This window comes from Crotalus tigris, unplaced genomic scaffold (assembly GCF_016545835.1).
Source record: "Crotalus tigris isolate CLP2741 ecotype Arizona unplaced genomic scaffold, ASM1654583v1 scf7180000017969.2108049, whole genome shotgun sequence".
Lineage (NCBI taxonomy): Eukaryota > Metazoa > Chordata > Lepidosauria > Squamata > Viperidae > Crotalus > Crotalus tigris.
In genome coordinates, this window is record NW_024096751.1 from 239,841 (window position 1) to 308,001 (window position 68,161).

The 68,161-nt window shown below is 41.4% G+C and overlaps 3 protein-coding genes across 5 annotated transcripts in view; 2 read left to right on the forward strand and 1 right to left on the reverse strand.

Moving 5' to 3' along the window:
* The window catches only part of RPN1 (ribophorin I), a 13,183-nt gene extending 12,919 nt beyond the window's left edge, over window positions 1–264 (reverse strand). Inside the window, exon 1 of the mRNA XM_039345646.1 lies at window positions 1–264. This exon is cut by the window's left edge and continues 70 nt beyond it. Within this exon, the coding sequence (XP_039201580.1) occupies window positions 1–164 (164 nt within the window). The 5' untranslated portion in view covers window positions 165–264.
* A 20,416-nt stretch (window positions 265–20,680) lies between these two features.
* Window positions 20,681–54,244, forward strand: RAB7A (RAB7A, member RAS oncogene family). 3 transcript variants are annotated; one of them, XR_005556960.1, is made up of 8 exons: window positions 20,681–20,832; window positions 41,736–41,824; window positions 44,635–44,761; window positions 48,201–48,419; window positions 48,752–48,880; window positions 49,683–49,779; window positions 52,147–52,202; window positions 53,480–54,244. XR_005556960.1 is itself a non-coding variant. In XM_039345649.1 (7 exons), the coding sequence occupies exons 2-6, from the start codon at window positions 41,772–41,774 to the stop codon at window positions 49,776–49,778; spliced, it is 624 nt and encodes a 207-aa protein (XP_039201583.1). In that variant the 5' UTR covers window positions 20,681–20,832; window positions 41,736–41,771; the 3' UTR covers window position 49,779; window positions 53,480–54,244. The 3 variants fall into 3 exon arrangements, 2 of the variants coding, with proteins under 2 accessions (XP_039201583.1, XP_039201581.1); XM_039345649.1 differs by lacking the exon at window positions 52,147–52,202; XM_039345647.1 differs by lacking the exons at window positions 52,147–52,202; window positions 53,480–54,244 and having other exon boundaries at window positions 49,683–50,974.
* Window positions 54,245–63,726: 9,482 nt separating this feature from the next.
* On the forward strand, window positions 63,727–65,410 carry LOC120308935 (histone H1.10). Its single transcript, XM_039345655.1, has one exon. The coding sequence runs from the start codon at window positions 63,919–63,921 to the stop codon at window positions 64,582–64,584; it is 666 nt and encodes a 221-aa protein (XP_039201589.1). The 5' UTR covers window positions 63,727–63,918; the 3' UTR covers window positions 64,585–65,410.
* Window positions 65,411–68,161: the final 2,751 nt, after the last annotated feature.

Sequence of the window (68,161 nt, forward strand, 5' to 3'; positions counted from 1 at the left end):
GCCGAGCTCCCCGCGGAGTTGGCCAGGCTAATCTCAGCCGTCACTTTGGCCAGGTGTGTCCCGAGGTCCACGGTCCGCTTTACGTCTTCATTGATCAGCTCGGGAGCTGCTAGGGCCCTGCCCAGGCAGAGAAAGAGCAAGAGGTGGACGAGGTGGAGCCCCATGGTCGGCCACGCTGAAGAACGAAGCCGCGAGCAAACCGGATGGACTCACTCTTTCGCGTCGCTGTTCATTCATCCAAAGGGCACAAGATGGCGCCCCCTACGCCTAGCCACAGACAAGATGGCGACGCCCAGCAACGCGCCGCTATCAAAAATGGCACTGCCTATGACCTGACCTGCGCATCGCATTTGCGTCACGAAGTTGAGGTATGGTGGACTGATGGCAAATGAAAGATCGACCTGTCAGAGATGTTTGCACATGACCCGAGTCCGCGCCTTCACTAATGATTTTGAGATCTTGTATACTCATCCGGGTGTGAGTGTCGCCGAGTTGCGGGGGGATGTAGGAACCACTATATTAGATTATAAGCTGTTCTCTACAGCGAAGATCGCAGTTTGCATATAGTATTGTTGTAGTATAAACATGCTTGATGTAAAACTGAGTTTTGATTACGTTTGTGGCATATTGTACAAAATGGCCCAAATTAAATCCAGGACTCTTAATGCATTTAGTGAAAGCCTCAGTTGACTAAAGCCACGTTGAACAGCAGATACTTGAACATGTCCTTGAAAATGTACGCATCTGAAAAAATCAGTTTATTGTATGTTTATTGGTTTAGAGACAATACTATACACCACACATTGCTTCTTTCACTTTCAATTAAAATATTATAAGTAACAAATTGTGAAGTATTACAACATTTTGGAATTCATGGTTTCTGAATCTGATGCAAAATATGTTAAACAAAATATGTGTGCCCAAGGCCATTAATTTCTCAGTTTTGGAAATCATAGGATTAAATTTAATTTTTAGGACACTTGTTCCATTCAAGACAACTAGTATATTTCTAAATACGTATGGAGTGTACAAATTTCTGCTGTTATATCTAGATTAGCACTCCTATCGTAAATTATCAGAAAGCTTAATAAACCTCGTTGCCTTAAGCTAGACATAATATCAGTAAGTTTCAACATTGCAGTGAGTGAATTTTGTCCTTGTAGGGAAGGTTAGAGTGGATAATTTGTCACATATCCTTGGAAAGGGGGGAATTTTCATCATTGTTAGGAAAGTCATGTCAGAAGAGTGGGATTTCTTTCTTGAGTTCTTTTTTAAGACATCATCCATCTACTCACATTCATCCAGTCATTTGTCTAAATTATCAATTACTTCCATAGCTCTTATTATATGACTTGCTCCTTAAATCTATTCAGGGACATTCTCTCCTCCTCCAGATCCTAATAATCTTTTTCTCCTTATGATTAGAACACCACACTTTATCTCTCTGCATTTATTTCCCAGCACATCACATTCTGTGACTTTTGTTCATTCATACAAAGAAGTCCTGGACTATCTTGTTCTCTGATACAATTCAGCAGAGTTCCTTTGTTATATCTCGAAAGTTCTCCTAATATGCTTTTATGCAACCACCTTCCTTATTTCCCTCTTCAAAATTCAAATTTGTCCAAAAAACTGTTGATAAAGTGGAAAAAGGGGCACATAACTAAATCAGAATATCAACAAATAGCCCAAGCCTCCAAAGATGAAGTAAGGAAAACCAAGGCTCAAAATGAACTAAAGCTTGCGACCAAAGACAAAAATAACAAAAAAAGCTTCTTTCAACATGTAAAAAACAAGAAAAAAGTAAAGGAAACAATTGGTCCATTAGTGGGTGAAAGTGGTAAGGTGACTAGCAATAGGGAGAAAGCAGAACTATTTAACTCGTTTTTTGCATCTGTCTTTACACAAAGGGAAAAAACAGACCAACCTATCAAAAATAGTGCCATAAAAAACAGTATAGAAACACAAGTTAAGATAAGCAAGAAAATGATAAGTGAGCACCTGTCCAGCCTAGACGAGTTCAAATCACCAGGACCAGATGGATTACACCCCAAGGTTCTCAAGGAACTGGCAGATGTGATCTCAGAACCACTGAACTATATTTTTCAAAGATCTTGGAGCACTGGGGAACTACCAGAGGACTGGAAAAGAGCTGACGTCGTTCCCATCTTCCAAAAAGGAAAAAAAAATGGATCCAGGAAATTACAGACCTATCAGCCTGACCTCAATACCTGGGAAGATTCTGGAAAACATAATCAAACAACGAATCAGCGAACACCTAGAGCAGTGGTTCTCAACCTTTTTAATGCCGCGACCCCCAACTGGTCATAAGTCGAGGACTACTCAACCGGTCGTAAGTCGAAGACTACTCAACTGGTGCAGCACCATTTGCAGAATGGGACTTTTGGCGGGATCAGCAGGGCAGAGACAGCCTGGACAATTCTATTGGCTTTTGAAAGCCAATTGAAGAGAGTCTATTCTATTGGCTTTCAAAAGCCAATAGAATAAAAGGGAGTAGCACAGCTAAGGAAAAGGGGGAAAAAAATGGCGGGCTGCGTTGCTTGGTGACCCCCGTGAAATGGTCGTTCGACCCCAAATGGGGTCCCAACCCACAGGTTGAGAACCACTGACCTAGAGGCAAACAAAGTCATTACTAAAAGCCAACATGGGTTGGTCAAAAACAGATCATGTCAGACAAACTTTATTGCATTCTTTGACCAAGTGACAAAATTAGTGACGAGGGGGGATATGATGTGTTCCAATATCTCAGGGGCTGCCACAAAGAAGAGGGAGTCAAGCTATTCTCCAAGGCACCTGAAGGCAGGACAAGAAGCAACAGATGGAAACTGATCAAGGAGAGAAGCAACTTAGAACTAAGGAGAAACTTCCTGACAGTGAGAACAATTAATCAGTGGAACAGCCTGCCTCCAGAAGCAGTAAATGCTCCAACACTGGAAGTTTTTAAGAAGAGACTGGACAGCCATTTGTCCGAAATGGTGTAGGGTTCCTGCCTGAGCAGGGGGTTGGACTTGATGACCTCCAAGGTCCCTTCCAACATTATTATTATTATTAATTATTATTATTATTATACAAAATATATTAACTTATTGATTGAAGCTATTACTTCATTTTCCTAATGAGTTTGCTATAATAGCTCACCCATTTTCCTCTCAACCTATGATCACAAGTGAGTCCAAAATTTCCATTGCTAAGGAAAACAGTTGTTAAGTGAGTTTTGCCCCATTTTATGATGTTTCTTGCCACAATTGTTAAGTAAATCACTGCAATTGTTAATAACATGAATCTGACTTCCCCACTGACTTTGCTTGTCAGAAGATCGCAAAAGGCGATCACATGACCACAGGACACTGCAATCGTCATAAATACAAGTCTTCCAAATGTCCAAATTTTGATTGTGTAATCATGGAAATTCTGCAACAGTCATAAGTATGAAAAATGGTCATAAGTCACTTTTTCAGTGCCATTGTAACTTTGAACAGTCGCTAAACAAATGGTTGTAAGTCGAGGACTGCCTATACACAGATCTGCTGATCTGCAGAGGAATTCCCGTGTTAATCTTCCACAGCAAAGTTTTATTATCATATATGCTTTAGTGGATTATTTGTTAGTATTATTTATTTCTACATCTATTAGACACAATAGAGTTGCTGAGTAATTCATCATACATTTTTCTGGTCATTTAAAATATCAAGAAGTTCAGAATACGTGCTATAAGTCAAAAATACATTAAAAAAAATAAGTATCATCTCATAAATGTAAGAAGAATGTTATCTCTTCACCTACTCACCATTGTGTTTTTATATTAAATTGTATCAAATGCATTTTTGAGAGTCAGTTTGGTGTAGCAGTTAAGGCCCGAGGCTAGAAACCAGAAAATGATGAATTCTAGTCCTTTCTTAAGCATGATGACCTTGAACTTGTGCATCACTCTCAGCCCTAGCAAAGAGGCAATAGCAAACTGCTTCCAAAATCTTGCCAAGAAAATAATCAAGTAGCCAATCAACTAAATAATCAACAAGTAAGGACTAGTCCAGGAAGTTGCCAGGAGTCAAGACTAACTCAAAAGAACAATAAATATATACTTTTCACTGCTTGAACCTTTTAAAGTCGTCATTCAATTCTGTCTGTCATTTAATAGCTTTTCCTGGCTATTACATTTTTACATTATTACATTTGGCACAGGTCATTAATCTGGGATTTGTATTAATTTTGAAATACATTTTGACAAAGATCTTTCCTACCTGGAGTGTTTTCAAGAATATACAGCAAGTCTATGATAAATGTCAAGTACATATGAAAAAAATAATTTGGTTTTTGTTTTAAGAATTAAGGGAGCTTCCGGTGGGAGGCGACGGCGATGGCGGCTAGCTTTTAGCCGTCCAGCTGGGGAAGTGTCAGAGCCGCGGAGCGCAGCGCGCATCAGCTGGCCCGCGGCTCGGAAATCCCTTCCCGGGCAAAGGGAAGGGATAGAGAACGCAAGAGTAGAGGTAGAACCCCTGAACCCCCTCTGGATTTATTTCTAGAGGGGGTGAAAGGAGTGTTCCCTCGGAGCTCTTGCTGATCTCCGCCTCCCAGCTGTTTTTGCTTCCTTGGAAGCAAAAGAAACCGCCGCTTCTATCTCCGTGTTTACAGCATTTTGGTGAGTAATTTTTAAACGGACGGAGCAGTTTAAAGGACTTTTTCTTATATTTTAGGTGTTTATTTTTTTATCTTTTGATTTTTACTATTTTTCCTCCTTTTCTTTGTTATACTAGTGAAAGGACTTAAGATGGCGTTTTGAAAGTGTCGGAGTTTTTTTTTCCTTTCTCTTTTGTTTTACTTTCCCTTTTTAAGGATTGTTTTTTGCTTTTGCTTTTGCTTTTGGCTTAGAATTTTTTTTTTTGAATTGTTTGCTCTTTTATTACTTATTCTTGGGATTTATTCTGGACTTTTAATGATTATAGTTTGTCTCTTTTTAAAAATTCTTTTTTTCTTTTTTTCCTCCTCCCTTTTTGGCTGGAGGGGAAAGGGAAGTGACAATTGTGCTTTTTAAAATGGCTTCAAAGAGGCAGCAGCCTTCCTCAGTACCCAAGGTTATTTCTTCTCCTATAACTTCCACTGCACAGCTACAACAACAATCTAAACATGCACCACCGGCTCAGCCACCACCCTCCCCTCCTCTACCTGGACTTTCAGTGCAAGAGGTTAGAGGCATAATGGGAGAGATTGTAGTTCAAATGAGAGAGGAAATGACTCAATTTGTTTCACAGATTAAATCAGAAATTAAATCTGATCTCAAAGAAGAGATAACGGGGATAAAGTCTAAATTGCAAGAAAATAATAATGAATTACGACAAGATATACTGGCAGCTGTTTCAGGTTTGGCTACTGTGGTGGTTAAGCTCGATGCAAGGCTTGAGGAAGTGGAAGACAAAGTTGACTCTTTAGATGACAAAATTCAAGACGTGGAAAGGAAGGTGGATTCCTCACAAGAAGATATTTTGATGTTTCAATACAGACAAATGGAGTATGCTCTGAGGATTAGAGGCCTCAAGGAAGATATGAATCAAGATTTGATGGAGGTGGTTCTTAGTGATCTGGCGCTGGCTTTGGATATGGATAAAGGAGAATTACAGAGAGAAGTAGAAAAAATTTATAGACTCAACTCCTGGATTGCTAAGCAGAAGAATTTGCCCAGAGATGTGGTGATTTACTTTACAAAGAAGTCCCTGCGGAATGAGATTATACAAGCTTTTTACAACAAAAGATTTCAGATTGCCGCCCAAGATGTCATCATTCTAAAGGAAATCCCATCTAAAATCTTAAGAAGTAGGAAAGACTTTGCTTTTTTAACCAATGAGCTTAAAGCTAGATCGATGCCATTCAGATGGGAAATTCCGATGGGTATCGTTTTGAGCCATGCTGGGACACGTTACAGATTGAACACAGTTGACAAAGCTAGAGATTTCTATACTTCGGTCCTGAGTGCAGGCTCAACTTCATCTGGTCGGAAATCTTTGAGTGCTAAGGAACCTGAGCAGCAATCTGAGGCACTAGATTTGGTTTCCGCAGGGATGATAGAAGTGGCAAAGCAACGCCAAACGGAGGCTAAAGAGCAGAGGATGACTCGTGCAGCTTATAAGCGTAAAGAGAAAGAGCAACGTAAAAAAGAGCCCAAAGAGAATTCTCCTGGAAGTGCATCACCGCCGGTGGGAGGAGCAAGACCCAAGAGTTATGCAACACACGCAGCTCTGTCAGAGTTTGATGGTGTCTTCTCCAGGCTGCGTGCCAAGGGAGATGGCAAAGTTTTTGACCTGGAATGTTAATGGATTGAATTCTCCTCAGAAACGGAAAAAAATCTTTTATTATTTGAAACAACATACTAATGATGTTATTTGTTTACAGGAAACTCATATTCTACTTAAAGATCAGAAATATTTAGTTAATGCTCGTTTGGGATCTCATTTTATATCTCCTGCACCTGGGAAGAAAGGGGGAGTTGTTATATATGTCAAACAAAACCTGCCAGCTTGTCTGGTAGAATCAGATCCCCAGGGGAGATATGTGATGATTGAACTTGGTATTTATGGTAAGAAAGTACTTATAGTTGGACTTTATGCTCCAAATCAACAACAGGAACAATTTTATAAACAGTTACACCAAAAAATAACTTTGCTTGATTATAGATCGGTGGTATTAATGGGTGATTGGAATGGTGTCTTAGATACACAAAGGGATAAGAAAGGTTCCTCTCCTTTTCTTAAACAAGCAAGGCTACCTAAAGCCTTTTTTGATATGAAAGAAGACTGGGAATTAAGGGACTATTGGCGGGAACGTAATCAAGAGGAGAGAGACTTTACTTTTTTTTCTGACAGACACCAATCTTTTTCAAGAATTGACTTTTTTTTGATTACCACGGATTTGTATAATAAAGTAAAGAATGTAAAGATTTTTCCTAGATCACTGACGGATCATAGTCCAGTTTGGATGGAGTTGATTCAAGAGAAAGAGGAAAGAAGATCCTGGAGAGTTAATGAAAATTTGTTTAGACAAGAGAAGAATGTTCAAAAACTAAAGGAGTGTTTAAAGGACTATTTTGCTTTGAATATGTACAAGGGGACTTCAATGTCAATGGTATGGGATGCAGGTAAAGCATTTATGCGCGGTGTTTTGATAAAAATGAATAATTTTTATAAGCGAAATCAGATTCAGAAACGTAGAGAACTTGAAGATGAAATTAAATTAAAAGAAAGGGCTTTGATTCTAAATCCTTCTGATGAAAGCACTAAAGAATCTGTAAAGTTATTAAGGTCACAATTTAATATGTTGATAGCAGATCAAGCTGCAACCAATTTATTATTTATGAAACAAAATACATTTTGTAATGCTAATAAGCCGGGGAGATGGTTGGCTTATCAATTAAGAAAGAAACAGAGACTGAGAATAATAGAGAAAATAAATTATAAGGGTAAACTAGTTTCTCAGAAGGAATTAATTAAAAAATCTTTTTTGGATTATTATCAAAACCTATACAAATCTACTAATGTACAACTGTTAGATATAAATAAATATTTAGCTGAGGCAAGTTTTCCTAAACTGACTGAGGATCAGAAATATGAAATTAATGGTTTAATTACTAAGGAGGAAATCGCCTCAGCAATTCAACAATTGAAATTAGGGAAAGCACCGGGTACGGATGGGTTAACAGCTGTTTATTATAAAGCTTTAATGGAGGAGATGATTCAACCATTAAATGATCTTTTTAATGGTATCTTACAGGGTTTAGAGATTCCTCCTTCATGGCGTAGTGCTTTTATATCATTGATTCCAAAGGAGGATCAAGATCTTACTTTACCAAAAAACTATAGGCCTATATCTCTTTTAAACGTGGATTATAAGATATTTGTAAAAATTTTGGTAAATAGGCTTATGAGGGTGGTGCATCATCTTGTGCATAAAGATCAATCAGGGTTTATAACAGGAAGGTATATGAAAAACAATGTTAGACAAATTATTAACTTATTAGAATACTTAGATAAGAACAACCAAGTTCCTGCAGGGCTCATATTTTTAGATGCTGAAAAAGCATTTGACCAACTGAATTGGCATTTTATGCTAAGAGTAATGGAAGAAATGAATTTTGGTGAAAACATATTACAAGCCCTTAAGGTAATATATCAAAAACAAACAGCACAACTTATTGTTAATGGAGGTTTGTCGGAGGTTTTCACAATAGAGAAAGGTACTAGACAGGGGTGTCCTTTATCGCCATTGTTGTTTGTTTTAACATTGGAAATATTATTGATTAAAATTCGAGAGTCTCAGGAAATTAAAGGAATATATGTTAATAAAAAAGAATATAAGTTGAGAGCTTTTGCGGATGACTTGGTTGTTACTTTGTCGCAACCTGATTATTCTGTAGTAAACTTATTACAGTTGATTCACCATTATGGTTTGGTCTCGGGTTTTAAGATTAATGTAAATAAGACTAAAATTTTACCTAAAAATTTGTCGAGTCAGGAGAAGCAGATTTTGGTTAACTCGACGGGTTTTGAGATTGTTAATAAGGTAAAATATTTGGGGGTGATGCTGTCTGTTTCTAATGCAAAACTATTTAAAAATAATTATGAAAGGTTGTGGGTCGGGGTACAGAAAGACTTGAAGAATTGGGAAAAGCTGCAATTATCCCTCATGGGAAGAATTGCAGTGATAAAAATGAATATTCTACCCAAGTTTCTTTTTTTGTTTCAAATGTTACCAATTTTGAAAAATGAGATTAATTTAAATGAGTGGCAGAAGGGTCTCAATAAATTTATTTGGGCAGGGAAAAAACCAAGGGTTAAGTTCAAAATTATGCAAGACTTCCGTGAGAGGGGTGGACTCAAGGTACCAAATTTGAAATTATATTATGATGCGGTGGTTTTAACATTAATTAGTGACTGGGTAAATTTGACAAATTCTGAGATACTTTATCTAGAGGGATGGGATTTACTTTATGGGTGGCATGCCTATTTAATATTTAATAAAAAAATAGATTGGGCTTTTAAATCTCATATTTTAAGAATTTCTTTACTTAGGATTTGGAGAAAATATTATAAAAGTGATTTTAAAGTACCATTATGGGCTATACCTTGGCATGCGATAGAAGGAATAAAAAGAGGGGTTAAAATGGATATGGTGTCTTACAGACAGTTACTTAAATGGGATGGACAAAACTGGCAATTAAAATCACGGGAAGAATTAGCACAAGAAAATTTTACTTATTCTTGGTTCCAATATAGGCAACTACTAGATAGATGGAAGATGGATTGTAAGGTGGGTTTTCTTAGAGAAGATGAAAATCTTATTAAGCAACTGAAGGATCAAAGACAAACCCACATTAAGAGAATTTATGGGGTTTTAGTTGAATTGGACTCAGAAACGGAACTAATTAAAGATTGTATGATTAGATGGGCGCAGAACTTTGGTGAGCCAGTTTCATTGGACACCTGGGAAACTATTTGGGTGAGAAATGTCAAATTTACTCAAGCACAGAATCTAAGGGAGAATTTTTATAAAATGTTTTATAGATGGCACCTTGATCCACAAAAAATGTCTTACATGTACCCTGACGTGCAACCTAAATGTTGGAGATGTGGTTATAAGGAGGCTTCCTATTATCATATTTGGTGGTCATGTAGAGAGATAAAAGCATTTTGGATCAAAATATGGTGGAATATCCAGAGAATTTTTAGAAGGAGGGTAAAATTTACTCCGCAATTATTTTTGTTAGGTATTGTTACAGATTGTGATACAAAGGAGGTTGTATTGATGTTAAACTTGATCACAGCCGCGAGGCTGTTAGTTGGACAATATTGGAAGAAGGAATCTTTGCCTACATTGCAGGAATGGTTTTTTAAAGTAGCTTATCTGGCAGAAATGGCAAAGATTTCGGCTTTCTTAAAGCAACAAACGCAAGAGAAGTTTTTTGCTATCTGGGACAAATGGATAAAATTTATACAATTTAGATTGGGTATACAAAAATATTATATAGCTTTTTCATAAGTTTTATTTTTATATATATTATAGATATCTTTTTTATATATATAAATATAAAGTTTTTAATTTAATTTTTATTTTATTTTTTTTATTTTTTTTATTATTTCTTAAGCCTATATTCTGCTCTGGGAAGCTCAGGGGGGGGGAAGGGAGGGTTTTTGGGAGGGGTGTGGGGTGGGGGTTTTTTTTTATATGTATTGTTTAATTTTTTTTTCTTTTGTATATGTTGTTTTTTGTTCTGTATTGTTTTTGTTTTTTTTGTAAAATTTATAAAACTTTTAATAAAAAAAAAAAAAAAAAAAAAAAAAGAATTAAGGGCAAAGTATCTGTAATGTTATTCAACTTCTAGAGTTCATAAGGAAAACTACTATTTGAAATATTCTACATGTAATCTGGAAATGGAAATATTTATATTTTAAAATAACTTTGCCATGTTTAAGGTGGGTGAGAGACTTTCTAATCCTTCTCCAATGAACTCCACCTAGCATGATCAGTGATGAGAAATGTTGGAATTTTACCTCAGCAACATCTAGAAGCTCACAGCTTGTTCCTTCATGATTTAATATTTGTAATAATCATATACTTTTTTGTGGAATTTTATGGATTTAAGGCCTCAGAATCCTCTTGCAATTACATATTTATTTATACATTTTGATTTTTTTTGTTTTGTTTTTCATGTGTGTTTTTCATGTTTGGTTTCCTTAAAATTTATTTTTTTATAATAAAATTCAGTTGTAACAATGTATATATATCCCTAGTGTGCTTTTCCCATTATATTATTCCTCTTAGCAGATTCTGCCCAATTTATTGCTTTGGACTTAAAGAGATACAGAACTGCTAAATAGTACTGACTTTTCATTAATGTCTCATCATTGCAATAATTAAATGATGGATTTATTTCACCAGGATGTAAAGGCTATAATTCTTGTTAGTATTTAGTTAATCAAGTTCCTTATGTAATTTTGCTTTTTTATTATAAATAAGTGCAAAAATGAAGTAATTACCAGAAATCGGTTCTAATAAATAAAGTCAAGCATAAATTCCCACAATTTCTACTATAGCTGTGTTTATACAACATGCTAACCATAATTAAAGATTTATTGTCTGATACAGAAATCACACAGTATACTACAGTGTAGTTAGCTAGTTTGTCTTAAGTGTATCATGCAAACACATCCAATGACTCACAAGCCAGCCAATCACATTTTAGTCTAATATATTCCAGAATATCTGCCTTTGTTTCTTTCATAACTACCAGTATTAATTTTACTGAGAATTACCTTGTAAGAAATATAAATAACATAAGCATGTAATTGATGTAGTTATGTAGTTATTAACTTCTGAACATACACTGAGAAAGTTCCGTTGTTGGATGGAATCTTGCAGTAAGATTCTCATATGCAAGTAAACTTTAGGAGAATTTCAACATAAGAAAATACTATTGCTTATTAACAGTAACTATGCAAAAGCCATTTCCATGTAGCACTATTTCTACTCTCCAAAGAGGTCATGTTACCAGCTTCGCTCTACTGATCTTGGAATGCTAAAACAAGGCAGAGATCCCAAATGAAAGAGCCAGTTATTTGGAGCAGCTTATAAGCCCTGTAAATAAATGAATAAAAATAAAACAACAGACCCACCTTCACTCCAGTCTTTAAAGATGCTGGATAGCCATCTGTCAGGAAAGCTGCAGGATTGGATTCTTGCATAAACTACGGGATGGGATTTCCGCGATATAAAGTTTACATAAATTTGATTTAAATTGTTTTTTCTTTATATATATTTCCTGTATAATACATAGATATCTGGGATGCTATTGCCTTTCAGGATACACATAGTCCTAAAGTTATGACAGCAGTAGGTCCAGAATGTCTGGTGCCAAGTTGTAAAGCTCAATGTCACAAGACAGCATCACTTAGCGATGGCAATCCTGGCATTCCCTGTTGCCTTTGCTAATTGAATTCCACCAGTCATTAGCCAAGGACTCACCCTGATCCAAACTATTCCAGGCTTGGTACCTCCTAGCTCCAAAATACCTGTTGCATAGTAAGAGATTGTCTCCCTTTAAACTTGCCCAACTGTGTATCTCCCCCTTTATCTCTGGCCTTTTGACTGCCTGCCCTACACTTTACCTTCTAGGATGACAAGCAGCCCCAGAACCATGAGACCCTGAGGCTGCTTGCTGTGGTGTGGCTCAGGGTCTTCTTGGCACACTGTTGCTCTGGGATTCCAAAAAGCCCCTAGGCTGTAGTGTATACCTCTGGAAGCCTCAGCCACCCCAGCATGGTGTGAAGCTGCAGATGTCCTGGGAAGCCACAGCAATCCCAGCCTGGCCCCGAAGGGTGGTACAAACCACAGCTGCCTTAGGAACACTTAGACCTAGCCATCTTTGACTCCCTGCACTCCGAGACCCCTGCCATCCAGCGCTCCTCTCCTCCAGCTGACCTTTGCTTGTATCTTCTTGCTCCCACTTGCTGCCAAGATCTCAGATCTCATAAGGAAACGTCTGCATGCGACTTCAGAAAGAAAACCTTGTGTAGCTAGCAGGAGCTTGCAAAGCCCAGACCATGTGCTTGGTCAGCAGCAAGAGCAAGAAGATGGTGAAGGTTGGCTGGGGTAGCAAATGCAGGGCGGCAGAAGGTCAAAAGGGCACATATGGGGATAGGCAGATGAGGGGAGCTGAGGTGTCCCTGGGGTTATGAATGCAAGTGGACTGCCAAGCAATTAATTTTTGATCAGATGACTGGGAGTGCTGCAAAAACTAGCTTTGAGGATCAGGCGTTGTGGGATTAATTGCACAAATATGTCCATGGGCATCTCCCACAAGGGCCCTGAGATAACAAACGGACTGCTCCAGACACAGGATGCATTCATCAACCATTTGGACAGACTCTGATAAGAACACCTGCGTAGCCTTGCATCTGGAGAGTGTCTGTTATTTGATATATTGTAACCACCCCTATACACGTCTTTTGATTACGCTGTGTGATGTAAAAACCTTAGTAACAATAAAATAGGGTGCAAGAGTCAGCTCTGGGCTCCCATCCCGAGATACCTGCTGCGTGCGTGTCTCATTCTCCATGGGAGACCACCTCATCTGGTGACCCCGACGTGATCCACTGAGGGATACGTCCCTGCCGACCCTTTACTTATCGCCTGGAATAGGCTTGGTGCACCCGACGAAGTTGCTGGCAACTGACTCCTCTTCGTAAGTATGGGGGGTGGAATGTCTCACGCTCAAAAGCAGCATGTGGAAGAGCTGAGGCTACTTGGCAGGAAAAAATATCTTACTGATCAGGAACAGAAATTAACCCGTCACCTTTCTAAATCTGAGGCTGTTAAATTGCTTGCTTACGTATGGGCTAACTGCTCATCCTATCCGGAGTCTGGATCTTTAAAAGTAGATACATGGAGGAAAATTGGCACCATCCTCCATCAGTCTCCGAGAGCCCCAGCAGAGATTTTGTGCCTTTGGAAAATTGCCTATACCCTGATTCAAACCCATGCTGACTCGCCTCATCAGCCTTTATTAGACCCTCCACCGTATAAAAGTCCGTCTGTTATGTTGGCCACTCCCTTGCCCCCTGGAGCAGGTTTTAACCCTCCTTCTGCCCCTGCAAATTCTATGGATCCTGATAAACAACAAACAGCCTCTCCTGTTCCTGCCACGTTGCCGCCTGTCTCCCGGCCCGGAATCATCCGCGGTGCTTTTCAAAAGGCTTTAAACAATGGTGATTTAAGCATTTCTGAACTATCCGAGACAGAGTTGTTCCCTGTTACTTACCAACAGACTGCAGCAGGCATAGTAGTTGATTGGGAAGCACTTCCCCTGGCTATGATCCGAGAATTGAAAAAGGCTACAAAAGATTATGGCATAACCAGTCCCTATACTAGAGGACTGATACATTCAATTGCTAGTGCATATCGAATGTTGCCTCAAGATTGGAAAGATCTGTTCCGCATGCTTCTTAACGGAACACACGGAACACACGGAACACGTAGTCTTTGAATCTGAATATAAAAGAGAGGCACAAAACAGAGCTAATCACCCAGGTTCACAATGGACAGCAGAACAACTCTTCGGAGAAGGCAATTTTGCTACCCTTAATGCTCAAGCTCAAACTTTTACTCCCTTTGCATTTCCTATCTTTAATACTTGTGTTCTTTCTGCCATGGCTCGTGTTGATGAGTCTGGCACCCCGATTCAATCTTTTTCTGCCATTCGCCAAACTGCGACTGAATCCTATGCAGACTTTGTGAATCGCCTGCAAGTTGCCATTGAGCGTCAAATTTCAAACAGAGATGCAGCAAATGAAATCCTCATAAAATTGGCTTATGAACATGCAAATGCAGACTGCCAGTCCATTCTTAAAGCACTTGTTTCCAGTCCCACGGCCACCCTAGCAGACTTTCTTAAAGCCTGCCGCATTGTGGGAACCAATGCTTTTCAAATGGACACTCTTGCAGCTGCAATCCAAAAGGGGAATCAACCCCAAGGCACTTGCTTTAATTGTAAAAAACCTGGTCATTTTAAAAAACAATGCAGAGCCCCAGGAGGCGGCGCAGCTCGACCCGCTGCCATCCCCTGAGCCAAGCCCAAAACTGTGTGCCCAAAATGTAAAAAGGGTTTTCATTGGGCCAATCAGTGCCGTTCCTCTCAGTCCAATCAGGGAAACTAACAAAGGGGTCTGTAGCTAACCCCTCTCCAAAGGCTGCATCCTTTTCAAACCTTACTCCAGCTTCGCAATGTTTTTTTGGCATAGATTTAAAATTGGCTTCTGATCTTTCTGTTACTTTTCCTAACCTATTCACGGTTGCTGAAACCCTTTATTCTGGACCCTTGCCTCCGGAAACGGAGGCAATAATCCTTCCCACACCTGTTGCTCGGGAACAAGGAGTGTTTGTGCTTCCAGGTTTGATAGATCCCACGTATAGAGAGACCCTAAAAGTCCAATTTTATACCAATCTCCCTGTCACAATGAACCGGGGGGATACAGTGGCACGCTTGGTTTTATTACCACGTGCACCACCATCCATTCCAGAGGCTGCATATGCACCTCACTCTGGGAATTCTTCCTCTGATTTATTGGCACTAACAAAGCAAATTACTCCCCAAAGACTGGTGATGCCTTTTTTAATCAATGGCATTCTCTTCTCTGGTCTTGTAGACTCTGGTGCGGATGTCTCAGTCATAAGAACAGCTGAATGGCCCTCTAACTGGCCCCTCGAATCCTCACCAGTAGTCAGAGGAGTGGGAGGACTTCAACAAGCAAGCTCTAGTAAAAATTGGCTTACTGCACAACGAATCACAAAAGGCATTTCTGCTAAATTTAAACCTGTCATCCTCCCTCTTCACACAAATTTATGGGGCAGAGACTTACTCTCTCAATTTAATGCGAGGTTAACTCTGGAAGACTAATAATGCCTCCTTCACCCATTAATCTTGTACTTTTTACCTTAAACTTTTTGAATGTTTCTGGCACCCCTGGCTCAACTGCCGCAAGCAGGCATTTTTCTGCTTCTCCCACAGATTCTTCACGCCCCCAGGTATACTATCGATGTTTGCCTGATCCCACCTGGAAAGGGCCTGCCTCCCTCATTACCTGGGGTCGAGGCTACGCTGCAATAGACGACCATGGCGAGATCATTTGGACTCCAGCTCGTTGTGTTCGTCCTTATATGGCTCAACGTACACCACCTCAGCCAGGCATATGAGGATCAGGGACTGGGCTTTTAATGCTTTTGTACGGGATGCTAGGCGCACTGCTCTTACACTTAATGTCACGAACTGTTGGATTTGCATGCAAATTCCTGGTGACAGTCATGGTGGCCTTATTTTCCATGCCATTCCGTTCAATGAAACAGGATGGAAGCAGCTGTGGAACATAACTACAGAGACATTGAATATGACATATGCTGTGGGCGCTCGTATAATGGAACCTGCCAGATTTTGTTTTTATAGCACAGGATTATTCCGTACTGCCATTTATTTGGGAACTTATAGTAATTGTCAACAAGTTATTATATGGAATTCAGCAAAGAAATGCAAATCCATCAAAAGCAACCTTACTAAGATAAATGACACTTATCGAAGCAATCAATGGACAAACATCAGTACCTACATGGCTTGCCTTGACATGGAATCCATAATAACATTTGCTAATGAGTCTCACCAGGGTTATTATGAGTTACCCGATATGTGGCTACTATGTGGCCGTAGAGCCTATCGCCAGGTGCCTAAGGATTGGAAAGGCACCTGTACACTGGGCCTTTTGACCCCTGCTGTATATGCCTTGCCTCATCTCCCTGATGGACGCCTGCGGAACAAACGTGATACTGGTTCCTCGGATCCACCCCTAACATTGGGTGGTAGTTTAGAGACTCAAATCAGCAGAGGGATTCTACCCAATCTAGGAGTTGCCATGAACTATAGAGACCTTCATTTGCTTAACAATTGGACTGTTCATATGTTTAATGAAACAATCAACAGCATTAAAATGATTAATCAAGAAATGGGGGAAATAAGGGAAGTAGTTTTGCAAAATCGGTATGCTTTAGATATTATTTTAGCAGCAAAAGGCGGTGTATGTGCCTTAATTCATTCTCATTGTTGTATGTATATACATGATTTTCAACCTAATATTTCTGCTACAGCAAAGAAAATGGAATCTATGCTCCAAAATAATCCCTTACGCAGCGATGGATCAGGCACCGTGGATATTTGGGGTGCCCTTTGGTCCTGGCTACCGGATGGATCCTGGCTACGATCTTTGATTTCTATTATAGTAACCATTTTGATATTAATTGTATTGCTATGTTGTTGCATTCAATGTATTCCCTCCCTCCTGCAAATGTGCAAATGTTACGCCCTCCACTAGGAAGGACGCCTTAATCAGTGAATCAAGATCCCTTCTGGAACTGGAAGTGAGTAACATTAAAAAAAAAAAACACAAAAGCAGGAGATGTGGGATTAATTGCACAAATATGTCCATGGGCATCTCCCACAAAGGCCCTGAGATAACAAACGGACTGCTCCAGACACAGGATGCATTCATCAACCATTTGGACAGACTCTGATAAGAACACCTGCGTAGCCTTGCATCTGGAGAGTGTCTGTTATTTGATATATTGTAACCACCCCTATACACGTCTTTTGATTACGCTGTGTGATGTAAAAACCTTAGTAACAATAAAATAGGGTGCAAGAGTCAGCTCTGGGCTCCCATCCCGAGATACCTGCTGCGTGCGTGTCTCATTCTCCATGGGAGACCACCTCAAGGCGTAAATACCATTAGCTCAGCACCTTCATAACCTCAAACTGCTGCTGAACAAAGTGTTGTAATTTGAGAACTATCTCTAAGTAGTGCTACACAAAGCATAGCAGAAGAATGAAAAGTACTAAGCAAAAGAAATTAAAAGCATGCATTAAGAAAAAAAATCTAGCTAAATCTACTTTATGAATAATATTATCCATTCAGTTGTGTTTGACTTGGCAATTCTATGGACTAGATCTCTCCATATCTTCCGATCTTGTATTACTTTTTTGAGTTGTTCTATGCTCTGGCTGGTGTCAGCTTTGAGGGTGTCTAGCCACCATATTCTTTGACGGCCTGGTTTCTTTTTACTGCTAACTCTTTCAAGCATATCTACTTTATATTAACATCAATCACTATATTTCTCCATATATTTCTGTTCTTATAAACTATTATTGCTTTCACTATGTCCATGGCATTGTTGCAAATTTCTTCTTGAATTGCCACATACACTTCTTAAATATCTCAATTCTGCTGCATCAATTTTTATCTTTCTCTTGACATATCCAATTGTCACTTCCCTATAAGTGAGTACATTCACTTTTACTGAATGTATACACTTATACATACTCAGTATTAATTCCTTGCAAGAGATCACATATTATTCACTATCTATAAATTTTTATCCATCTTTAAAACTTCTCCATTACTTTATCCTGAAGTATTCTATCAAGATAAACCTATTTCCTTTAATTGTCATATATGTATTCCTTGTCATTCTGTCCAATTTTCTTGTAAAACACAATTACCTTGGTCTTAAGACACATTCTCAGATCCATATTCCTTGTTGCATCATACAATCTATATACAATTCAATGCAAATTATTGGAATTCTCAGCCAAAAAACAGTACTGACAAATTCATTGTCCCCATGTAATATATTTCTATTATCAGCACAAACATTCTTTATACATTTATCCATAAATATATGAAACTGTTCTTGTCTTACTTCTTTCTCGAAGAAAAGCCATTTAATATTCTCATGCTGTACTTCCATCGTATATTGTTCCTATCTCATTCAGCAACCTACTTTCAATTCCATACTTAACATAAAACATTCCATAATTCAAGCCTATATAGTTTGTCATATACTTTCTTTAAAACAGCAAATGTAAGTAAACTTTATCTCACATTTCTAAATGTCTCAATAACCTACTTTTTATTTAAAGAAAGAACAATAGTGTTCTTCCAACCATAGGGAACGGATGCAATTTTCACACAAAATCAGTCACTCTGTATGCAATCTACATACATATTTTAATCTTTCTACAGCTACACTATCTACACCATCAACCTTGCCATGTTTCAATACTCTCATGGTTTTTATCATTTTCTTTTTATTAAATTTTGGACACTAACAGGTAAGTATTTCTTTCAGTTCCAAACTTTAACATATCACTATTCTCATGCAAATTTCTAAAATATTATTTCCAAAATGTTATGTTGAAAGAAAAATCTTCAGGTCCAGTCCAAGCTGGGAATAAGCAAAATGGAGACTGCTTAGGAAAGAAGGTTCTGTTTATTGAAAAACAGAACCAACAGTATGTGGTTCTGGGAAAGCTGACAAAATGGAGTTGGAATAAGTGGGCTTTTATACCTTCTTTGGGCTTTGTATTTGAGGTTCTCCCTGTTCCTGTGGCTTTGTATTTGAGGTTCTTCCTGTTCCTGTGCCATGTATTTGAGGTTCTTCCTGTTCCTGTGGCTTGTATTTTTGACCTGAGTTTGAGTGTGCCCTTTTGGTATTCTAGTGGTGGTGGGTTAATCCTATTATGTCCTAACCTAAAACAATCAAATCTGCATTTCTAAAAGCTGGTTTCTGCTTGGGGTAAAGAGACTTGCTCCTAGCATCACCACAGTATAGTCTTAATACAGGCTCATGCATGTGACCAGTTAGACTTGCTCATAATCCTCCAGAGATTTCTCTTCAGCTTCATTTCTTGGAGCTCATCAGGAAACCAAGGGGCTTTCCAGAAGCGGTGCACAGAGAGGCTGTTTCATAGGAATCCAGTATAAGACTATACTGTGGTGATGCTAGGAGCAAGTCTCTCTGCCCCAAGCAGAAACCAGCTTTTGGAAATGCAGATTTGGTGATTCATTCAGGAAGGGGGGGCAGGAAGCTTGGAGCTGATGGGATTAAAAAAACTAAGACCCCTAAAATCTACATCCCCCACCCGGAATCTGAAGACATGACCTTTAGGACATAATAGGATTAACCCACCACCATTAGAATAGCAAAAGAAATCCAGTCCAGGGCTAACAGGACCTTCTCATGTTTAGAAATTCTCCAAGCTCACTCTCTGAAAACCAGTGGGTTCCCTCCAGCACTAAAATAGGCTGATTGAATTAGTTCCCACTTTTGGGCATTGGGGAGCTGCCTCAGGAAGCTACAATTTTAAAAATCGCCCGTTTGAAAGCTGGATCTATACAGACTTAAGATCTTCAGTAACCATTCCTTCCATTCTTTCCCTTCCCCACGAGTTTCTTTAACATTCTTCCTGATGAAGACATATTTTAAAGGTTAATGCTGGTTGTGGTGCAACTGGGATGGTGTAAATAAAGATACTATCATGCTGTGAATTTTGGAAATGATCTTACTCAAATGTAGACCCGTATAATTTCAGTGTATTATTAATGGAGCATAGCATTGCACTCCAATCTTTCCTTTCCTTTTCCATTTGGTGAACTAAATTGGATCTATTCTTCCCTTCGAGTTGTACCCGCTACGGATATTAGCACAAGGACATGTTTGGTGATTTTGAATGAGCTCACAAATCGTACTCGATAGTATCTTTGTTCTCTCAATAGATGCTTGCATTGTCTCGACTGCTCTTGCCTTACACTTCAATATTCCGGGTGTGACATTTTGGTTTAATAAACTTGGAGTGATTAATGAAACAGTGCTGGGAGAACAAGCTCAGAAAGTGAAGTAGGTAGGCAACAAAGCTGTTAATACTGACTCAAGGAAAGCCCCTTTGAAGCTGATGGATTTCCTAATCTGCTTGTCAAGCAATCTGATACGTTTACTCAAAAATAAGTTCCCGCCCATTGAAGGAAGCTCACGTTTTTAATAAAAATAGGTTCATGCAGGAAGCAGGTACTTGCCGCTTAATAAATTGAATCTGGAACAGCTATCCAGAGGCTTCTCAGCACCAGCCTCCCATTTCAAACACAGTTTCGGAATTTTGCAAGGGGACTCAATTACACGGATCATAGAGCCGCCGTTAAAGGCTAGAACGTGAGCCTGCTGTAATTAGAACCAAAGGCTTCCCGAAACCCGTCCGGCCTCTGGCCCCGCCCTTCTGCACGTCAGTGCATCAAGACGCCGGACAGGTCGCGTGACCGGAAGGGGTGAGCAAGAGGCGGAAGTGAAAGCGGGGAGGGTGTTTGCCCCCATTAAAGCGGAGCTGAAGGGAGCGGAGGGTTGGCGGTCCTGAGGTTGCGGAGGAAGAGTGGGATAAGCCGGGTCTTGTTGTTTCACACGGTGAGTCTGACGGTGCGGGCGGGGCCCCAGAGCGCGGCCAAGGTGGGGTGTCTGTTGTTGGGCTCGACGTCGGGAGAGCGGCCTAACGGGCTGCGGGAGGGGGCCACTCGCTTAGCCCGCTGGATTGGAGAACGGGAGAAGGGCGCGGCTCCGTCGGTGGCGTCCGAGGAGGGGGGGGAATTCCTTTGTCGCTGTCTTTTTTTTTTTCCCTCGGCCGTGTTCGCGACGGGAGGAGGGAGCGGCCGTTTGGGCCCCGCCCTGTTGGCTTTGGGGCTGAGAAGAGATAGTTCTCCATAGGGCCAGTTTAGTGGGGGAGCAGCCGCTTACTAACGATCGCCTGCGGTGGGCGGGGGTTTGGCAAGGCGAGGACGCTGCCGGTAGGATGTCCCTGGGAAGAAGAGAGAGGGTGGCTTCGGGCTTCCTTCTCTTTCTCCACCCCTCCGTTTTCCGGAACAAAGAAACGTGGGCTAGAGAACCCAACTGTCAGTGATAAGGGTTGTGTGGTTTGGTTAATAATAGCTGGTTCCTGGCCCATTGGAAAACTGAAAGGTGAGAGCTGTTGAGCAGCTCCAAAGCCGGCCCGGCCCGGCCCTCTTCTGCCCGCCTTTGCTGGCTAAACAATAACGCTTCCTGTTACAGTCCAATTGAAGTCTTAATAGAATACGATTTCATGGCTTTGGCCCGGCTTCAACTTGTCGTTCAGTAAATATCGAACTTCGATATTTAAACAAGCAGGAACTTTTTGTGCATTTTTTTTTAATCTCTAAAGCTACTTACAAAGGTATCTGTTACTTGCTACTCTTCTCACCCCATCTCCCAGCAGAAAATGCCTATATTCTGAATAAATATAAGTGCCTGCCCCCCACCCCCTTCCGGGAGTTAATTGAGTCATCTTAATATGCACCTTGGGAGATTATTCTATCTGAACATAGTGCAATTTCGTATGATTATACCGTATAGTCCAGGTTGTGCTGCAGAAGCCTTTTTGTGTTGCTAGACAATACTTTTGAGACTAAATTCAAGAGTGGAATCAATTGAATGATTATGTACAAGGACAGTTAAACTCAATCTAATACAAGAGTTTCCTTTGAGTATTTGAATGGTAAATCAGGACTCATAATGTTATCTCGCTATCTAAACATGATGTAGTTTGCTAAGTTAGGGATGGTAAATAAAGCAGCGTCTTTCTATATTGCCTTAAATACTTAATCAGAATGCTAGACAACAAATGACTCAGGATAAAAGTAGGCTTTAAGACTTGACTCATTGATAACCCGTGAACAGAGCTAACCTTATCTTTGGTGCTGTTGTATATGAATATGTCATCACACTGAAGAAGCAGTTTGTGCCATATTTAGGAATATTTAGGTATTTAAAACCTGGTAATTTAAGGCAAATGACAAGAATAATGGATTGGGCCACTAAATTGATTTTATTGTGATAATTGCATATCACAATGAAAGCTAAGCAATACATTTATTCTAAAATATTTTGGGACTCAAATGATTATATAGCCTAGTTATCTGATTTAGATTGTGTGGAGCTCAAAGTAATTTGCTTTTTTATTAAATTACTTTATTAAAATTAACCTATATTAAATGGAATCCAATTATAATTCCTGTTCTATGTTTTCCCTCCTTAACTGGGAAGAGCAAACATGTTGTCTTCCCTTGTGATTGCAGCAGCTGATTAAGCACATGATTTAGTTCATGAGTAGTTAAGTGCAATTTCTCTAGGGATTAAATGTCATCTAGTGTTTCTAAGAGGTACATACAACGTATTGCTTTGGAAATTGTGGTATAGAAAATAGGCTCTATAGTAGTCAATTTCTGTAAAGGCAGATTTGTTAGATGCTTTGTCTTATAACTGAAAAGAAATAACTTGTAAGAGATCAATTATTCAAAGTAGATGTTTCAATTTGCTCTTAAATGTTTCTTTTTCTGCTTATGGTAAGAAATTCTCAAACTTTGTATTACCACAACCTTTGAAAATGAGAAATGAATTTGGTAACCTTCCATGAATAATGGCAAGGAATGTCTGTGGAGATTCTCAGTGATCCAAGTCATAGATGTCTCAAAGGTGCTTTTTTTTTTTTTTTTTTCCAAAAGGCAACTGGACTGTTTTTTCCTTGAGGGAAGAAGAAGAAGAAAATGTTTTGCTTCTCATCCAAGAAGCCTCATCAGTTGTGATGGCAGGTAATGGAAGGATATGTGATGAAGCTTCTTGGTTGAGAAGCAAAACATTTTCTTCTTCCCTCAAGGAAAAAACAGGCCAGTTGTCTTTTGGGAAAAAAAGCACCTTTGAGACAATGGCAAGGAATAAATACATCTTTTTAATAGTTCAATTTGAACTCAATAAGGTATTAGTACTGCCCTCTAGAGTTTGCCCATGAAAAATTAGCAAATCCCAGAATTAAATTTTGACAGCATTCCAACTCTATCTGTGCAAGTTTTTAAAAAATTATGCCACACACACCCCCCCAGCCCCCATTTTCAGGATCCTAATCCACAGCTTGAGAACTGTTGGTTTATTGTACTGAAAATTGTAGGCAAATAATACAAACATATCCTTACATCCTGATATATAAAGCATAGTTTTTGCTTCAAACAGCTGAAGTTCTGAGTAGTGGCGGATAGGAGCTCATGCTATAGAACTGTTGTTAGCATGAGCAAATCCATAATAGCTTCTAGACCAATTAAAGGATCTTACGATACTATGCATATTTGCACTTGTATTTGGACTATAAATAAAGGCTAGCCTTTCAGCCTTCTATTTAAAATAGTGTATAATATATGTATTGGTAACTCCCTTAAAGTCTACTAGGTTTTACTTTCAAACTCACTTTTATTTTTCCCCCTAATTCATTTTAAAAGTTAAAGAGGCATATTAAAAGTGTTTAACTCACTAGCATAATTTTATGTTAAATATGTCTGTTCTCCTTAGAAATTCTTACAAAACAAAAATAGTGGTTGGATGTTACAGTGCTTTTGGCCATCTCCCCCATAGCTTACAGCAGCGTCCTAGCATTACCAGTAAATTTATGGCACTCTAATGGTTGGATAGTTCTAAAATGTGTTTTGTGTAATTGAAAAATGACCTTCATTTGTCAAATGTGTACCCTGTATTTTTGTTCAAGAGCTCAGAATATCATACAAAGCACATCCTCTTTTCCTTTTTTTCCTACAACAGCCTATGAGATTGGCTGGCCCAAAATCATCCAGTGGTTTTCATGCCTAAGGATGGATTAGTATCTGGGTTTACCTGGCATCAATCAGATGGTTTAACTATTACATTATTCTGCTCTGAGTTCACCTGCTCAGGAAAAATGAAAAAAATAAATAAATTGAGTGTGATTACCAGGAACCAAAATCAGATTTTTCTCACACTGGATATTTAACTCATTTATAAACATTATAACTCATTGTTGTGAGTGATTTGAGGCAGTCTGACTCCTTGATAAAATTAGTTCAAGCTTTTTTTGACGGGGATACTGCTTATATATGAATATATTTTTATAGGTTTAAGAATTCTATATAACAGATTATATAGGAGCACAATGATGGAGCAGCTCTTTTGCATCAAAGTATCCTAAATACAAAAAATACTGAGAATTGTTTCCAATCAGTATCGACACCATTGAACCAAGAATCTGATTTGTTGTAAGGAAACATTCTGTGTTCCTGGATTACTCACTAAGACAGTGGTTCTCAACCTGTGGGTCGGGACCCCATTTGGGGTCGAACAACCATTTCACAGGGGTCGCCAAACAACGCAGTCCGCCATTTTTTTCCCCTTTTCCTTAGCTGTGCTACTCCCTTTTATTCTATTGGCTTTTGAAAGCCAATAGAATAGACTCTCTTGAATAGAGTCTAGTTCTGTTGGCTTTCAAAAGCCAATAGGAATTGTCCAGGCTGTTTCTGCCTGCTGAGCCTGCCAAAAGTCCCATTCTGCAAATGGTGCTGCAACAATTGAGTAGTCCTCGACTTACGACCGACTGAGTAGTCCTCGACTTACGACCGGTTGGGGGTCGCGGCATTAAAAAGGTTGAGAACCACTGCACTAAGAGGTTTGTGTAATGGTTAAAGCACCATGCTAAAAACCAGGAGATCCATGAGTTCTAGTCCTCCTTTAGGTAACAAGCCAGCTGGATAACTTTGGTCTTGCCACTATCTATCAGCTTTAGGAAGGAGGCAATGTCAAACCGTTCTGAAATTTTGTTCAGAAAACTGCAGGGAATAGTCCAGGCATTGACCAGGAACCCCCACTAACTTGAAGGCACCTGAAAACACTAATGTTTAAAAGCATGCTTGGCTTGTATGACACAACCAGGAGTGGTCAGAAGTGGGGTAATTTCTTTTAAATCTGAGGATAAATACCGAATTAAATTTCATTGCTACCCACCCATAAATGTTGAACTTGAAGTGCTTATACTGGTATATTCTCTCTGGCAACATAATAACTAGGCATGGGAGACAGGTGATTACAGTATTCCTGAGGTAACCATGTAAATAAAGTAACAAGTAGTTATAAACAATTAAAGCTGTTACAATAACGTGAAAAAATATTAAACTATTTTTGTTTAGAAGTAGAGAAATCAGTATTTGTTTATAGAATGATAGTTTTTTGTATTAACTAGTGTGTTTCATATCAACTAACAGTACAATCCATGCTGAGATCAATTTTAGTCCTTTTATGATTAATATAGAAGCAATATGTTAATAGAGGAATAGGCAGGTGACACTTTATTGGAATCCTAACTAAGTCCCATCTGCGACAGTTAATGTCATAAATATGGAAGTCATCAATATTTTTTAATTAAAATATGCTATTGCTGAACTTTCATAAAAAGTGAATTATGACTAGTCCACAGTAATATGCAAAGTTGGCAGTGACCTTGTCTATTGAGATGTTTTTCTTTCCCAAATGCTCACGTGCCCCCCCCCCCCCTGCCTTCAGATCAGACTTGGCAACTGCCTGGACAAGTCCCTGCAGTTTTCTTGAGAACATTTTCAGAAGTGATTTCCTAGGGCTGAGAATGAGTAATAGTCCAAAGTCACATAACTGGTTTCATACTTAAAACTCCTGGTCTCACGATTTCTAGTCTGATAACCATTACACCAAACTGACTCTCTTTATTGATTTGTAATATTTTATTTTATGTTAGACAAATCCCTCATTCACTTAATTCTTCCGCATTGCCATTTTAATTGCTCTCCTTTAAAAGTTATTTCTGTATCTTGTTCAGCTGCCAGCTAATAGCTAGAGAGACACATTACACCAAGTAATGCAATTTGTTTTATTGTTTACTATGTTGTGTTTACAGAGCTGCTCTGTAAACTATGATGTGTCAGATCCCCTATCGAATTTGGAGCAATATTGGAGTTACAACTTTCACAAATTTTAATGTGCATATATGGTGGAGAGTGAATAGTTCGCTAAATTTGAATACATAAAAACAAGTATGTATCTGTGTTGCACTTTCATAACTTAGCCTCTGCCAGTAGTACTAAAAACATTGGCTTTATTTATCAATCACATTTATATGATCACTTATCTCACATAAAGTTATTCTGGGTGGTGTACAGCAATTGAATAAAACATCAAATCAAAACAACTATTCTAAAAATTTTAGAAATCATTATTAAAATGAGGACCCAAATCCAAAGCCATCCAGTCTTGCCAGGGTTCAGCTGAAGACTGTTGTATGCCATTCAGATCCTATAACTTCAGATACACTTGTATACTTAGGCATTTTTAGCTTTCTCTTTTGAGGGAATTAATTTGGAAATCTTGCAGGATTCCAGTAAAGAAAGCCCTAGTTTATGCTTATATCATTTGCTTTTCAGGTTCTATTCTCGTTTTTCTAATCTAGGTCATTTCAGGTTTCTATAATCTCTGATATTTGATCATACTAGCTAAATGGAAATTGCAATTTATACTACATGGAAGATTCAAGCTTAAGAAGCTGATGGTGTTGTTTGGGAGATAATTGAATGCATTAAGTGACAATTAATATATTCTTTTTACTTCACTCTGGAATACGATTCTATTTATATTGACACCATAAATAGCTGTGGTAGGCAGTGAGATATACAGAAGTGGATTTTAGACAAATAGAGGCAATAATGCTGGCATTCATGCCAATTATGTTTCAATTTTCTTGGCTGCTCTCGATCACAGCTTTTGGTTCAATTATAAAAGCGGAGTGGAAAATGAAGCTGCTGCCAGCATAGCTATTTGAGATGCATGGTGAAATTGCTTCGGGCAGACAAATTGCATTCTGTCCATTCTCTAAGTCTTAATATTTAATGAGTGAGTGTAAGCATCCCTTTAAACAAAAGCATAGGCATTGTATGGAGAGCATAAATTCTTGCTAGTGTTCCTTAGAACTGTAATATTTACTATTTGAGGACTTAAGCATTGTGCAGACTGATGCTCAGCAGTTAAGATATCTAAAATATAGAAGTAATTTCTAGCTACTGTGAAAGGTGTAATCCAACGCTTTTGAAATGCGCCAGTCAGAAAAGGTTTTCACTTAGCTAACATTTCCCTACTTTTCAGTTTAGCATTGCTGATGAGCTTTTCAAATGTTTAAACTCAGCAAAGAGAGAGCTGGTTCAGGGAGCTATACTAGATAACTCACATCTGTGTACTGCAAGCTTAAGGTAGGCTTTATAACCAAATAGTGTACGGGTAGGTCTCAGCTTACAATCACAATTGGGATCAGAATTTCTGTTGCTACGCAAGTTTGTTAAGTGAGTCATATCCAATTTTACCTTTGCTGCCATGGTTGTTAAGTGAATCACATGGTTGTTAAGTGAATCTGGCTTCCCCCATTGATTTTGCTGTTGGAAGTCACCTGGGAAGGTCACCCCAGGACACTGCAGCCACCATAAATATATGATGGTTGCCAAGCACCCAAATTTTGATCAGGTGACCATGGGGACACTGCTACAATCGTAAGCATAAGGACCAATTGTAAGTTATCAGTGCCCTTGTAATTTCAAATGGTCACTAACAAATGGTTGTAAGTTTAGGACTACCTGTATTGAAATAGTATAGCTTTTCATATAGGTATTTCATAGACTTAGTAGTTCTCAGTAGTTATCTAGCCTGGTATATCTTGCTGCAACGTATTTGCTTATCTGTTGTTTTTTTTAATAACAATGAAAAGTTGATGAGCAGCAGTGTTTAAAGCTGCCTGACAATGGTGATGTCACTGTTGCTGCTTAAGAGTGTGCATTTTTGTAAGAGTATTTTGCCAACATCAAGAATATATAGCTAAGGATACAGCTGGTTTCCTTAGCATTGCCATTAGTGGATACTGTCTAATGTAACATATCTTTTTAAATCTATTAGTATGCTTGCTCATTATTTATTAATTGTTAGAAGACAAATAATTAAATCCTGGCAAGATTATTCTGTTAAATCCTCTGAAGTCTTCTGGAAAAAAAGACTTGAAGGAAAAGCTTTAACATTACTAAATATTGTGAAATTTATGGGAGAATATATTTATAGCAGGAACAATGACTCCCCAACAAGTATGACTAATTCAGAACCGTATTTTTGTAACAAAGAACTAAGTAGAAATTACATAATACTGCCTATTAAGCAAGTGATGCATTTTTACCTAATTTAATGGTTGGTTTCATTTAACATATTAGACTAGGCTAAAGTAGAGTTGTTGGGTCTCTGGATTCACTGAATTATGGAAACAAAGCCATAAAAATACAAATTATAAGAATTAATAGTACATCCAGTTACATTGGGGATAAGGAGCACTCTTGGATGCAAATCTGCTTTTTCCACAGGTGTGCAATTCAAAATGATCACCTCAATCCCCAATTCTGGTTTCTCCTTATCAACAGCATCTCCATCTTCTTTGACTTAATTTCAGTTTGCTTTTCCTCATCCAAACCAAATTCAGATAAAAGTAATAGAACTAGGTATCATGGATTTACTCTAACTTAATATTTCCAGTAATTTCATATAGGTTTTGCACACTGTAAGGGACAAACCAAAGGACATTAAAAATCAATGTAGATTCAAACATTTTCCCAGTACCATGGCTGGGAGAGTATAATGATAATGATAAAATTGGAAGGGACCTTGGAGGTCATCTAGTCCAACCCTCTGCTCAGGCAGGAAACCTTATACCATTCTGGACAAATGGCTGTCCAGTTTCTTCTTAAAAACTTCCAGTGTTGGAGCATTCACCGCTTCTGGAGGTAGGTTGTTCCACTGGTTAATTGTTCTAACTGTCAGGAAGTTTCTCCTTAGTTCTAGGTTGCTTCTCTCCTTGATTAGTTTCCATGCGTTGCTTCTTGTCCTGCCTTCAGGCGCTTTGGAGAATAGCTTGACTCCCTCTTCTTTGTGGCAGCCCTGAGATATTGGAACACTGCTATCATGTCCCCCCTCGTCCTTCTCTTCATTAAACTAGACATACCCAATTCCAGCAACCGTTCCATATATGTTTTAGCCTCCAGTCCCCTAATCATCTTTGTTGCTCCTCTCTGTATTCTTTCTAGAGTCTCAGCATCTTTTTTACATTGTGGTGACCAAAACTGGATGCAGTATTCCAAGTGCGGCCTTACCAAGGCATTGTAAAGTGGTATTAATACTTCACGTGATCTTGATTCTATCCCTCTGTTAATGCAGCCCAGCACTGTGTTGGCTTTTTTGGCAGCTGCAGCACATTGCTGGCTCATATTTAAATGATTGTCCACTAGGACTCCGAGATCCCTCTCACAGTTACTATTATTGAGCAAGGTACCCCCTATACTATATCTGTACATTTGGTTTTTCTTGCCTAAATGTAGAACCTTACTTTTTTCACCATTGAATTTCATTTTGTTAGATAGTGCCCAGTGTTCAAGTCTGTCCAGATCCTCCTGTATCCTAAGCCTGTCTTCTGGAGTGTTGGCTATTCCTGCCAGCTTGGTGTTGTCTGCAAATTTGATGAGTTCCCCATCTATCCCCACCTATCCCCTAAATAGGATAAAAATCAGAACCATTACAAAACAGTTCCTCTAAGATCTAATCCCATAGAAAGATACCATAGTTGATGATATTGAAAGCTACCTAGAGGATCATTATTAGAATATTAGCATTATTCTCCTAATTTCCTGGACACAAATGGATCCCTGTCTCTTTAATTCCTCCTCACTCTACTTTTGAGTTTTCCTTTATAGTTTTCCTTAGTTTTAAATACTAAGAATTAAAGGAAAACCAAGTATGAGTCTAGTATGGAAAAAGTATTAGAAGATAGATTAATCCTCCAACAAAACTGAATCAAAAGTGGATGTAAGGAAAAGGTATGCGAAAGCTAATTGGACCAGAGAGAAAAGAACTGTATGACAGAGAAGCATGGAGTTCTCCAGCACCGGAGTTGGAGAATCCATCAATGGGTTAGCTCTGCCTTCCTGCCCATTAGACCAAGTCATCCAAACTTGCCTGTCTTGAGACAAGCTCCTCCCAGTCTTGACTTGGTCTTCAGCCCAGACGGATGTGATGAGTTTGGCTCCTGGTCTAAGGCAGGTAACAGAGACTAAAATATTGGTGGATTCTGTTTATCTCATACCACAGTTATTTCAATAGAGCTGGGATCCATGCTGTGGGAAATACTGTGTGGAAGGCTGGGGGGAGGTGGGTCTTCCCTCTCCCGCACCCGGGGTTATTGCTGAGGCTTCAGCTCCCTCCTAAGGGAAACCCCTCTTCAGCTATTAAGCGCTGGGACCAGCGCTGCAGCCAGAGCTTATCCAAACTCCCCAGGGGAGGGATTTCCCCTTCGTTGGAAACTCCATATCCATTTGTATTGATTTGAGGAGAGTCTGCTGGGCTCCAGAAGGGTGGAGGAATTGAGGAACCAGCTGGGTTCCTCACTACCTCAGATCGGCGGCAGCTACTCTCTGAAAGCGAATTACCGGTCTCTTTGCAAGCCTTCCAAATAGCTGTGATCTTGCTTACTGTTTCTCCTCTCCGAAGCATTCCCAAGCTAAGTGGCCGCTTTGCTACCACACCAGTTCGTCCCAGTCGCCATTTTGGATGCTGGGACATGCTGAAGCAACAGAAGGCACCTCCGCCTTCTACCTTCTTCTCCTTCAAATTTCTCGCCGATAGAGCGGAAGCCTCTCTTCGCGCCAAATTGCTGGCAGCCGAAAGGGGCACTTCCATTTTCTCCTTCAGCTACAGGACCGCTCTGGCCGCCATTTTGGCTGCCGGAACAAACGCGACAGCCCAGAAAACCAAGAGGTTCCCAATGGAGGCTTGAGCCTCCCCAGGAATGAGGATATAGTTGCCGGCTTACTTTCTCCCCACAGGAGAAGGGAGGGCTGCGCGGCGGCACAGGCCATCGCCAGCCACCTTTAGGCCGCCCGTCGGCCCCCCCTCTCTTCACCCCACAAATTTAGACAGCGATGTCACCATACAACTAGGCAGCATTGCCAGGCCAGGTCCACCAGAATGATTAACAAAGATGTTAAATAATAATAATAGTAATAATAATAAAAATAACAATAACAATATTTAAATTAAATAAAATTATCATAGTCACAACTCAAGCGCTGAACAATACCTGGTGCAACTTGTTATCCTGACTACTCCTTTTAAGCGCCATCAGGCAATCTACGAGCAAGCGGCCGTAGACAAGACCAGACCCAAAGGAAGGGGACAAACAGTCTGTTCCCTCTACCGGTTGGATGGTCAGGAGAGCAGGACGACCATTCCCTGTTTCACCTGCTCAGCCCATCTCGCCAACTGATCCCTTGCCAGAGTTCCCTCTTAGTACTACTAAGACACCTCACCTAGGATGGAGGAGAACACCGCTTCCCCACCCACCAATCGCAAAAGGCAGAAATCCTCCAGGCAGGAGGCGGCAGGAAGAATCAAGACCAAGACCATTTCTGGAAGAAAGCCTTCCAAGTTGGCAGAGAAACAGGCTAGCAGGAGGCACCAGGCCCTGGAGAAGGAATTCTCCGAAGCGCAGAAGCAGGCCAGGACAAAGGCGGAGCAAACGGATGAGGTGCCCTTCGACCTCCCCTTGGGGTCCTCCTCTTCTTCCCAAGCAATCTGGTTCCCGGAGGAAAACTCCCTTCCCTGGGACGGATCAAGTCCAAGTGATACAACAATCATCACCATCACCGTGGGTCACACATTCCATCCCAGAGGCCACCTTCACCCCCACAGCAGCAGGACTCAGAAGGTCTGAGCCTGAGGGATCTCCTTCGGAGGAGTGACTCCAAATGCTGATTGCTCAGGCAGTAGACAGGGTGCTGGCCGCCAGATCCCAACACGAGCCAAGACCCGAAACCTTGGCTCCCATACCTCCATCATTCTTCCAGTCAGGTGCTCCTGATTACCAGGGCCCTTCCTCTCCATCCCAGTCCTATCATAGCAGGGCCTCATCCTCTACGGAGGAGCACCAACCGGACATGGCTTGGTGGGAAGAGGAAGAACCTTCTCCAGATCCTCCTCCATTTGGAGGGATTTTCAACCCGGCCCTGTTCCTGCCACTGCTCTGCAAGGCCAGTTCCATGGCCAACATAGGCCCCGATCAGGGAGAGCAGAACCCCCCGATGGAGGGCGATTCTAGATCTCAAGGATTTGAACCGCCATATTGCATACCGGAAGTCCATCTTGGGCAATGTAAGAAACGGAGACTTCCTGACGTCCATAGACTCCACGGAAGCGTACCTACACATCCCCATCTTCCCCAACCACTGGGAGTTCCTCAGGTTCTGCTACGCGGGCCATCACTACCAATACAGAGCCCGTCCGTTCGGTCTCTCAGCAGCTCCAAGGGTCTTTACCAAGGTCCTGGCGGTGCTGGCCGCACACCTAAGAATGTGCCGGTGCGTGTCCAGTGCTACCTGGATGACATTCTCATTCAGTCAACCTCCCTTCAGGCCGCCCAGTCGGACCTAACATTAACGATCAGGGTCCTTCAGGAACACGGGTTCTCAGTGAACTTTCAGCAAAGTCAGACCATCCCTTCCACCTGTCTCCTACACCTATAGACGCTCTCAGCTGCCAGGTCTATCTGTCACAGGAGCGCCAGGACAGCATACGGAACCTGGTCCTCAGGGTTCGCAGGGAGCAAGTAGTACCACTGGTTCTGTTCTCCCAGCTTCTAGGGAAAATGGTCTCATGCATTGCAATAGTCCCTTGGGCCAGACTACACTCCAGGGACCTACAGTGGTTCCTACTCCCCTTCCAAAGGCAGAGCATCAGCTCTTCCAACCGAAGGGTAAGGGTTCCCCCCAAAACCTGCGGTTTCTCAGATGGTGGGCCTCATCAGCAGTAGCCACCAGGCTCACACACATGACAGATGCCAGTCTGTTTGGCTGGGGAGCACACCTGCAGTCTCAATTGGTTCAGGGACAATGGTCCCATGCAGATCTGAAACACAATATCAATTGGTTGGAGCTCAGAGCCATACACTTAGCCCTCCGTCACTTCCACAACAGTGTTTTGAGGCACCATGTACTAGTCCTCACGGACAATGTAACGGCAAAGGCCCACAAGAACAGGCAAGGGGGCACTCAATCCAGGGACCTCATGACCGAGGCTCAGGCATTGTGTCTCTGGGCAGAGTCCAACCTGACCTCCCTCAAGGCCGAACACATCTCGGGGGAGGCAAACCGACAAGCGGACTGTCTCAGCAGGGCAACCATAGACCAGTCCGAATGGCGCCTGCATCCGGATCTCTTCACTTAAATAGTGCAGAGGTTCGGACAACCAGCCATAGATCTGTTCGCTTCACCGACCAACTCCCAAATCCCAAGGTTTTTCTCCCGGTTTCCCTCCCAGGGGGGCAGAGGGAGCAGACACTCTCAGATGCCCAGGGCCGGGGGAATTGCTTTACGCCTTCCCCCCTCCCCCTGATTCCGGCAACCATCCGCAAGATGTTGCAGGAACAGGCGGAGGTCATACTGGTAGCCCCATATTGGCCACGGAGACCGTGGTTCGCCAACTTGGTGAATCTCTCCACCTCCTCTCCATGGAGGATTCCCTTGGATTGCATATCTCTCATCCAGGGGGTTCTACAGCACCCAGAACCCCAGTGGCTACAGTCAGCCGCATGGCACTTGAATGCCAGATCTTGAGTGCAGAATCATACCCCACAAGGGTAATTTCCATGATTCAGGCCTCCCGTCAACCGGCGACAAATTGCATCTATGACTCCACATGGAGGAATTTTTGCAATTGGTACGAGAGGAGGTTAATAGGTGTCTCGGATCTGACTATCCCAAGAATCCTGGAATACTTGCTCAAGGGTCTAGATGGGTTTAGCGCCCAACACCATCCGCAGGCAGGTCGTGGCTTTGTTCACCTTACTCACTTGCACCAATTCAGTGCCCCTGTCACAACATCCTAGGATACGTTCCTTTCTCAAAGGCGCCACCAACATCAAACCACCCGTGGTACATAGGTACCCCTCCTGGGATTTGTCATGGGTCCTGCGGGCCCTCACCAAATCACTAGTCGAGCCCATCAGCTCTTGTTCTTTGAGGTCCCTGTCCCTCAAAGTCACCTTCCTGGTGGCTATCTCCTCAGCCAGGCGCATTTCTGAGCTCGCAGGACTGTCGGTCAGAGAGGACCTTTACACCTTTCACCAAAACCGGGTGGTCCTCCGACTGGACCCCACCTTCATCCCCAAGGTTAACACCCTCTTTCATAGGGTCCAAGAAATCGTTCTGCCGGACTTCTGCCCTAATCCGTCTCATAACTTAGAACGACAGTGGGACACACTGGACGTTCGCAGGGCATTACACTACTATATCAAGCGAACGTCACCCTTCCACAAATCTGAGTCTCTCTTTGTTTCCTTTCACCGTGCCCCTAGTGGACAGAAGGTGTCCGCCTCAACCATAGGCAGATGGATCAAGGCTTGCATCGCGGAAGCGTATGGGTCACTTTCCCTGCCAGCATCAAGACACATCACGGCACATTCTACTCGCAGTGCTACGACCTCTGCGACATGGGCCACACAGGCCTCTATCGAGGAGGTCTGCAGGGCGGCAACATGCCCTCCCCATTTGTGCGGCATTACAAGATAGACCGATTTGCATCGGCGGACGCCTCCTTTGGAAGGAGAGTCCTTCAGCAAGTGGCTACTGGAGATGTACCTAGAGTCCCCGCTGTTCCCCCCCCCATTGGGACAGTACGGCTTTGGTATGTCCCATTGGTGGATTCTCCATCTCCGGTGCTGGAGAAGGGGGGTTGTCTTACCTGAACGCCTTTTCTCAGCACGGAGATGGAGAATCCACACTCACCCTTAAAAGCAGTCAGATTAATTTAGGGATCCAGGAGCCAACACGTTGGACTGTCGTCAGTTGCTTTCTCCATCATCCAAACTGGGAGGAGCTTGTCCCAAGATAGGTGTGGCAAGTTTGGCTGACTTGGTCTAACAGGCAGGAAGGCAGAGCTAACCCATTGGTGAATTCTCCATCTCCATGCTGAGAAAAGGCGTTCAGGTAAGACAACGCCCCTTATGCTGAAAAGTATGAACAAGGATGTTTGGTAGAATGATAAAGTAGAAGAAACTATGGATAAGAATTATTGATGCAAAACTAAGGGTGAAAGGAATATATCTGTGTATAGAGAAAATGATAGTTGCAAACAGAAATAAGTCCTCCATCACTGGTGGTTTTTAAGAAGAAATTGGGCCGCCATTTGTCCGAAATGGCATAGGGTCTCCTATTTGATCAGGGGTTGGACTAGAAGATCTCCAAGATCCCTTCCAACTCTGTTAACGCTATTAAACAGTTTAATTAAAGAAAGCAAGAACAATTAAAGTTAAAAGAAGCAGAGAAAATGGATATTGATTTTAATGTATATAGAAATTGTTTTGAAAATGGGTGAAGCAAGCTAAGGAGTGCCATGACTAAACTGACTGAAAAAAATAATGGCTTGGGATGAAACTGAAGTTAAAAAAAAATGAGAGAAGTAGTATTTTGGAGATTTGTATGGCAATAATATGAGAGCCAGTTTGGTGCAGTGGTTAAAGGCATTAGGCTAGAAACCAGGAGACTGTGAGTTCTGCTTTTGCTTTAGGCACTAGCTCAGGGGTCCCTAGTCCGTGGACCAGTAACGGGCCGTGGCATGCCATCAACTGGTCCGCACAAACAAGCAAAGCCCCATCCGCGGGATGCAGGCAGCACACATAACCACTCCCCTTCCAGTCCATGGAAAAACCTCTCTTCACGGAACCAGTCCCTGGTGCCCAAAAGGTTGGGGATCTCTGCACTAGCTGGCTGGCCTTGGGATAGTCACAGCCCTAGGAAGGAGACAATGGCAAACCACTTCTGAAAAACCTTGCCAAGAAAACTGCAAAGACTTGTGTAGGCAGTCTCCAAGATTCAGACACAGTTGAACAGAAGTAAACATGTTATGAATTGAAACAAAAGAAAGAAATGCTGTGAAAATGTTGAAAATGGTAATGATACAGGTGTATACAGCGTAATTGGAGAAATGTTAAAATTGAGATGTGGCTTCTGAAGCAAGAAAAATTTGGGGAATGCAATATGGTTTTATGCTGGATAAGTGTCTACAAACCAGATTGTACCTCTTAAGCAGCTCATTAAGAGATGTATAACAAACTTATTATAGAATCCATATTGAGAAGATGTGAATGAAGGAAATAGATTGGAATTATGGAATTCCCCCCCCCCCATGGTAATGGAATTAAAAGTGGCTGCTGAATGTAAGATTGGTATATAACAGAGGAGTAAATGTGTGAGAATAATTAGAATGCTTTAATGATGCGGGTGAAGGAGGAGAGTGCAAAAGTAGGCTTGAAACTCAACATTAAGAAAACCAAAATCATGGCATCCGGCCCTCTCAATTCCTGGCAAATAGATGGGGAAGAAATGGAGGTAGTGACAGATTTTATTTTTCTGGGCTCCAAGATCACCTCAGATGGGGACTGCAGCCAAGAAATTAAAAGACGCTTGCTCCTGGGGAGGAAAGCTATGGCAAATCTAGACAGCATACTAAGAAGCAGAGACATCACCCTGCCAACAAAAGTGCGTATAGTCCAGGCCATGGTTTTCCCAGTTGCAATGTATGGCTGTGAAAGTTGGACCATAAGAAAGGCTGAGCGCCAAAGAATTGAGGCTTTGAACTATGGTGCTGGAGAAGACGCCTGCGAGTCCCTTGGACTGCAAGGCGTTCAAACCGGTCAGTCCTAGAAGAGATCAACCCTGACTGCTCTTTAGAAGGCCAGATCCTGAAGTTGAAACTCAAATACTTTGGCCACCTAATGAGAAGGAAGGACTCACTGGAGAAGGCCTAATGCTGGGAAAGATTGAGGGCAATAGAAGAAGGGGACGACAGAGAATGAGATGGCTGGATGGAGTCACTGAAGCAGTAGGTGTGAACTTACATGGACTCCAGAAGATGGTAGAGGACAGGAAGACCTGGAGGAACGTTGTCCATGGGGTCGCGATGGGTCGGACACGACTTCGCAATTAACAACAACAACAATGGTTCAGTACCGAATAGATAGTAAAAGAATATATTCCATTATTTAGCATATTTATGAATATATAAAATATTTGGAGATGTGAATGTTCTTTGTCAGTCATGCTTCATTTTTGGCTGAGAACTCAAATGACATGCTCGGAAAGTTAGATTACATGGCGTAACAAGTATGGATCTCAAAAGTAAGACTTGAGTTTTGCTTGATGGAAAAATGGAGTGCATGATTGCAAGTTATGTGGTAAATAGCCAAAAGTAGAAATGGGAAAACGAATGGAGCAATTTTAAGGTGTGCAAATGCTGGAAGAAAAGTAACAGATAGGATATAGTTTGAGAAAAATCAGTGTTGAAGAAGTAAAGGTGGCTGCATGTAAGAGAGTGGATCCGTCTTTGTTATATGGAAGTTCCTGGACTGGAAGGCTCATTCACTGTTCATTGTTACACTAAGGATATCTTAAGATTTCTGTGGAAAACTATATAGAATGATTCCTACAAGTTCTTTATAGTCTGGGAATAATTGGAAATAACTATCTTGATCATTTGTGCCAAACATAATGCCAGGTAAATCTTATTTTAAATCGCTGTAGGAAGCTTGTTAATGTCCTTATTGCTTGGTTTGAGGAAGGTACAGTTGGTATCATAACTCTCATCCAAGAAACCACTTTGTTCTGTCTTCATTCAGAACCCATAGAATAAAAACTGCTGCTTGGCATCATACTCTCTTTGAGTTTAAAATCACACCATTAAAAGTGAGGTCTTATGGAGAAAAGAAATTATGAAGTGCTTTCTCCATGAAGAAAGGAATGTGGTTAAGCATTCTGAGCCCACACATGTTGTTGTAATCTGAATGTGCAGACTTGTGCTAAGTACTGTTCCTATGGTTACCTGAGGGAATAAAGAGAAATACAGCAATAAAGAAATAGAATTATCAGTAAAAGCTTGCCTCATGTGGGCAAATACTAAAATTCAATTATTTACCTCAGTTATGTTTATCAAAATAGCAAATAGTTCATTATAGCCCCTACATTATCATCTGACTGGAATCTAAAGTCTTCCAAAAGTTTACTATTGCACACTAAGGCATTGGCAAAGTTATTTAATTGGGAAAATGAACTTACATATAGACTGGTATGCCTTAGAAGAAATAAGTCAACAATGGAGTTATACCTTAAAATAGCCACAGCAATCTTTTGCAACCTGAGCAAATTTGGAATATGTAACACTTTAACTTGTGGTTCTCTGGTTGAGTATTTTTGAGGATTGAAACCTGCATACTGAAAGCTACCAGTTGGAAAACACTGATTTACGGTATCCTTTTTTTCTCAGAATAGTACAGTGGTGTTGGCTTTGAGTAATTAGCCTCCTATGAAACGCCATTTTTTGTGTCAGAAATAAACCGTAACTCCAAAAGGATATGGATCTGAAATACCAATTGTTAATGTTGGGACATTTTTCTATATTTGTAATAACTATGTACTGGCTCCTGGCATAGAGCGCTAATTTTTACAGATGTGTCAAATTTCATATTTTATACCATATTTTATATCAAATGTGCTGTTGATAGTCCTCATTTTATCTTTAAAAATGTACTTCTTCATATCATGGTATTTTTATCAGTTAAATAAGTGTGTTAAAATTTATAGGAAAGTGCACACTTGATAGCGTTACATAATGTTTTATAAAACTAATGAAATGTTTAGGAGTGAAAAATGTTAGTAGTTCTCAACTGTCAGCAGATTAGAAGAAAAGAGATTTAGGAGATAATTTTCTGACAAATGGTTCCCTTGTTTACCAGTAAAGAGGAATATTTGTAGCTCAGGTTGAAACGAGAATTCCTTGGTGCTCTCTGAGCTTGGTGATTTTCTTGCAGACGTTTCATTACCCAAACTAGTTAACATCAGCATTGCTAGTGATGATGATGATGATGCCTTGAAAATCATAATGACTAGCACTGCTGATGTTACCTAGTTTGGGTAATGAAACGTCTGCAAGAAAACAACCAAGTCCCTTTGTTGCTGAATAGTTTGCCACCAGAGATCTGCCCTTGAGACGCTTTTTGTCTATGGGAAGCAATTTAGAAAAAGTTCCTCCGGAAGGCCTTTTTAATTAATGAAGATGATGTCATAAAGTTATTGATGTTGTCTGAAGATAATTTTAAATTTTATAATTGTTTTTATAGTCCTAATACCAGCGGTTCTCAACCTATGGGTCGCGACCCCATTTGGGGTCGATCGACCATTTCACGGGGGTCGCCAAGCAAGGCTGTCCGCCATTTTTTTCCCCTTTTCCGACGGGTGCCTTACCTCCCTTGGGCTGGGCCAGCTGGTGGCCCAGCCGGTGGTCGGCCTGCTCCGTCTCTGCTGCTTGCCAGCTACGCCTCGGGCGGCGCAGTGGGCAGCACCACACATGCGCGGCGCTCCCGGGCAGGGAAAGTCCTCGACTTACGACCGGTTGGGTAGTCCTCGACTTACGACCGGTTTAGTCCTCGACCTGCGACCGGTTGGGGGTCGCGGCATTAAAAAGGTTGAGAACCACTGCCTTATACTATTGTATACTGGATGTTTTCCCTTGAAGGTGCTAAGGGTGGCATAACTGCAGAGTTTTAAATGAATGCTTCTATTTTACTGATTGATATCTGCTTGCTATTGAAACTTCTTTGCTTTGATGAATTTGTGTTAAAATTGCAAATATTTTTTTTACTGTGTGTGTGTGTATAAATGCTTTCTGCACCAAGCTTAAGCCTGTAAGTATGCTATGTTATTAATTTTGCTTTGTTTATAGTAGCACTTAACCATGTAAGTGTTAATATTTGCAGTTGTGCTCTGCTGGTACTGAGTAGCTCCGTTGGCATTTGGAAAGCAATGCTGTCATGAACAAGAAGTCTGCATGAGAGTTGAGGCTTTCAAAAGTTTATTCATAATTCAAAGGAAAATTATTTCAATCAAGAAAATATTAACACATTGAATCCCCACCACTGGAGATAATATGGAGGAAATGAATCTCATGCTAGGTGGTCTTTAAAAATAAGGGCTAGTTTATTGAGCATAGCTAAGATTGTTTTTTTAAATAACTGCTTAATTAGGTTAAAGTTTGCTCCAAATTCCAAAGAGAAAATTAGAATTAAAAGCAGTACAGTAAAACCATGATTTACTCAGTGCAATAGATTTTCTTAGAAAGGACTAAATGTCATTGCAATTTTATTTCATTTATTATTTATATTTCTCGTTTCTAGAGCGCCCATGTCCCTCACAGAAGAAGTATTTGAGTACTGCAGTACTGCATTTATCATTTGTGTAACGATGTCATATGACCATCATGCAAATAATGTAATTTGGTTTGCTATGATCAAGTGCTCTTTGATTTATTAGAATTTGGGAAATCATGGAATTCTGCACCCTCCGTTAAAATTTCACTGTATGATTTTGCAGTTATTTGTTGTAGTTTCTTAACTGAAAAATACATGATTCACCTTTGTCTTGCTATCATTTTTTTAAACTAGCTGCAACCTTTATATTTGGGCACTTCCTTTTTTTGGCACGCAATAATTCCTGCAGCATTACATCTATGTTAAGAAGCTTGCAATCCATAATGGCATTTTCTTTAGTATTCAACATTTGTGAATCTTATACAGCAGAATATAGGTACTAAGAGGTGTTCACAACTTATAAGCCTAATAAATAATCATAGTCTTGCTGGACATTTTAAATGAAGCTACTATTCTATACTTTGTTGGAATTTCAGTTTGCAGTAGATTGCATAATTATACTTAAGACAGTTGCAGAGCAGATGTTTCATGTAACCTCAGGGGCTATGCCTAATGTACAGTTTTGCTGTGCATTCTGTTCTCCACTCTTTCTCCAATATTGGAATTTTGTGTGTGTGTGTGTGTGTGTGTGTGTGTGTGTGTGTGTGTGTGTCAAAGCTGTAATAAACATTTCTTATCAGAAATAAGAACTGTGGACTTTTCTCCCAAGTTGAATCTCTGGTAGGACTAACGTTTTTTTACAGAGGAATTTCTGAGACTTAACCTGAAATTTAAATAATTTTTCATAAACAACTTTAAGAAAACTTAGGTTATTTTTTCTGATTTAAGCCAAAAAAGAAGAAAAATGGAATACTTTTAAGTCTGATAGCATTCAGCATTAGTGAAATTTCTAGGGAACCTTTTCTTCCTGCTTTTATACTTTCTGGGGCACTTAAGTTAAATAGCTAAGCATTCTCTATATTTGATCAGTAGCCAAGCAAAGGCTTTTTTTTTTTTGCAATGAAGTGATTCCATCCTTACATCTATTTCAAGAAAGCAATATCTAGTGCCTAATTTGCAAGGATATGAAATATTAATATGTTCTCTGTATTTTGACTTGTCTGTAAAAGCAAACGAATGGCAGAGTAAGACTTTTATATTGTAATTTCTTTTTGTCTAGTAAGTGCACTTGAATATTCATCTGAAATTTGTAATAATGACTTCTAGAAAGAAAGTATTACTCAAAGTCATCATTCTTGGAGATTCGGGGTAAGTACTAGTATAATATTATTTTGCCTTAAAAACGGTCAGCGAAGAGAATTACATTGCACTAAGGCAGTGGTTCTCAACCTGTGGGTCGGGACCCCATTTGGGGTCGAACGACCATTTCACGGGGGTCGCCAAACAACGCAGTCCGCCATTTTTTTCCCCTTTTCCTTAGCTGTGCTACTCCCTTTTATTCTATTGGTTTTTGAAAGCTAATAGAATAGACTCTCTTGAATAGAGTCTAATTCTATTGGCTTTCAAAAGCCAATAGGAATCGTCCAAGCTGTCTCTGCCCTGCTGAGCCCGCCAAAAGTCCCATTCTGCAAACGGTGCTGCATCAGTTGAGTAGTCCTTGACTTATGACCGGTTGAGCAGTCCTCGACTTACGACCGGTTGGGGGTCACGGCATTAAAAAGGTTGAGAACCACTGCACTAAGGCATACAAAATAACCAAGATAACACAGAAGTGTAAAATTTTGCTGCAATTGAAATGAAATGAATAATGGAAAACCTCTCAGCTTACCAAGGTTTTTCAAAAAAGAAGAGCAAAACAACTGAACAAAACCCAAGGATCATGTAAATATCTAGCTTAGAAATGTATACTATGCTATATAACTCCTTATCATACAAAGTAGTATGATAAGGTAACAAACCATTACCAAGCAGGGGTTGTAGTACTGAATAAATTGTTAAAGCAGCCACTGTAATAAGGCACAATAGTTTTATCAAATGACAATATATGTGGTCTTTGACTTACAGCCACAATTGAGACCAGAACTTCTGTTGCTCAGTGAGGTGGTTAAGTGAGTCATGCCTGATTTTACAATCTTTTTTTTGCCATGGTTGTTAAGTAAATCACCCCAGTTATTAAGTGAATCATATGGTCATTAAATGAATCCAGCTTTCCCCACTGACTTTGTTTGTTAGAAACCAGCTGGGGAAGTCACAGGTGGAGATCGCATGACCCCCAGAATGCTGCAACAACCCTAAATACATGTCAATTGCCAAGCACTCAAATTTTGATCACATGACTGTAGGGATGCTAAGACAGTCATAAGCGTGAGGACCAATTGTCACTTTTTTTCAATCCCACTGTAACATTGAGCGGTTGCTAAATAAGGTCCATTGCTGAAGCCCGCCAAGGAATTTCCCCTCTCTGCATGGAAGTGACAGGAACAGACCTCAAATCCTCCATCTCCTCTGCTTGCAGTCTTCCCTGCTGGTTTTTCTATTGACTTCTGAGGAAGCCAGCAGAAAAGATTACAGATGCCAATCACATGATTGTGGTTCACTTGGTAATCTGCCATAAATGCGAGCTGATTGACAAGCACCCGAAATGTGGTCACATATTCACAATGGGATGGCAATCACAAGGGGATGACATAGTGCAGGGATAGGCAACCTCGGCCCTATCCTCATGGACTTCAACTCCCAGAATTCCTGAGTCAGCATAGCTTATTCAGGAATTCTGGGAGTTGAAGTCCATGAGTCATAAAAGAGCTGAGGTTGCCTACCCCTGATATAGTGTGACTCTTTACGACAATCATAAGTGCTTTACAGTCTATTAAATACTATTTCCATGTCCACCATAACTTTGTAATGGTCGGTTGTAAGTTAGGGACTACCTGTATGTGGCAAAGTGCTATGTTTCAATTACAGGAAAGCTGTAACTGAAGACAAAGCTTTTTAATCCTTTGATTCCTTCTCTTTAATGTTAAATCCTGCAAGCAACAGATGTAGCTGCAGAATTTAAGTAATAGAATTCATAATTCTGTTCCTCTGAATAGGCTGAGTTTATAATTCCCTTTGACCAATGTGGGTTGACAGTATTAATACAACACATCTGAAAGATCATAGACTAACCTTGATTCATAAATCAATTTTAAATCATTGATTGATTAAAGTTAATATTTAACATGTTATGACCAGTTACTTATATTGTATTCTAGAAATGGTAAATAGCAACATGCTGTCATAATGAACACTTAAAAGCATTCTTCCAATCTGTATATTTTAAAATGTTGATGTAGATTACTGGATACTTGGAGCAGAGATTTTTTGCAGTTTTTCTGCAGTTGCAGGATAATGTATTCCTGACCCTAGTTCAATATGTAATTTCCAAATGAATCAGTTGCAGGCTTACTGTCAGTTGACTAGAACTCAAAACATAAATATAAGTAAACCAATTGTATTAATTTTAGAAATTAAGATACAGTAGAGTACTCGAGTTATGACAGTAATGGAGTGTGCCATTTTTATGACATTTTTGCAGCATTAGATAAGCAAGCCCATTGTTCACTGTGGCACTGTTTTGCAGAAAACTGGAAATAAGTGCCAGTTTTCAACAAGACCATCATGAAACATGGCCCTGTGGTTGTGGGATGCTGCAAGTGGCCACAAGTGCAGCCCTGATGCCAAGTGCCCAAAGTGCATTCATATCACCAGGGGAGGGGGCTGGGGCAAATGTTGGAACTTTGGATCTGGGTCACAGGTCCCCTTTTTCAGTAGGTTGTAACTTTGAATGGTTACAAGCAGGCAGTCATAAGTCAAGGGTGTCAAACTCACAATGTCACGTGACGTGTCGCGACATATCACATTTTTTTTCCCATTGCCAGCAATGGGGTGGGCACGGTTTTGGCATGACACATCCGGCCTGTGGGCCGGCAGTTTGACACCCCTGCTATATATCAAAAAACAAGAGGAGATGCATGCAAACTAGCATTTTATCTGCCCAAGATTATAAACTTGGATTGAACATATCATTGAGCTTGTGTTATTGTTTCCATGGCTTGAATTCTCTTCTGTTTGCATAGGGTGGGAAAGACATCTCTTATGAATCAGTATGTTAACAAGAAATTCAGTAACCAATACAAAGCTACAATAGGAGCAGACTTCCTGACCAAGGAGGTGATGGTGGATGACAGATTAGTCACAATGCAGGTAAGAGTGTGCTTTTAGCATTTTTTTTATAGAAGACCCCATTTCTGTTTTGCATTAATTAATGTATGCCAACTCTACTTACATTACCCTAAAATGTTATATAGGACATTTCTTATATTTTTTTTCAGATTTTGCAGGGGTGTGCAAGTTCAGCTGTGATTTTAAAATCTAACAAGATAGTGGGGTCTTCAGAAACTCAAACTTCATAAATTTGAAATTAGGACAAAAATATGGCTTTGCTTATTACTGTGGGACATCCCCTCCCCACCCAAATGATCTGAGAGAGACAAGATTTTCCCAGTATACACATCTGAGAGAAATCAGAGGGGTCAGCACCCAGGAATGACCTTCTCAATGGTGACCTCCTACTGTTCCAGCCTACCCCTGAGGTTGGATGTATCCTTGTGTCTTTTGAAAAACAATGGTACAGATAATCCTGGTTAGGACATTCAGGTAGCAAAGTCTTTCTAATGATAGCGGTAATTTTTACTCAGTGGCTTTGTTTTTAATGAATATTTATGGATGCTTTTAGTGTCATTTTGTTTTATTTTTATGGCAAGCTCACTAAAGTTGTCCAACTAAGCTGTATGCAAGAAATGCTACAGATTAAAGTTACCATATGGGAATGGACTTGATTTGATAAACTGGCCATCTTATGAAGGTTTTGGTTTTATATGGGTTGGCGTTTCCTGATAGCGATAATGAGAAAGGTAATGAATCGATTGTCAAATTCTGCTATTTATCTTTAATTATGGGCTCTTACTATTGCTGTACCTAATGGATAATATCAGGCTAGCCTTCAGGATTCTAATATTAATAGATATCATTAGATCACACATCAGATGCCCAACCTTGGATCGTACTGCACAAGGGAGCGGTGAATAAAGGTTAGAAACAAGAGGCAAACTTCTTAAGTATAGTTTAGGAAAATGGATGACAAGGTAGATTACACATATAGTATTACCTTAGAAAATGAGAGGCAGATCAATTACAGATAGTCCTCAACTTATGACCACAGTTGGAACCGGAATTTCCCTTGCTTAGCGATGCAGCCATAAAGCCTGACATCATGTGACTATATCTCTTGGCACTCTCCATTGCCTTCATTAAACAAATTCCACCAATTGGTAACTAATTACTTGCCTCAAGCTAAGTCATCCTTCCCAGCCCTCAGCCTTGTTTCTTTTAAGGGACTGCGACTCCCCCAAACTTCCTGTTCTCCTCCCCCATCTCTGCCCTTTTAGCTGCCCTGCGTCCTACCTTCAAGGAGGGCAGTTAACCCCAGAACTGCATGGCTACTTGCCACACTGAGGTTCAGGGGCTTCTTGGCATGCCACAGCTCTGGGGCTGCAAGAACACACACACCCCAACATGTAGTACAGCATGAAACCTCAGCTGCCTGAACCCGACCCAGCAGCACAGCACAAAACCACAGCATCCTAGGAAGGTGCAGCCATGCCAACTCTGCCTCAGTTTCCCTCCCCACCCTGTGCTTGGCTGCTCCAGCTGACCTTGCTCCAGCTGCTAAGGAGATCTGCCTCCCACCCTGACCTTTTGTGAGGCCACTATTGCCTATATGGTCCATCTTCCCCAGATTTTGTGAGGAAACCGCCACGTGGGGTTTTGAGAAGAAAGCCTCATTCAGCGGGGCCAGCTGCCTCACAAAGAGCCATGCCAGGCATGCTTGGTCAGCAGCAGGAGCAGCAAGCAACTGAAGGCTGGCTTAGGGCACTAGGGGTGGCAGAGTGCCGAAGGCCAAAAGGGCACAGACGGAGGGAGTTGAAGAACCCTGTAAATGTTGTAAATGCAGACAGCATCTACCAAGCCCCTGAATTTTGATCATGTGGCTGCAGGGGTGCTGCAGTGGCTGTAACTTTGGGGACTAATTGTAAGTCTCTTCGTTCAGCCCTGCTATAATTTTGAATGCTTGCTGAACAAATGATCATAAGTTGGGGACTCCCTATAATTTGGCTCAGATCTTCCTGGCATTATGATCGCCACTGTCCTATGCGGGTGTATAAAAGTTAATCAGAGTTGTCTGTCTTTCACTGTGCTTTATAATGGGGAAATGTAGCTTAAATATCTTGTGCTGTCTTGACAAGGCCTGCCTGGAGAATTTGAATTTGCTTTCTTTGGTGGAAACTGAAGCCTGTTTTGAGTGTTTAAGTTTGATGTGAGGTTTTTCTTGAAAATAAGTCGGGTTCATGAGTCTGACTGTCCAGCTTTGCCTTTTGCCTTCAGCTCTTGATCTCTGTTGCCCAAAATGGACTTGCTCCCCACTACTCAGTTAAAGCGTTTACCCTAAAATTACCCTTGCTCTTGTGGTTTATTCTTTCAAAAGACATAATCATTGATGAATTCATTATTTACAACGTTGATGCAAAGGCATCTAGTTGATTATTTCAATTTCAAGTCTGTCTGACTTCATAGCAACTCTGGCTAGCTTACAGATAAAAATTAAAATATGTCAAAGGGGGAAGAAAAAGACAGCAGCCAATAATCAACCAAAGAGGCAACCCCCCTCATAGCTCGGGGACTGGAACAGCTGGATCTTAAGCATTTATTTATTTACTTACTTATTTACTTACTTAGGCTTGTTAGGACTACCAACTCCAGACATTGCAGAAAGTCAGAAGGGCGGGAGTAGTCCAGATCTCCAGGGGAATGTAATTCCTCTGGAAAGGCATGTTTCCTGGGTCTTGTAACATGTCGCTGCTTAATTGACAATGACCCAGCCAGAGAGTTGGTCCCCAAGTAACCAGGCTTTATGCAGGGCTTTATAGGTGATAACCAATACCTTGAATTGAACCTTAGCTGAGCTTCTGACTCTCAAAAAGTTTTTATTTGGTTTCTCTTTCTGTAGTTTAGCCAGACCTGTGGTGGGTTGAGGTTTCCCCTTTGGTTTTCCCCTGGTTCCCAAAAGGGCTGGTGGGGAAGGGGGAAACTAGTTTGTAACAAAGGAGTGGTCGGAGCAGCAGCAAGGAGACCCTAATTTTCCAAGTACTGTTCATCCCAAGGGAGGAGATAAGTTATCTCACAACCAAAGTACCCAAAAGAAGGTCTGGGTTGACTTTGGCATTCCTTATTTGTGGCAATGAAGAAATTGGGCTGATATGATTAAAACTTTACTCACACTAGTTCTATAAGTAAGAGAGAGGAGTAGATCTGAAGCCAACTTCCTTTGCCACCCCTGCATTTGTAGAGGGAAGCTGACAGCCTCTTTGATACAGGGCCTCTTCATGTGACTGTGAATCCGATTTATTCCCCAGAGTTCTTAGGTATGCAGAAAATGTTTCAAAGACAAGAGGCAAAGTACACAGGGTCCCTATCTGTTATGAGGAAAGGAGTAGAGCTATTCCCACATTTTAAAACATCAGATTCTCTTTGATTTGAACAGACAATCTGCTACTAAGCTACTGTGTTCTTCTCTTCTCTGCAGATATGGGATACAGCAGGGCAAGAGCGGTTTCAGTCTTTGGGAGTTGCCTTCTATAGGGGAGCAGACTGCTGTGTGCTGGTTTTTGATGTAACAGCTCCCAACACATTTAAAACTCTTGATAGTTGGCGAGACGAATTTCTCATTCAAGCCAGTCCACGAGATCCTGAGAACTTTCCTTTTGTTGTGCTGGGGAACAAGATTGACTTAGAAAATAGACAAGTAAGTGGGATGCTATTTTGAACTGGAATCAGAACAGAAGTCTCCTGCCCCTGCCCAAGGATGGATTGCGGAATTAAAACAAGATTTTCAGACTGGGTTTTTGCAAAACGTTATACCAAAGTGCATGAATAAAATATCTGCTTTTGAGAATGGAAATAGAATAACATCACTTTGGAAAGAAGCTTTGGGTGTACAAAGATTTCCCAGCACTCATAAGCTCTACAGCTTAGGAAATAATGTGAAGTTCTTTGCTATTGGTAATAAACAAGAGTTGCTGGTTAATAGGAATGTATGAACTTAACTGAATTAAAATAACCTTCCTGTGTTACCAGGTTACCACAAAAAGAGCACAGGCCTGGTGCTACAGCAAAAACAATATTCCTTACTTTGAAACCAGTGCGAAGGAGGCCATTAATGTGGAACAAGCTTTCCAAACAATTGCACGAAATGCACTTAAACAGGTGAGCCCTGCTTAGTGTCCTCTATTGGCAATCAATTCATATTCCCCTTATAACAGTGGTTCTCAACCTGTGGGTCGGGACCCCAGTTGGGGTCGAACGACCATTTCACGGGGGTCGCCAAACAATGCAGTCCACCATTTTTTCCCCCTTTTCCTTAGCTGTGCTACTCCCTTTTATTCTATTGGCTTTTGAAAGCCAATAGAATAGACTCTCTTGAATAGAGTCTAATTCTATTGGCTTTCAAAAGCCAATAGGAATTGTCCAGACTGTCTCTGCCCTGCTGAGCCCACCAAAAGTCCCATTCTGCAAATGGTGCTGCACCAGTTGAGTAGTCCTCGACTTATGACCGGTGGGGGGTCGCAGCATTAAAAAGGTTGAGAACCACTGCCTTATAAGATCAAACTTACTGATGACTGGCTATAGACAATAACAGCCATTGTTGTGTCTTTTGTATATTAGCAGTCCTCCAGTTTACTTTTCTAAATAAGCAGATTGTTTGCAGTATTTTAACATCCTGTTTGAAAAACCTGGGGGATCTTTGGTGTCATTAGGATTGGGGTTTTTTTGTTTGTTTTGTTTTTAAAATAGCCCTATGAGCTGCCTCCAGTACTCATTTAGTGCTGTTCATGGCAGGAAAGGCTTGGAGTTTCTTTTTAAGGGACCGTTTGGAGGCAATGTCCATAAGTGTTTCTTGGAAATGATACTAAGCTTGCACGCCTCCTATTCCCAAAGCAAGAACCAATCAACTTGAGCAAAGTAATTTTGAACTGTAGTCGGTGACCTCTGTCCTCTTTCCTGGTAGGAAACTGAAGTGGAGCTTTACAATGAATTTCCGGAACCTATCAAGCTAGACAAGAACGACCGGGCAAAGGCTTCTGCGGAGAGCTGTAGCTGCTGAGGTGGGGCTGGAGGGATTAAGCACAGTCCTTCACAAACCGAGATATCACACTTAGGCCTTCAACCATAAATGGCCCTTCTCTTGTCCTGGGGGAAATAAAGATATCATTTTCAGCGGCCAAAATTGCCCCCTGACCGTGAACAACTTGTAAACCCATTCATTCCTCCACACACCTTCATCAGTATCCTTTCATCCCATTACATTTTTATGGTAGCAGACCTTTCTCCTCTAGTTAAAAAGGAACCTCTTACACATTTGGAACTTAAGCTACATCCAGATGTCCCTTGGAAAGAAACTGTGTACAGATACTCTGTAACAATTTCCCTTTAATTGTTTTGTGTTTCCCCTGTGAAGGCGGCAACTGGAAAGGCTGGTTACTCATAGTTCATTGCAAGCTCAGCACTCAGTCCCACTAGGTTGAGTTTTGTATGTATGTTAATGCTTGTTACTTTTAACTAATCAGATCTTTTTACGGTATCCACATATTATGTAATGGCTTCTTTAGGGGAAAGAAATCTTATAGTACATGTTAATATATGCAACCAATTAAATGTATAAATTAGTGTAAAATTCTTGAATTACATGTTTAAGTACCGAAACACAAGCTGTTTAGGAAATGAACAGGACATTTGTGGAATGCAGCGTGCTAGCAGCACAAGTCCAAATAGAGACAGTATTCTGTACAGTAGAAGCAAGAATTATGTAAACATTTTTATTGATTTAAGAGCCAAAAAGCTTCATCTCCTTGAAAAATACTATCTGGCTTATTTGTAGTGAAAAATTTTCAAATGCATGATTTTGCGTGCCGGACTATTGACTTCAGAAATTAAATACAGTTTTCAAAATGATTGCTTTGTTTCCTTTTAACCCTTTCACAGTTACTCTACAAAGGTAAAGAGGAATCTAACATGAAACATCCGACTCTTGTAGATAACAGCTCCATCTGGGTAGTGACAGTCACTCTTAATGGCCAAGTGTCATTTCCTCTTCCTTCTCTTACCGTCACTTGTCTGGATTTCCTCTAATGACACTCTGGCCATTTTGTTCTGCCCTCTACTTATCCTTGCATTTGCAGTTTTCTTGAATGGAGCATTTTTCTATGTTCTCCCTCTCAACTTGAGGTCTCCACTCTAGTATGTAGCCAGAACTCTTCTGTAAAGAACACACCAATAAACTTACGGTAATCAGAACAAAAATTCTTGCTCTCTGTTTCCATGTTTCTCCTTGTGGAAGCTAGTGCTTCAGAGCCAATTTTATGTTTTTATCCTGTATTCACATTATTTGATAGTGGCCTGCCATAAAATAGCTGCTAAGCATAGGTTTTCCACTCAGGATTTTGAGAAAGAACTTATGTGATAAAGGGAAAAACTATATGACAGAAATGTATAGAGACTATATTCACTATTGAGTTATATTAAATTATATCAGTCAACTTGTCAGAGTACGTCATTGATTCAGACTTACCCCATATGTGCTCCCAGATTTACTCTAGATGTTGATAGGTTCTGGAGAACAAATATGCAAAGGATGGGGGAAAAGGCCAGTTCATAAAGTAATAGTGAAAATCTGTTCTTAACATCGGGTGTTACAAGGATTTTTTTAACAGTTTCAGGGATATCTAGAGAGATTGGAAGCCACATTTCTAATAGTAGTTTGTTTGTTGTATGTCACTCAAGCAGAATTGGACATCATAAGTGCCATTTACCCCAATCTTCAGATTTCAAAACTATTTCCAACTATTTTGGGGATTTCCAGTTTCCCTAAAAATCTCCTACTAAGGAAGTCACAGTTCTCTAGAGCAGGTCTTCATAAAAGTGTACATGAGCTAAAGAAAAATGGCCTCTGAAGAAGCAATTCCAATAGTACAATACAAGTAGATTACACCATATGTTTTTAATATGGATATCATTTGACTTCACTTTACAAGACAAAGCTGACTTGATTGATAGGGAATATTTCAGATGACCCATAAGATAACATCCAAAGATCCTAATTGTAATTCTAAAAATGGTGAGGTGGCTAACAGAAAAACAGTTCTTAAAGGAATTACCATATATGCCGACGTACAAGGCGGCCCAGTGTATAAGACGACCCCCGTCTTTGTCGCCGAGCTGCATTCCTAGAACGTTGTCTTATACGCCGGAAACTACCAGTATTTCCGGCATATAAGACGACTCGGCGTATAAGACGACCCCCGTCTTTGGTGCCGATTTTAGCGCTTGCGGAAGTCGCCTTATACGCCGGCATATACGGTAGGTTGAAGAAATGTTGCTTATAGAGTATAATTTCAAATTAATAAAGAGATTAAAATAAAAAGTACTGGTTTCTCAGATCTTTGTCTGGAATCCTAACTCTGTTTTGTCTTTAGGTAGTAGTAGCTTCTGCTTTGTGGCAGTGAAAAGCTTGGTGCTCTAAAAAGCAAAGGTACTGAATAAATGTTATTGGACACGACATTTCCTTTTATTAAATGGGAATGGCAGATTATTTGCTTTATCAGCCTTTTTAATTTGGTGAATATGCAGTGTTGATGCTTACTCTGAAACTCAGAATAATTCATTGAATTAAATGAACAAAGCTGGCTTGAGCACTAGATAGATGTTCCTTGCTTAAACATAATCAACCTTTTTCTGCCAGTTAAATTGTAAAGTGATCGAATTCATATCTTCCATGAAGAATCTTTAATTATCTTGTCAAATAAGCTGCAGTTATTAAGCAAGTCTGATAAACCAAAATTGAATAAATCATGGATATTGCTTAATGTAGTATGGCAGTCCTATCAGTATCTCATTAGGCCATGATTGTATTGTCTGAAAATGGCTTAGAGCAGGGGTAGGCAACCTTGGCTCTTTTATGACTCATGGACTTCAACTCCCAGAATTCCTGAGCCAGCCATTCTGGCGGGCTCGGGGATTCTGGGAGTTGAAGTCCACGAGTCATAAAAGAGCCAAGGTTGCCTACCCCTGGCTTAGAGGGATGGATGGCAGTTGGTTTGTGCAGGAGTCACTTCCTGGAATATTACTTACTCCCACTTTGCCAAACTCCCTTCCTAGTACCTAATAAGATAGAAATGGTGATGATGATGAAGCGGGCATTGGCCCTTCAAGTGCCTTTGCTTCTCTTGTTCTACTATCTCTTCTTCTAGAATGAGAAGAGCAAAAATACATGCCTGGGTTTCACTTTAATGGCATAATATTAAAAAGCTTTAGTCTTGCCACTTGATTGAAAGTAAAAGTTATATTACGGGTTTATAATTGTTTTATTTTTTGCAATTCATATTTATTTATTAATTCTGTTCCAAAAAAACGATGGTGTTATGGGATGTTGAAAACCCTACTTTCCTTTTCCCAGTTAACTAGAGGTTTAGATTAAAATGTCTAAAGGTTCTCGACATTATGTATGCTAACTTGTGATGATAAGGGTAGATAATTAAGAATTTGACACGTATTACAAATGGTCTTGGCATGTTTTCTGCATGTTAAGCTGAGCTAAATGGAAGTGTATGAAATCTAGAGGGAAAGTGCTTTAGTTTGTGTTGTTCTTCCCAAAATAATAACTTCCATTTGTCTTAACATATGATTCTTCCTATACCAAATCATAGGAATATAGCTATAGTTTAGCTCAGCTCAGATAGTATTTTATGAAATGTTACACTTAATCTGCTGCTGTTGCTCATAGGTTCTGATGGGAGCATGTTTTCCTAGGTACATGATCAACCATCATTGTGAAGACTGGATCTTCTGCATGGATTTAAATGCACTCAATATCTGGGCCCTGGTTTCCTGTTGACAAATACTCATGTGATTTCCACATGCATCATTTGCTGCAAAACACGTTTTAATCAGAAACTGGTTCATGAGGAAGAACATTTGGTACATAGAGTTTTGTCTTATGAAAAGCTTTTTATCCACAATTTATAAATGTCAGACAAGATACATATTTGGAAAGAAAACTTGCAAGACTGTAATTTTCTATGCCAAGCTTTTAGGATGACAACCCACATTAGTATTCTCAATTCAGAGAATAAAAAGGACAAGGAGAAGTGTTGTTGAGATATTTTTATTCCTTAGCATGGTTTTCATGTAGGACAGGACTAGGCCACCTTATTTTCACTGCAAGCCGAAGCATTTTGTTGGCTCCAAAGGTTGCAATATAATGAGGATTTTTCAGGGTTAAGAGAAGGGAAACTTAATTTTTCCTTTTTCAAAAACTATTAAGGTTTTTTTTTAATATAATCTACACTTTGGAATGTTCCCTGACTTCAATTGTTGTGAAAAAACATAGTTGCACATCAGAAGCATGGTCAGAGAAGAGTTCAGCATGGGTTACCAAATCTAACACAATCTATCTTTAAACTAGATAACCCCTAAAGAGAGATACGGTAATTCAAAACTTTTGATTAACACTGTTTCTTTTTAGAGCTGTATTTAAATTATAGGCAACCGGAACAAATATATCTTAAACATCAACTTGTTTGGCTTTTTCTTTTCATTGGCAATTGCTTGGTTCACTTTCTTAACAATCTGTCATTCTAGGAGGCCACTGAAATTCCAGAGTAGAATATGATATCAGTGTAAAATTATTCTTCATGTATGGGTATGAGTATATGTATATAAATTTCACATTAAGGCAGGTGAAACACTGATACTATAACACCAGTAACAACTCTTATGTCTTCTTCAGCGCAGAGCATTTGTGTCTTTGATGGAGAATTTAATAAATGAAGAGTTTAAAATATGTGAAGAGTTTAAAATATGATTGTTGAGTTCGCAAACAATATAAATACTGGGTGAGGGGGAGAGAGTGAATGAACAGATGCTTTAGAGCAGATATGTCAAACTCGTGACGTCGCGTGATATATCATAACTTTTCCCCCATTGCTAGCAATGGGGTGGGTGCGGTTTTGGCAGGATGCATCCGACTGGCGGGCCGGCAGTTTGACATGCCTATTTTAGAGAAATGAATCAGGATTCAACTTGTTCAGAAATCAGTTTGAATTTCAAATGAGAAACATGCAAAAGTCTTACATTTGATTGGTGAAAGAAGTCAAAGGCATGAATATAGACTGGAAGAGGGCCACAATATATACAAAAGGATTTCAGACCCTTGGTCTCAAGGGGAACATGAATCAGCAATTTATGAAGATGTGAAAAAAAAACCAAATACTATCCTATGTTGTTTCAACAGGGAGATAGCATCACGATCAACAGAACTCATTCTGTTTTGAACAGATTGCTTTCAAATGTCACATGCAGTTTTGAGCACTGTATATTAGGAAGGATGCTTATCCCCTCCAGAATGTCCAGAGCACAGCAACTGAGATTATAAAGGGTCTGTATCAAAAACTTAAGAGGAATGGCTGGGAGGAGTCATGTATGGTCAACCAACAGAAGTGTTCATGGAGACATGATAGCTATCTTCAAATATCTCAAGGGCTGTCACTTAAGAGGTGGAAAGAAATGTTCAGTGTTGTTCCAGAAGCCAGGAGAAAAAGCAGTGAGTTTAAATTACAAGGAAGTAGATTTCAGCTGGGCACTGGGGCAAATTTTCTGATCATACCAGCTATTAAACAATAGAGTTGCTTTGAGAAGTGGCATCTCCTTTTCTGGAAATATATAAGCAGAAGCTGGGTAGCCATCTGTCAAGGGTGCTGTAGTAATAGGTTCTTATACTGGATAGTGGATTGGACTAGTGATCCTTTTCACATCTTCTATGATAGAATGTGATAGAATACAAATAGGAGAAAAATTATTAAAAAGTTGGAACAATTTAAGCTGCACAGGAAGGAAGAAGGCAGCATTCAGCATCTAACACTCCTTTAAAAAATCTATAATAGTGGCTGAGCCAATAGAGGGTTTTGCCCCATAAGCATTATTGATTCAGTGTATGTAAAATCAATGGCCTAAATGTAAGCAGCATGCCATTATTCAGTAAATGAATGCAGGAAATACTATAAATTATGCTGTATAGGAAATTTGGTGATTGCATAAGCCCTGTTCCCTCTGGATTCATTGGGGTTAAAGGTTATGCAAAAAGCCTTCAGGCCATTTGCCCTCAATATAGCACAGTTGTTTGGATCCAATACATTAGTGCCCTAATATGTTACCAATCAATACAAGAAGATAAATTGTTCTTTTACTCTTTGAAGTCTCAAGTGATTAGTAACTGTTAAATCTGTTTACTTATGTAGTTTTCTTTTCTAATGGACCCAGTGTGAAAATGTTACAAGACTACAAGGTGGATATTTGGAAAACTAGCATTTTTCACTGCTTTCAAATTGGGCATCTTGTATTCAGAACTCTTGAGTCTATCATTCAGTTAGAGCCCAGCAAAAGAATAAAGGTTCTTGAATACTTTATACCCTGAATATTTTACTTCGATAAAAAAAAGTTTCAAATGTAAAAAAAAAATCACAACCTAATCTGCATGAATCACAGCTTCCTGTTTTTTCTTGACTAATCAAAATATGAACTGGTGCAGACTGTAGGGTTCTGCTGTTTTATTATTATCTAATTTATATTCCACCAAATTTCCAGAGAGTCTGGTCAGTTTTCAAATGATTTAAAACATGAAAACAATAAAAGCAAGACACAAAAAAGGGCTAGAGATGGTGCAAAATAACAAATAGGGTGGAAACAAACCAACCTAAGTTTAAAGGGAGGCTTCAGTCATCCTTACTAAGGCCTAGTAAAAGGCAGGTCTTCAGGCTCTTTTCAAAACACTAACGGCTCATTCCAGAAGACAGGCAGTTCTGGGTTCTGATGGACGGCAGTGCTTAATTAAAGGAATACATAGTACTAATCTTGCTAGATCAATTTGGCACTTGGGTTATTAAAACCTGGCTATAAAATATTTATTGTGTTTACTTGCTATGCAAAACCATGTCCGTAAGTTCAGAATGATGCAAAGAAATTTTGTATGTTCTCTTGAAATTTGGGAACTTGATACACGAATTCTCCATACTTACGGGAAAGCATAGTAATTTGAAAAAAAATCTTTTGGTGTTCCAGGTCAAGCCTATGCAGGCTTATTATTAAACTTTGTTGTAGTACAGTATATGCCATGGTAGAGTTTTTAATCTACTTTGTGCTAATCTAATCTATAGAATGTCCCAGATTCTACAACATGCACTTTTGTGGCATCCAGGGGAAAGGGTATAGAGAAAAATGTAGATTTTCACTTTGCTTTTACTTGATATGTAGATTACAGGAAGGAATCTCAAGTCCATATGGACCTGATATTCTGCCCCCAAAACACAGGCAGTTCTTTTAGCTCCCCCCCCCAGCCCTCCATAACAAGAGGAATTCCTCTCAACAGGCAGCAGCAGCTTGCAACCTTCCCTGCCAGCTTCCCTACTGACTTTCTGGGGAAGCCAGCAGAGAAGATTGCAAATGGTGATAGCACTAGCACTTACGATTCATACACCGCTTCACAGTGCTCTACAACCCTCTCTAAGCAGTTTATAGAGTCAGCATATTGCCCCCAACAATCTGGGGGCCCTTATTTTACCCACCTCAGAAGGATGGAAGGCTGAGTCAACCTTGAGCCTATCAGGATCAAACTCCTGGCTGTTGGCAGAATTAGCCTGCAATACTGCATTCTAACCATTGCACCACCACAGCTCTTTTTTAATCACATGAGTGCAGGGCATTTGGCAAATGGTTGTAAATACAAACGGGTTGCTGAATACCAGATTGTGGACCAGATCGGATTGGTCAGTGGCATGACACTTTATGACTTCTGGAGGTGCTTTACAGGTCATAGAACACCCTTTCCCAAGCTATTATAACTTGTTAAACAATCGGCCGTAATTTGAGGACTGCCTGTACATACCTAATATCTATGGGAAACAGGACTGTCCATGCTGCTGAACTTCTGCCTTATCAAGACAAGAATTAGTAATATTCTATCTGAATTTGCATTATATGCACAATTGAGTCATGCAGGATTAACCTCTCTGTTATGTGAATACCAAAAGATTATTTTCCATGTTTGTTGGATATCTGAGCAGATATTTAGAAAGAGCTGGATGTCAATTCCTCATTGCTGACAATTTAATTTGAGATAATGCAAACTTGTCCTATAGTTGCCCTGTTTTGATGTAATACTTGTATTAGAAGATGATTTTAGGAAGAGAAATATTGTGCTAAACCGTGTGTATTAAGAACTTGGAATATATTAGTTTATGAAGAACTTTGGATTTTTTTGAGCTTGGAACTGGAGGCTAAACCATGCAATGAACAGTTGCAGGTATATCTGGTATATCTAGTCTAACAAAGAGAAGAACCGGGGTGACATGATAACTGTCTGAGGGGCTATTAGAAAAGAGGAGGGTCTCTAAAGCACCTGAGGACAGGACAAGAGAGATCCAACCTAGATTTAAGAGAAATTTCCTAACAGTGCAGACAATCAGTGAAACGGTTTGCTTTGAGAAGTTGTGGGTGCTCCATCACTGGAGGTTTTCAAGAAGAGACTGAACATCCATTTGTCCTGAATGGTATAGGTCCTATTGCTTGAGTAGGGGGTTGAACTAGAAGACCCCCAAGGTCCCTTCCAACTCTGTTATCCTATTATTTATTAATTTTAAAAAGTATTTGTAAGGAATTATATTTTTCCTACTTATATTTGTTAATTTTATATATTGCTCTAGATTTCTATTGGTTCCTGTCTCTCTTTTGCAATGAAATAATAATATAATAAAAGTACACCAAAGCTCGGTCAACAATAAGGGAGAAAAGAATTATTAATCCAGAACGGACAATTTACCCGTATATTCCGGCGTATAAGACGACTTTCTAAACACTTAAAATCTTCGCAAAAGTCGGGGGTCGTCTTATACGCCGGAAAAATATTTACTCAGCAAGTTTTCTCTCCCCCCCCCCTCTCACTCAAAAAGAGTCCTAGGGTTATTATTAAAACCAGCCAATCAACTAAAGATATCTCTTTCCAGCCTCTATACTGGGAGTACCATAGGCATTATCTGGCTGTCGTGACAGTAAGATTTCCTGGAGCTTTAATCCCCATTCTATAATGCTACATTGCAAACCGTCTCTTCTCTTCTTCCCTCCCTTTTGCATCCCAATTCCTTGCCCACCCCTCCAGAACTGCGGATTGGTAGTGGCCATCCCCTGATTAATTCATTCAAAGGGAGTAGAAAGGGATGGCCCATGTAATGGGGAAGGGGGGGAAAGAGTTGTAGGGTGTTTTTTTTTATATAATGAAAACAAACCTAAGCATCTGCGTCCATTCGAGGCACTTCTCAGTGCTTCTTCATGCAGGCTTTTCAGCGTTTACCTCTCACTGCCTGTGAGAGTAGCTTGGGGGAGGCGGAGCTTATGGGTCTGGAAGGGGAGGGGTGTCAGCTAAATTCCTCTCCGATTTACGAAGCAGGAATGGAGTGGGGACAGAAAACAGCTACACAATCCTTTCGCCTGTCGACTTCCACCGAGCTTATGCAAGCAGTTCCCCCCCTCCCCCCGCCTAAATAAACTTGCATGGTGCATTTGTGGTGTTATTTATGACAGATCCTGGCTGGTCAATCTGGCTCCCATCTATAAGTACTGTAGTGCACTGAGTTTTAATAACAAATTAAAAGGAAAGCATTTACTCCCCCCCATTACCTGAAAAGGGGGCAACTTATCACATTTGTGGAAATGCAAGTTTTCAAAGGGCGAATGCCTTTCTTACTTGGTTTATTAACTGCTTCCTTTCCTTCTTCCCTAAACATTCTGGCTGTCTCCAATTTCATTCTTGGTAGTGTTGCTTTAAAAAACTGCTGAGAAGTCCTTTTGCAGGCAGGGCAATTTTCATCAAGGTGTGTGTGCGATTGACAAGGCAGAGCCTTTGACAAACAGGCAGGTTTTCTGCTCACTCAGCTTGGAGAGGCTGTGGAGGATTCGCAGGGTGGAAGACTGAGAGGAGGAGATCCCTGTGTGCAGCCTGCTTGCTCCAAGCCAAAGCTTGCTACTGGGGGGGGGGGGCAATGGAAGGGACCCGGGGAGTCACACGCATGCCTACACGTGCACGCACACACCCTGAGCTACTCATTTGGACTTACAGGTGGCAATGAGAACTCAGAAACTGTGCTCCCTTTCCCCCTCCCTCATGGAAGAGGGGTAGTCTTATACGGCGAGTATAGCCCAAAGTCTATATTTTAACTGGAAAAGTTGGGGGTCGTCTTATACGCCCAGTCATCTTATACGCCGGAATATACGGTATGTTATGCAAATATCCAAAACCTGTCCAAGTGGACTAGAGTCCACAGAGGTATCTAAAGTAAACCACAATGTTGGCAAAATGAGGATGCACCCATGGTGAAGTAATCAAACAAATGTCAACTTCCTAACATTTGACACAAGGACATAAATCACAGCATTTATGTGATGTTACATCTGTTGTCAACCTGAGTTGTCTACATGCCTTCCCTGGTTTTCGGTCTCAAATAAAAAGTTAAGAAATTCAGACCAGTTGAAAAGGCAATAGTGTCCATCACAGAACATGCAGAAGACATTTCCAAAACTTTGATTGGCTGCCATCCGCAAGTCATGCTTATTGCTTGCTGTCTGGCAATGGGAAATGGCAATTCATGTTCTGGAACTTTGCTGATACTCTCCCAGCATGCATTTCACACAAAAACTAGTAAGACTGGAGGAAGTGCGTCAAGCTCCACCCAAAAGATTGTTCCTTTCCATTTACCGTAATTGTTTTATTTCATAGCCAGTAGTAAAATAGGTCTGGGTGCGTTCATATATTGTGCAATCAGTGCCCACAAGTTTAACATCTGTTTCATCCTAATTCTTGAAAGCAATACTGCCATATATAGGTGGCTTAAGAAGTTATTCTTTACCAGATCAGACGAGTTGTCCATTTAGCCTGAGTTGTCAATATTTTTTGGAAATTTCCAAGCCAAAGTCTGTTTTCAAATGGATACTCAGTTTTTAATTAGAGATGCCAAAAACGAACCTAGGAGCTACCTGTGAAGAATTGTTTCTGCCAATGGGAGCAAGTACACTATTCTGAATAGCATCCAGTTCTAATTTGGAGAAATAAATTGAGTCCATAACTTATTAAAAAATAGACCATATTAAAATCAGCGCAACTGGAGTTAAAATCCACTCTAAAGATACTTTAAGGTCCAAACGATGACCTTCAATATCTTTACAAACAGTTTTAGGTAGTATCTGTTGGGATCCTTCCGTTCCATAAAACTGTTGTCCCAGGAAAGGCTGGGTTGGTGCCTGGCATGCTCAACCTGATTAATAAGCAAACCAGGGGTTGAGATATTAAAAATAAGTTATGTTTCTTCCTAGTAAAACTAAGACTGGCAATGCTTCTCAATGGCACCACGATCAAGTCCGTGGGAAGCATTTGTAGGCATCAGGAAGCAATAAACTAAACATTTGCAGTCCCTCAAAGTGGAATTCATGTATTCTGATGTCATGAATCTAATCTCTCAATTCAGTTGGGTGGATGATTTGCAAGTATTGTGGTTGTTACCAAGCAAGCTCCCATAAAATATTAAAATTGCTAAAGAATCTCTTAATATAGCTAAAAAGTACAGGTACAAAATGGCTCTTACAAAATTCCTCAACACTGGGTCATCAAAACCAACAAGGTTTCAACTTCCTTTTAACAGGAAGTTTAACTACAGCATTAAGATTAAAAATGACTGTTTAAACACACTGACAGAGAATTCTGTGAATCTGTAAACATCCAAGTCTGGAAAGCTGATCTAGTGGCTAAGTCAGATGCAAACTTTTGAGAAAAGCCACCATGTCCTAAGTGTTTGTGGCAGCCAAAGACCACGCATAGGAAAAGCGCAGGATCTTGGGACTGAAGGCCCTGACCTTCCTAGAAACAAGCAATTCGGACTCCACCGTGGGAGTCCCTTTCGGTATTTAAAACCCGAATCTCCAGCGACATCAAGTATGGAAGGCACTTTCTAACAAACCGCAAACATCTCCCTTCTCAGGCCTCAATTCTTGCTCGCTGAAGCCGTGAACAACCTTCTGGTTTCATCCACCAAACCAACAGCTGCAGCGATGCCCGCTGACCCCGAGTTTTTTCTGCGCAAACTCCACTCTTAAATCCAGGCGCCGGGAGTCTCTGCGAGGGTGCGACAGGTTGAAGACGCGGAGCGGTGGCGCACTTGGCGGCAGGCTGTCCCCGACCGCGAGGCTCCTCTCATCGGAGAGCTCCGCGTTGTCTTTAGCACGGTTAAGTGACGCCGAGGGCAGAGCAAGCGCGGGATGGCAACTCTTTGGGTGGCCCAGTCCATTGGGATGCAGGCGGCGGCGGCGGCAGCAGCAGCAGGCTCAAGAATCCTTGGAGCGACGAATCTTCTCCGGCTTAGCGGCGAAATTTCACTTTAATCCTGCTTCTCTCGCCACAGAAACGTTTCCCCTCCATCCTCTCTGTTCTTAACTCTGTTCTCTCGCTGCAGCGGCTTTAAAGCAACCAACCAACCCGCCCACCGCCTCCTATAGGGAATCGTTAAGGATTTTCCCTGGTCCGATTTCAAGCAATCACACAAAAAAACACAAGCAAATCTTCTCCGCGCCCGCCTTCCGCAAACCGCTCCAAAATCCGTGGCTCGGAAGGCGGTTGCTAGGCAAAAGAAAGAGGGCGTCATCCCGGGGGAATACGAGGAGCCCTCGTAGCCCGAGGCTCTCAGAAATGAGTCCGTTTTGTCTGAAATCGGGGAAGCGAAGGTGTGCCTGCTCTGGAAATCAGGCTCTACTGTGCGGGCACCTCCGCCATTAAGCGACGAAGGTTTTCCCGCTCCCTCCCCCCTTCCCTCCCGCCAATCTCTTCATGCTGTCCGTGATTAAAGGATTCTTCTTCCCTTCTCGCCCCTCAGCCGAAAGGAGGGTGGGAAGAGGAAGAGATGAAACCCCCACCCCGTTATGCTCCCTCCCTCGCGCGGCGCTGCTTTCCAAAGTTTTTGCGATTTGAAAAAGCGAGCGAGTAAAGGCGTTTGAACACATGTGCCCACCAGAGTTTTTTTTTTTGCCGGCTCCAAGCTCGAGCATTATTAAAGGCCGCCAGCATTAAAGGAGCTGCCATCCTGCCACCGATCCCAATACGTACAATACCTGGTATCAATACATACAGATCCCAAAGTCAGCGCAAAAAAATTGCGCCCCTGCTGACCTTTTGCTGCCTCCCAATTCTGTTCGAAAAGCGGCTACCTTCTGCCTTGTCCCGCTGCCTCATCGCTCGTTTCACCAATGCATGTAACTGCGTTGACCTCAAACTTTTACTGACACGTCCCTTTCTCTGCCATATCATGTTTTTTCTCCATCAGGACTTGATGCGGGTAGGGATTCTATTCAGCTCCGCATTCAAGTGACGGGACCGAGGACCGCTACCATTTGTGGGGCCTTGGCGGGCCAATCCTGCCCTATCTGTACTCCGCAGTACCTTGAGTCACGGCCCCTCCAGTTCGGGCGGGGACCCCCTGAAAACTGCTCACCGGCTCCGTGCTGCTGCAGCCGACCACGTGAGGGCGTCCAGTGTGTTAGTTACAACAAATTAACCCGGGGCTAGTGCTCCCCCCGAGCTTCGTCAGTGCCCCCCGACTGGACACAGACATGCGGGCCCCACTTTCCTATCTGAGCCATGTGCTCCCTGAGAGCTGGGGCTCTCTCTAGGAGGTACAGAGCCCACGACATAGGGCGCCCCTATCCTCTGTCTTTCCCGAGTATAGGGTGCGCCTTTAAAATCGCCTCTGAAGAGCCTTTCCCCTGTCCGGAAAACTGTGACACCCAGGCAGGTGGATCAGTCACCGTCGGGAGTAGCAGATGCCAACAGCATCTCGTCTCTACGGCACCGGACGCGTGCACGAGAGCTCGGCGAAGGGGCCACAAAAAGCACAATTCAGAGCTTGCCTTTTCGCTCCCTGTTGTTGTTCTCAACATGGTCCGCTCCTGGCGCATATAAAACGCCGTGGCGAAGCCCGCCCAGGCAGATTGCTTTTCTCAGGCGACGCTGAGGGTAGCTGTGCTCGGTCGTTGTGGTTGTTTCTGGTCTCCCCCGACCCAGCGCCCCGCGACCGAGAGCATCTCCGCAGAAAACGAGGTCTGAGGATCAGCCGAGCCCTCGTCCCCAACACTTGGCCTGAAAGCCGGCGCGGTTTTCTAGGATGTCTGTTGAACTGGAAGAAGCTGACTTGCCGCTGACCGAGGCAGAAGAGGCGCCTCTGGCTCCAGAAAAGAAAGGGGCGGCCAAGAAAGCCAAAGGTGGTGTGTCAGTGCTTTCCCCATCCAAGAAGAAGAAAAACAACAAGAAAAAGAACCAGCCCGGCAAGTACAGCCAGCTAGTGGTGGAATCCATCCGCAAACTGGGCGAGCGTAATGGCTCCTCGCTGGCCAAAATCTACAACGAAGCCAAGAAAGTGGCTTGGTTCGACCAGCAAAACGGGCGGACCTATCTCAAATACTCCATCAAGGCTCTGGTGCAAAACGACACTTTGCTCCAAGTGAAAGGCACCGGCGCCAACGGCTCCTTCAAGCTCAACAGGAAAAAGCTGGAGGGGGGAAGCGAAGGAGGCGCCGGAGGCGGTGGCGGCTCCCACGCCAAATCCCACAAGAAGGCGGTCGTGGCATCCACTTCGCGGAAGGTCGAGAAGAAGCCCGTCGCCAAGAGCAAAAAGCTGGAGAAGAAATCTCACAAGAAAGGCGCGGGCGGCGGGACCGCCAAGAAAGACAAGGTGAAAGCGAAGAAAGCCCCCAAGAAAAGCGTCGCTTCCCCCAGCGCCAAAAAGGTGAAAAAATCGGCGAAGCCCAAGGCTCTCAAGAGCAGGAAATAAGACTGCCCTCAAACTTGGAGGGAAGAAGCCGCTTCTTGTTGTCTTTCGACCCCAGACTTTTGAGCCCCAAAACGACACTGACTTTAGCTCAAAGCACAGAGCCATGTTTCCAGCTTTGATTTTTTTGTCTTTTTGGCCCAGTTTCTGCATCATTTCTTCCCTCGGAAGGCGGGTGCGGGTGCGTGTAAAAGAGCACTTCGCTTTCTCCACCGATCCCCGTCGAGATCATTGGGACATTTTGGATCGTGGAAAGATTATGCCTTCACCTCCCACCCTTTTCTTTTTATTGGAGTATTGTTGCCGCTGAAGCTTGATTTTCTGCTTTCGTGTTCTGCAAAAGTAGCGTGATATCGTTATAAATACTCCCCCACCCACATCTGGGCGAGGTTCGGCCCCTCGTCATCAGCCTCCGGTTACTGCAGGGGGAAGGGATCGTTCTTGATGGGTTCCTAAACTTTGAACTACCAGCAGCCTCGGTCGCTCCCTCTTTAAAAGCGGGGATGTCATGGCAACAGCCTGTTGGATGCACAGGCGTCCGCACAGTTCCTGGCCAGGAGTGCTGGCGGCGCTGTATGCGGGGTGGAGTAGGGTGGGGGCGGTCGCATGGGACCAAGTGACCAGCAGAGTAGCTGATTTTACCTCGGAGACTTGCGCAATCACTGCAGATTTGAAATACGTATCTAGCCGAATCGGGGGGAGGGGGGAAATGCAGTTCACTTTTGCCTGCAAGATTTTGTATCGTCCTTTTCAGGTCTCGTCTTCAAATGCCTTTTTAAAAAATTTCCTCGTGTTTTTGTTCAATAAACCGTTTAAAACATTTTTCTCACGTTCTGGTTTCCTCCGTGTTTTCATATTCAAGATGGAAATGAGACAGTCGGTTTTATTTTTTTGGAAGATGGGATACGGGGGCGTTGGAATCGCGCGCGAGATGCCGAAATCACGGAGGAACTGGGGTCTCGAGGGGCTCGGTGCAGATTTTTGGCGCCCTCTCCCCATCAATGCAACTGGCTGGGTGGGCGTGGCTGTTTGCTCCCCTTCTGCCTCATCTAAGCTATTGGCGAAGATGCGGCCCCCTTTCCGGTCTCTTTCCCCCTAGGGGTTTTCTTCTCTACAGATCGTACATTCTGGGGTATCCTTGTATGGGACGCAGCAGAGCCGCCTAGGCCCGATATAAAAATAAAGGTAAAGCAACCCTCTGGGCAACTCCAGGAAGACTAACCTCTTCTCACGCCCACCCTGAAGCGAACACGCCCGGACATTTTATAAAGCCCCGCCCCCCAGTGGCGAGTTCTATTCCTAGCCTTCGAGATAGTCATCTAGCGCTCTTGCGCATGTGCAAGCGGGGATGCCGATTGGTGGTGGAGAAGAGCGATTACCAAGCGGAAGTAACGTCGTTGGACGGAAGGCTTCGGATTCGTAGATCCTGGGCGGGAGGGGGAAGAGTCGAGGCTTCTAGCTGTGGAAATTTGCTCTCCCGTTTTTCTCGCGGCGCTCTTTGATCCCTCGTTGCTGAAGATGCCCTTGTGTTCGCTTACTGCAGGCGTTCGTATTTGGGAAAGGCTTCAGGGCAGGGGTTGCTACAACTTTTTGCCATCCCACCTCCTCTTTGGTGTCATCTTAATGTACGCAACTCCCTTAAAAGACCCAAACACCAAAATGAACAGCAATGAACAATGAAAACAATACAACGAAACTGAGAAAGGCGGATTTATTGTGACAATGTAACCGAAAGGTTCTTCGTACCCAAAGGAGGTACGACTCAGAGAAACAGAGGAACGTTTTTAGAACCAGCACAATGCAACCATTGCTGGTCGTAACTACTCGCCCCTCCAATCCCTCTGATCACCTTTTAGTGCCATTTCTTGTGCATGTGTAGGAAAGGAACTTGTAGCAAAATTAACTCTTCCCCATCTCTCCCACATCTAAAGCCCCTTTTTAATTCAGTATAAACCACAGAAACTAGGCTGGATGCAAAAACTAAAATGCTAGGGTAAGATGTCTTTCACATCTACCAAATACTACTAAAGGACATGTATTATATTCCTTGTAACTCAGTATCTCCTAAACCAGTGGTTCTCAACCTTTTTAATGCCGCGACCCCCAACCGGTTGTAAGTCGAGGACTACCCAACCGGTCGTAATTTGAGGACTACCCAACCGGTTGTAAGTCGAGGACTTTCCCTGCCCGGGAGCGCCGCACATGCATGGTGCTGCCCCCTGCGCCAGCCAAGGCATATCTGGCAAGCGGCTAGGCCACCAGCTGGCCCAGCCCAAGGGAGGTAAGGCACCCGCCGGGCCCCACACATGCCAGCAACCCTCCCTGCGCCCGCCGGCGTCCCACCCCTGGCCTTACATTTTTAGTAGTTGCTCAGCAGGGAGGGGTGGAAACTTCCAGACAGCTTGCCTTCGCTGCAGACAATTTGCAGCACCATTTGCAGAATGGGACTTTTGGCGGGCTCAGCAGGGCAGAGACAGCCTGGACAATTCCTATTGGCTTTTGAAAGCAATAGAATTAGACTCTATTCAAGAGAGTCTATTCTATTGGCTTTCAAAAGCCAATAGAATAAAAGGGAGTAGCACAGCTAAGAAAAAGAGGGGAAAATGGCGGACTGCATTGTTTGGCGACCCCCATGAAATGGTCGTTCGACCCCAAATGGGGTCCCGACCCACAGGTTGAGAACCACTGTCCTAAACCATTTGATGAATCAACTCTACTCAGGGGAATCTGGATAAATAAAATTCAAAACATGTAATTGGTAAAAAACAGACTGCACTTTTATAATTCCAAGGATATTTGAAAAGTGGGCTAGGTCTTAGATAATTTTGGATGTGCTAGCCAAGACCCAGGATACTACATACTGTCTTTGGGCAAAGCAACAATTCCCCAGATTCTGCCTTCATTCTGTAAAACTGGGGAGAAATGCTCAGTGAGAAGCAAGAAAACACAAAGGATCAAGCAAACAATAAGGAGCCTATAAACATCTACATAGGTCTTTTCAATTATCCTTGCTGCAATGACCTGTTTAATGACTTGTTTAATCTTTGGGGGAAGGGTTGGCATGGAATTGTACTATTTCCATTTCACAATAAGCTACTTATTTCATTTATGGCTACATTCATATTATACATTAAAACCTTCCCTGTCTGCAAAATTGCATCATTACATAGCTAACACTTAGAGTTCAGGATTGGCACAAAGGTTATTAAGACCTGTTGTTTCTGAGGTCTGAGAAGAAAGATCGAAAGCACAATACCCATGGTACGTGTTATAAGTGTTATAATTTACGGTGGTGAGGGGGTGGGGTGGGTGTAATGGCAGCAGAGTCAGAAAATAGTTACCTAAGAAGGAGTTGCCTGTTGCTCCCTAGAGTTTATCTTTAGCACTCAACTTCTCACCATCCATTCTGTTTACCATAGAATTTAAGTCTTACTCTCATTCAACTGGCAGGGGAAAGCATTTTCTACCCTACTTAAGAGCAATAGGCTACCTTAGATGGGCACACAATATCACATATGATTAACCACCACTCTGCTCCCATCATCTGCACTCAATGCTGCTCTATTATTTTACCAGAAGG

Excerpts from the sequence above, each read along its gene's own strand:
- RAB7A (XM_039345649.1), top strand. The coding sequence starts at position 41,772 with ATGACTTCTAGAAAGAAAGTATTACTCAAAGTCATCATTCTTGGAGAT. Across the intron at positions 48,420-48,751 it reads TTGACTTAGAAAATAGACAA|GTTACCACAAAAAGAGCACA; the intron begins GTAAGTGGGATG and ends CTGTGTTACCAG. Across the intron at positions 48,881-49,682 it reads CACGAAATGCACTTAAACAG|GAAACTGAAGTGGAGCTTTA; the intron begins GTGAGCCCTGCT and ends CTTTCCTGGTAG.
- LOC120308935 (XM_039345655.1), top strand. The coding sequence starts at position 63,919 with ATGTCTGTTGAACTGGAAGAAGCTGACTTGCCGCTGACCGAGGCAGAA.